The 71,546-nt window shown below is 47.3% G+C and overlaps 1 protein-coding gene across 1 annotated transcript; it reads right to left on the minus strand.

Annotated features, from left to right (window-relative positions):
- Positions 1–27,984: 27,984 nt before the first annotated feature.
- TGFBI (transforming growth factor beta induced) lies at positions 27,985–49,978 on the minus strand. Its single transcript, XM_064672179.1, has 17 exons — positions 49,814–49,978; positions 45,448–45,546; positions 39,207–39,271; positions 38,032–38,189; positions 36,948–37,112; positions 36,122–36,268; positions 35,279–35,420; positions 34,494–34,706; positions 34,218–34,355; positions 33,835–33,980; positions 33,535–33,671; positions 32,877–33,007; positions 30,894–31,018; positions 29,899–30,001; positions 29,633–29,712; positions 28,902–28,926; positions 27,985–28,741 (listed from the first exon to the last, which is right to left on the minus strand). The coding sequence occupies exons 1-17, from the start codon at positions 49,918–49,920 to the stop codon at positions 28,686–28,688; spliced, it is 2,037 nt and encodes a 678-aa protein (XP_064528249.1). The 5' UTR covers positions 49,921–49,978; the 3' UTR covers positions 27,985–28,685.
- Positions 49,979–71,546: the final 21,568 nt, after the last annotated feature.

Raw genomic sequence — 71,546 nt, forward strand, 5'->3', positions numbered from 1 at the left:
CCTAAAGCCTAGAATAATGCTCAAGTTTAACCTTCCAAGCTCAGCAGCCCCCAAGTTGTATCTTGGAATCCAAGTGTAAGATCTTACGATGTTTTTCCTTTGGTGCTGCAATTTCCACACCCCCAGCATTTATTGTAAGTTATCTCAGACATTCACTGTCTTCAGTTTACATTCATCTCCATCTATTTTTAACAAAAAATAAACTCAAAAGCACGTTGAAGCAGTACAGTGTTCCTCTAGAGGATCATAAGACTGCTTGATCACGTCTTTTCCTGGCACTTAGTCCATCTGTTTGTGAATTATTTTGTTACACTGAGTGCACAGTTGATAGTTTAATGGCTGGAAGTGATTGTTCTCGAAATATGGATGGAGTTGTCATGGAAATACATTGCTAGGAAGATTAAGGCATGCTTAAATTAAGGCATGCGTTGAATTCTCAGTTGTTTTAGCTGTTCTTTCCTTGCCATGTTTGGAGAACATCCTATCTAGTGCAATGATCCAAGACATCTTGCTGGATTCCCCATCAAGCAGTGAATTAAGGCACCAATTTGCCATCCCTGGGCTCGGGCCAGTCCCGTGCAGCAGCAGAGGGGCAGTGATTGGCCTCCAGCACTGCCTGTTTTCCAATACCAGGAATTCCTTCCAGCCCCTTTGAACTAAATTCTGAACAGACTCCCATCCAACAGAGCATTTGGCTCCAAGATACACAGGAAGGTTTTCAAAAGCACAGAAAAGTTCAGACAACAGCAAGAACCGGTTTTCTAGAAGTTGATTTTTCTGGGGTTTGAAAGCCCCGATGGTGATAGATGGGGCACGAGGAGATTTTTCAGAAAAAGCACTGACAGTGTCACCCTGGGGTTGCCTCCCACGTGGCCCAGGCAGCAATTTGTTCAGAGAAAGGCACCACAGTAAATCCTATCAGAAACTCGGATAACAGATTTTGATAGAGTATGTCAGTACTTCTGATAGACCACAGCATTTCTGGCTTCTCTTGAGAGAGCTCAGCTGACACCAGTTAAATCTCTGGTCATCTATGACCTGTCCCTGGGGATATTTTCATGCAGCCTCACTGGCAGAGACAGAGTGGGTGGGATGGGAGAAGCATAATTTCCCCCAGAGGAGTCACCCATAACCAGCCCACTTCAATATTCTTGGTAGATTTAGTCTGTGTCTCCCCCATCTATGCACAGTAAAAAAGAATATATGCCAAATACTTATTTTTGAGCAAATTTCTGTCGGAAAAGAGCATTACTGGCAGTTCCATGCAGGGTCTCAAATCCATGCTGGTATTTGAAACATGAGCAAAGAGGAACTTTCAGACATTGAAACTCAAGGAAAAGAAAAAACCCAAACAAAAACAAACAAGCCAAAAATACAACAAAAAACCACAACCCAAAACAAAATAAAAGGGCAGCCTGTGCACATGTGGAAATACAATTTGCAGACTTGCTAAGTGAAACAGAAGCCCTGTATTTATCTCTGAACATCCTATTGCTGTGGACAAAGGAAATCCACGGCAATAAGAGTTAGCAGAGAAAATAGTTTGTCATCAAATCCACTGACAAGGATTAACAGCTACTCATTGCAACTGCAGTCAACACCTTTCTTGTAAATCCAGCAGATAAATATTCCCTGCCCTGTACGTGATCTGCAGCCTGCAGCGAGGATGACCCCAAGTACATCCCAAGCACATGGGAAAAGGATCAAAACAAAAAGCACGTGATGGTTCTTAACAGAAACGACATTATCCGTGGAAGGGACAAGCACACATGGCCTTCAGATCCCTGTAAAACAATACCAGGGCTGCAGCAGGGCTGGAACTGGGAAAAGCAGATGCTGCCCAAAGCAGGACCTGCTCGAGAAGTTTAACGTGCACAACACACCCCAGGAAATGTGAGCACTTTCATGGGAGTGGAGAGGGGAAGACTGGAGAGGCAGAATGAAGCCCAGGACCCCTGAGTTCACTCAGTCTGGTTGAGTTTGCCCATGTGTTCAGGTGCTTTTGGAGACAGGAGCCAGCTACAAAAACTAGAGCTACTGATGAACACAGGATGAGTTCTGCAGCCTTTCCTCCTGCAGATGCTGTTACCCACAGCAAGGAGCAGAACATTTCAGCTGGTGCTCATTCATGGGATATTAAAAACTCACACAAAGCACAAGGGTCCCAGAGACACATCCCCCCCAAGCCACATGCTTTTGACTCCTCCAAAGGTGAACTCAATTTAACCCTTAAATCTAGAACTGTTAATGCAAATGTAAGAAAACCATCTCTTTTAATAGGTGCCAAATCCATTATCTTGGCTAGAGACTCAAATTAGCTTTGGGCCAGTTTCACAGACTAGATGATTTACTGAAGCCCCTTTCACAGTGTTTGCCATAGTTTTATAAACCAATTACAACATGCAAGGAGTTTTAAAAGCATCCAAGGGCAATGTTGGCCTCTTCATGCAGTACAAACCTGTGCAGGCTGCATGGAAGTTGCCAGAATTGCTTCTGACAACTAAAACAACTTAATTCTTTTAGTTAGTCCACACTCCCAGTAACAGACATGGAAAATTTAAGCCATGTTTACAACTGATTTAGAGCTAAAACACTTATAAGTCAACCACGAAAAGATGGCAAATAAATCTCATTAGATAAAATGGACAAATACTGGTGGTGTCCATGTGGGCTGAGTATCTCCAGAGGAATTCTCTCCTTGAATGGTCCTGGTGGAAGGCATGGAGCTTCCTGTGTGTGTGTGTGTGCAGTTGGGAATTCTCTGTTTTCCATGTGCACAGCTTACAGATGGGAGAGAAAGAAACCTCCACACTCAGCTACAGCTGCTTACAGGAATGGGAAAGATCAGGTCACCACATTTCAGGTTCTCCCCTCTTTTCCCACACCAGGGTATTTGCAATGAAGCTCCGAGAAGGTGGCAAAGACCAAAACTTTTCCTCCTCCTGTCACTACCGAGCACAGAAAGGTGATGCTGAGTCCCCACGAGGAGGTGCAGACCTGCTGCATCCACAGTGCTCACCACTGCAGCACTCCTGGCCTTCATGGATCTCCTTTGGGATCTTGCAGAGGAACTGCTGGGCCATGTGAATGGGGCAGGTGAACAGCAAAGCTCGGGCCAGCGGTGACATGGAAACAGCTGGGTCCTGTGGCAGGGAGGTGGCCACAGCTCTGGTGTTGCTGTTGGCTGCCCTTCCTGCCTGGGACATCCCAAGGGTGTGCAGGGAGTGCAGGAGCTGCAGCTGCCCCAGGTTTGGGATGTAAAGGAGCCTGGCAGAGCAAAGGAAAAGCAGCTCATGCCTTGAGGCTGCTCTTGCCCTTCCTTTCTAAACAACAAACAACTTATCCCAAAGCCCAAAAGCTTATTAAGGGTGTAGGGCTGAGACCTTCTCTAAAAGGGTTTTTAAGAGAACCTTGTGCCCTTTCAGAGTGTTATCTAAGGGGGAGTTATCCCGAGAGGCTCCAACTCCCCTGCTCACCGGGAGCCACAGCCATCGCTCGCAGGCAGCCCGGCCCTGGCACTGGCACAGGAGCTGCCAGCCAGGGAAACATGCAAAGCAGCCACTTGAAAAACAAAATTCCCCACTTTTCTCGTGCGTGTGGAATGAGCATGATTTATCTGGGAAGGAATTTGCCCTCAGTGTTGATCTCCTTAAAAGAGACTGTAACTAAAATAGCTACAGGCTGCTCGAAAATTAACCGGTTGTCGTGTGCAGTGGATTTCCCGTTATTGCCCCTTATCCTAAAGCCAGACCCTTATCCCAGTATCCATGTCAGTATGTCCTTAGCCCCTATCCCATAGCAGAGATGGGTATCCCTGTGGGATGACTGCTAATTCTGCAGAAGAGCTGGAGCACTGCTGGGAAAGGAGAGCCATTGCCAGCCTGGCCTGGGCAGAGGGCTTCCCAAAAGTGGGAGACTTATTTGGGAGGCAGGGAAGAAGCCAACTGACACAAATTGCTCACCCAGACAAACAATCAGGATTGCAAGTATCAGGAAGCAGGATTAGAATCACAATTTGTTGGCACAGACATCATTGGCTTAATATTGTTTGCGAAACCTACAATGAATTGATTGGGGGGAAGGAGGGAAATCAGCCATCCACCAAAAAAACCTCCCAAACAAAACAGTCTGTCCTTTGTAGGTTCATATGCAAACTCTCCCACACAGCCTGGGACCAAGTTTTGGATCGAGTCCTCAGCTTGGCTTTCATTTAGTGGCCAAAAACAACGGAGTGGATTTAGGGGGGGCAGGGCCGGGCTGTGCGAGGGAGGTTGTCATCTCCCTGTGCTGGCCCTTCCCTGTCTGCATCCCAGCTGGAGCTGCCTTTGCAAGGAGGAGGGAGAGGACTCCAACTCACTTTGCAGAGCTCCTCACTCCTGGTGGGTGCCCAGGGCTGGGTAGGATTTAACCCCTGACACCTACAGCTGTCTGTCACCAACAAGTGACATCAAATCAAACCCCTACAGTGATGGGGCACACCTTGGGCACCAGAGCTGCTGAGTGCCTGGGCAAGCTCCAAACAATTGGATGCTGTCCCACACTGAGACATCTTAAGGATGTTTGTCCCAAAATCATAAGGATGATGAGGTATCCTATGATGTAACAGAGGGTTTATCAAGTCTTTTTACTCAGGTTATTATTCACAAAAATCTTCGGTTTGGTCTTTTGTTTAGAAAAAGCAAGAGGCCACTAAAGGGTTTAACGACTCTTTAAAGACATCACTACAAACACTGCCAGATTAACCTGCCAAAACAGCATTATTGAGCTCCTGGAGATTCTTTGCAAGGAAACACGGGTTTAATGCACCTCACTGAACTCTTATTCACAGGAATCAGCAGGTGTGTTCCTGTGAAGCACTCGAGATGCTGATGGAGACAGTGTGCAGTCTGTGCCTGCTGGAACTGGAGTCACACAGGCAGAAAGAAAAATACTCTCTTTTTTCTCCCCAGAGCCCTCCAGAGGCAAAGGGGTTTTTTCAGTCTCTCTTTCATAATCCAGCATTTTTATTCCTCTCCACTGCTTTGACCAGGATTTATCCCCACCTCGCTGTGCACTTCACCCCAGCTCAGATTCCAGCAAACTTCCCTTGATGGACCGATGCCTAAATATAGAGGCACTTATTGATGTACTACTCTTGTAGTGTCAAAGTAAATACTAAAAGTGAGTTTCTGGAGCACAGCTCAAATATCTGCCCTAGTCAGCTGATTATTGCTCTTGGAGCAAAGCAGCACAGACTGGCTCAATTGAACCAATGTCCACAGGAACAAAACCAGGGAGATATCCCAGGTGAGACAGGACAGATCTGTGTTAGAGGCACGGAGCAGGAGACCTGGCTGCATCCCAAAACATGCCAGAAGCATCCCTGAGTCCGTCTGACCCATGCTCTGCTTTTGTTTTGTGACCGGGTTGTGGCCTGGAAAGCCCTCCCTGCCCTGCTCGCTCCCCTGGGGAACTGCTTCACCACCTCACTGAAACATCACTACACAATTCCTGCACTTGCCCCAAATTGTTACAGTTCCCATGACCAGCACGGCCTCCCCCAGTTTCCTTCCTGCAGACCCAGCTTCTCACGAGGTGCAGTCCCTGTCACCCCGCACTCCCAGTCACTGCTCCAGGCTGAATTCCTATTTTTTTGCATGGACAAACCAAAAGCTGCATCTTGCAACTCCCAAAAAAGCACCAGGGCTACCAAACTGCTGACAGTTATTTGTGAACACGTTATTTTACCCCACAGATAAAGGCACACAGACAAATAATTGAAGATTCCCCAGAGCTGAGAACAGGATGCTATAGCACACTTATCCCAGCCTCAGGCAGAGTGGACCAATTCTAGGCTTTGCTTCCAAAACTGCTCCATCTGATGGCGAATTGATGTAAAGCATATCCATAACCCCAGAGGTGCCAAAAAGCTGGCCCTTTGCTCTCATCTTCCACCCCAAACACCAGCTCTCAGCACGGTGCCAGTGCTCACAGCCAGCATTTCAAACACCAAGATGCTCTTAGCACAGAGACTCGAGTGCTTAGGAAGGGGATGTCATGGAACTACCCAGCACAGCTCCATGTGGAAGGGACCCTCCTGACCACTGGCCCCAGCCCAACAGCCCCAGGGCAGCAGCCTGGCACCTGTGTGAGGATTCCCCTCCTCCCCAAGCCTGGCAGTGCTCCCAGCTCAGCCTGACCCCCTCGGGGATGCTGTGAGTGATGCAGACAGCAGGACCACCCCCAGCTGCAGCCAGAGGGACATCCTCTGCTCCTGGGAACATAACAGCGAGGGAAGGATGACAGCAGAGGAAAGAACAGATCTTTTTTTGCTTGACTTTGAACTCTCCCCAGGGAAAATGGCCCTGGGGGCCTCTCCCAGCTGGCCAGTGCTCACTCTCCCACTTGCTGCTGGTGCCAAGTGCGTGGCAGAGATCATCAGGATTGCAAACAGAGCTTTGCTGCTGGCCTGGGTGCATCCTGACAGGACACAGTTGGAAGAGAGAAAAAGGGAATTATTCTGCTATTTCCCACAATGGAACTCTACACTGTGCTAATGGAACACAAGAACACCTTCTGTAAGTAGAGCAGTTTGAAGCAATAATGCTGTTTCCCTTGTTTCATTAGACCTTCCTGTTTGACACTGAAGAGGACAATCCTTCCTGCTGCCCCATATCTGCATTACTCCATATCCATGTTCCTTTTTTCCCCCCACTTATTTTCATTCCCAGGTATTTCCCAGAGCAATGCAACCAGCAGCTGATGGGCACCAACTCCCCAGCCCCTCTCTGCCCCTCTGCTTCCCTCCGTGCTCTGGGTTTTCTGGGAACAATGTTGGATTGCTCCTGCTTACTAAAATCAGTCCCGGTTTTTACAGCACCATTTAAACAACTTCCTCAGGAAATTTCACAGGCACACTGGCAGGCATTGATTTCAAGCAGAAAATATCCCAGCAGGAAACTTAAAAAGGAAAGATGTGCTGTAATTATATCTCTCCTGGGCTCACAAGGCAGAGGAAGGAGAGATATAAACTAACACATGCACTGAAGCTGTAAGGTGTAGTAATGCTGTAATTAATACAGTCAAAGCACATTTCAGAGCATTTTTCTTGCAATCAGAGTTTTGAAGCTGAAATGCACAGCTTTCCATTGGGTCCCACACGTGATCCCAGCAGCACCAGTGCTGAATGGCACAGACCATCTCCTCTCATGGCTCCACAAAACAGTTAGACAGGCACAAACAAATCCCTGCGACAGCTTCTGGCTCACAAAAAGGGGGAAGAGGCAAGTCCAGGTTTTCAGTCACTTTCTAGAAACAATAAATGCTTTAATAAAGAAAACTGCACAATGGATGTGGATAAAGGCTCTGAGAAGCCTGAAACTACTTCACACTGTCACAATTTTACACAGCTTCTCTGAATCTGCCTTTTCCCAGCCAGTTTGGGATCTGCACATGCATTCTGCCCACATCCTAAATGAAAATGCATCTGTGGTGTCTTTTTCCTTCAATGAATACATGATTTGCAAAGCATGGGTGGGTTTTAGGGTGCTACTCATTTTCAAGGGAAATTCTCAGATGGAGAAATGGAGGTTGGAGTGGGGGGGAGGGACTGGATTCACAACTGCTTTTGGTTCAATTAAGTTAATTTCAGGACTCTTCTCTGAAAGGAGAACCCTACGAATCAAAAGGGATATCCTGCTCTTCCAGTGTCCCAAAGCCACCCCAACATGTTGGAGTGGAAAGTCCAGAGCCAGACAGTACCACTTAAAGATTTAGTGAGGGATTAACCCTTTCAGCCAGGATCAGTGGGGATGAGATTGCAGCCACAGACCACATTGAATGGGCTGCCAGTGGGCACCAGGAGCCACTGAATAAGAACTGTTTTCACTTTTAATACTCTTGAATTTGCACTGGAGAAAAAAACTACCCTGCAGAGCCAGTCCTCCTCCAAAGTAGCAAACCCAATATCTCCACCCAAGGGATGAATATTGATGAGGATTTTGCTGGGGTTTGACTGTGCTGTTAAAAAAAATAAAATAAAAAAATCACTACATAAGTCTTGCATCTGAAAATTCATCAAGTAGAAACTTGATTTTTTTTCCTGAACCTGATTTTGAAGGAACATTGTCATTTGTATTTGTGACACAAAATGTCACATTTATTTGTAACAGGGCAAAACATGCTTATTATTTTACATCTCGGAGCAGATATAAAATTACTTCTTGTAACTTGCAGGGAAGGAAAAAAATCTTATTATTGTCAGGAGCAGGAAATTCAGGGATAAGTTTATAACAGTGTTTTATAGACCTGCTCTGTGGGCAGGGCATTCCTGGAGACGCTCCTTTCTCTCCCGGTGACTTGTCCCACTTTCCTCACTCCAGAGCTAAAGCAGAAGTGAAGCTTTGATTTGCAGGCTGCGTTTTGCGTTGTTCCAGCACAGCTATTTATACTCCCGGGAACAATAGCTGACCTTGGCCCTTGTACCCCGTGCCTGCATTGTCCCGCAGCATTCCCACCCCGCTCCTGCGCTGCCTTCCCTCCCCAAGGCTGCCAAGCCCTTGGATGCAGGGTGGGGACATCACAGGAATCATAAACAAAGCCGGGCAAGCCACAACACTCAGCGTGTCCAAAGCCGGGGAGAGGTGATTTCTCCCGGGGAAAAGCTTCCCTGCTGACCTCTGCCATGGAATCGTTTCTGTGCCACCACCAACTGCTCGTTCGAAACCAAACCTCTCCCTGGTGGTTTTCTTCCTGGCAAACAAGCCAGGTGCCCTGTTTTTCCTCCTGGGTTATTTTTTGGAGCGATGAAAGCGCAGCTGAAGGGGTGAGTGGCGAACCCTGCTGCCTTCACCCTGTCCCCGTGCCCCGGTCCTGGCGCAGCCCCTGTGCTGCAAAGGAGGGAGATGCTGCCAACCCCCCACGCCCTGGCACAGAGCCTGGATCCTCACCGGGAGCTTCCCGGGCAGCCTGGCGGGGCACAGCGGGCACATCCAGTGAAAGTGGAGCCCAAGGAGCCGGGGAGGAAGGGTTGGTGAGCAGGGGCACAGAGGGGTGTCAGGAATCCGCCGCGGAGCAGGGGTTGCCCTGCTCGCTGTGGGGTCACACGGACAAACCTGCCGGTGCCCAGCCCTGCCCGTGGGGTTGATCCAGCGGCGCAGAGCTCTGGGCCGGCTGTGGAGAGACATCCCCACCAGAGGGACCTCTTGCTCAGAGCTGGGGAAGCCGGGATAAGCCATCCAGCTGGACGGGCTCCATCCATCCGTCCTGCTGGGCAGCTCCTGCCCGTGCCCACGGTCTTGCTGGGCACGGGCAGGAGCAGAGGCACGGGTGGGCAGAGGCAGCTCTCGGGCTGTGTTTTCCTGCTTCTCCCTGGGTCAAACCTTGGCTGTGCCCCCTCAGCACGAAGCCATCACAGCTCCCGTGAAATCCAGCTGTTCACTGAAGTCAAACTCCCACAGGGATGGTGAGGAGCAGCAGCCCTTACTTTGAGCCCAGGCTTGGACAAATATCTCGGGATACAACTACCAAGCTCCCAGGAGAGCAAAGCCCTGTTTTCAGTTTCAAAAAAATAAAGGACACATCCTCGTTTTTCCAGCAGCAGCTGCCACTGGTGCATGAGAGGAGGGAGGTGCAGGAGGGATGAAGTGCTTTTGGCCTCAGGGCTCAGCAAAGCTGCTGAGGAGCCACCATGTCCCCGCTGCCAGGGCACAGGGACTGGAGCATATTGGCAACTTCTGCCCTTCCCCTTCTACTCCAGATCAAACCTTGCTGAATGAGACAAAGCACATGTGCCCATCAGACAGACCAAGATGCAGTCACTGGGAATCACCTTCCTTTTCTACCTTATTTAGACCAGAAACTTCTATTTGCAGTTTAACTCCAAGGAGGGAGAGAATATTTCATCCCCAATAAGGTTTGTGTAGGGATTTAATTCTGATTTGGGGGTTTCCCAACCACTGTGAAATTGAATCAGTACCTTTGCATAAAAGTGTTGGAGAAACTGGATTCCCCATCTCCCATTAAAAACCACTCTTGTGGGATCTCCCCATCCACACCTTGGAGGAGAGTTGGAGCACCCATCCATGCCCAAAGCCAGGGAGTCACACACTATTAACCCCTCTGTGGGTAGATAGGAGGCTGCACAGACCAATGGACATTATCAGAGTGGTTGTTTAAGGTTGAACCATTTCCTCCTCCCTCTCCTAACAGGATCCTCAGCTGGTGTGGGGCCCGGGGCAGCAGGAACCTCCCAAGGGAGCAGCCCCAGCCTCTCGGGTGGGACATTTGCTTTCCCTCTGCCATGGCCCTCCAACAACAATTGATTGGGGGTTAGATTGTCTCCCAAAATCCCCAGGAGAGCCACAAACATAAGGAGAGGATGCAGAGCTGCAGTTTGTGCCAGCACACCCCTGCAGCAAACCCCAACCAGCCATGCCCACAGCACCCACGGGTCACGTCACACCCACAGCACCCACTGCCCCCCCCTTACCCTGAGCCCCAGTCACCAGAGCAGCCTCAGAGCAGGACTGCTGGGATGGGGTTTAATTGCTGATGATATTTGCAGAAGAGGTTCAGGGGTGAGTAAACACACACAAATATTTATGAGGAGTCTGCAATTAATCCCCGTTTCCAGATGGCTTCCTTGGAAAAGCACTGGGATCACTGCTCTAGCAGGAAACACTTTGAAACCTTTCTCTGGAGTCGCTCAAAGCACAGAGGTTTCCTTCCAGACCCACACCCCCAGCACCACCTGAGGGTGGTGTAAGGAAGATTTTAACAGTGAGGGTGGTAAAACACTGGCACTGGTTCTCCAGAGAACCAGTGGTGGATGCCCCATCCCTGGAAACATTCTAGGTAAGGCTCTGAACAACCTGATCTAGAAAGTGTCCTTGCTCATTACAGGGAGGTTGGACTGGATGGCCTTTACATGGAATAATGGCCTTTACAAGCCAGCCCATTCTCTGGTCTGTCACTTGCTGCCTGTTCCAGCCTCTACCTCTCCCTCCCTGGTACCACCCAAGTCCCTCTCCAGCCCCACAGCTTTCTCTTGGTGGCACACATGCACAGATGCTGTTTTGATGGGTGATCAAACATTATCTCCCTGCAGCAACCTCCAGGCAGCACTGCACCAACATCTGCTTCAAACCCGCTCTCCCAAGTGTCCCAGACATGATTTCCACACAAAGTCATGTTTCAGCAGTAGCAGAAGAAGTGATGCTTTAAGGATTAGGTGCTGCCTCATCACACTGCTGCCCATTAATGCTCTGCAGCCTTGGAAGAAACAATTCAACAAAAATCAAAGAGCTACAAAGGGGAAAATATTCCCTATGGCCAAGTTGAACTCCCACTGAAATCCCTGTGTTTCCACTGGCTCCAGGGGGAATTGGGCCAGTCACCGTCCAGGAGACAACCTATAAATGGATGATATTTGTGTGAGTCATCTATATATACAGCCAAATTTAGCTCCTTTCTCCAGCGGTTCTTTTGTCTTGTCATTACTGTTTATGTGAGGAGATCTGTCCTTCTGTCATCTCAACAATTTAATGACCAGACAACTTGGCATCACGCACAGGGTGGTGACTGTGGGCTGCAGAACATGAGGCATCACCTCCTGACTTTCTGCTTGAACATGAATTCATTTGTTCCTTCACAGAATCAGAGAATTATTTTGGTTGGAAAAGACCTTTAAGATCATCGAGTCCAGCTGTTAACCCAGCACTGCCAAGTTCACCACTAAACCACATCCCCGGGTGCCACATCCACACGTCTTAAATCCCTGCAGGGATGGTGACCCCACCATTGGCCTGGGCAGCCTGTTCAATGCCTGACAACCCTCTCAGAGAAGACATTTTTCCTGATATCCAATCTAATCCTCCCCTGGCACAACTTCAGGCCGTTTCCTCATCCTATCTTTTGTTACCTGGGAGAAGAGACCAACCCCCACCTGAGTCCACCCTCCTGTCAGGGAGTTGTAAAGAGTGACAAGGTCCCCCCTGATATCATTATTTCCTTATGAGCATCACCTTCCACAACACAAACCTGTTCCCTCCATTTTGAAATAGCACATTGCCATGAAAGAGAAAGAGGGTTTCAGAAGAAAACACCAGTTTGTAAAAGCATTTTGTTAGATGTCATCAAAAAAATGCTTGTCTAGACTCAATTCCCAGGGAGTGCCCCCAGGAGGAATGTTGCTCCCCTGGCATCTCCAGGAGTAAATTCTGGATCTTAAAAATGTTTAAAATATATAAGCCTTATCTGTTAAAAGGGTTTAAGCAAAGCGAGACCAAGGCAGCTCTTCAAGAACACCCAGAAAAACAAGCAGACATGGGTGGGAAGTAAGTCCTTCAAACCCAAACCCACTCTTGTCTGCTTCCCCAAACTACCACTTCAGTCAGTTTAAGGGGATTTAGAAGGACCTGATGCATTTTAAGAGGGGATTTCTGAACACACCAGCAGGGAAAAGAAATCCAGTCATGAGAGAGAAGCCCTGAAGAAGCAAAGAAGCTCCCTCACACTATGTGTTTGAGACAAAAGCTGTAATTACTCGAAGGAAACATTTCCAGAGACAACAATTATCCAACTAAAATAAAGGCAGATATATACAGGACAAGCCTGAGGACAAGCAGCAACTCTATATCCCCAGACTGGCTCTCTATAAACAATGTTTTCTGCCAGAAACTGGGCTTTCTGGCAAGACACAGCAGGTCCCCACTTTGAGGGGCAAACAATCTGTGCTCTGAAAATATCACAATCTTGTTTGTCTACCTGAGTACAGCCCACATGTACCTCAACCACATCACATCAAAGCCAAGGCTTTTACCAGTCACATCCCTCCCCTCTCTGGGGCTCCAAGAGGACCTCAGAGACTCACAGACCCAAAGCAAAATGGGATGCTGGCAGGGGGTGGCCAGTGGTGCCTCTGGACAGTGTAACAGGATCACAGCCAGAAAATGAAAGAAATAAAAAAGCTTTATCTGCTGGGTGGATGTTTTTTCCTGCAGGAGCCAGGAGAGGTGGGCTTGGTTGGCTGCTTCCATGCTGGAAGCAAATCCCCTGCCCACTGGACCTGTCCAGGCTTCCCTGACTGCATTGCACTCCCACATTATTTACCTTAGAACCACAGGATAATTAAGCTTGGAAAAGACCTCCAAGATAAGTAAGTCCAACCTTTGACCCAACACTCCCATGCCCAGTAAAACACATCAGGAAGTGCCACATCCACTTGTTTCTTGAACACTCTCAGGGATGGTGACTCTACCCCTCCTCTTGATGGAATGGTTGGCCAAGTGTCATCCTAGAAGGTGTTTAACTCCCACATTTTTCAAAGGCTACAGCCAGAGGTCCACCATTAATGCCAGAGGTGGTCAAACTCATTTTTTCAGGCTATGGAAACTGGGTGTGCTGTCACACCCTGGATCATCTCCCCTCCACATCTCAGTGCTTTTGTTCTACATCTCATTTCTTGGTGTTAGAAATTAAACTGCCCTCACTCTGAAAGATGAGAGCTCAGAGTTTCTCTGCAGGTAGAAGGAAAATAGAATAAAATATAAACCCTAATGTAATATTACCTCTAAAAGCGTGGTTGACTGACAGCTTATTTTTTCTCTCCCCTTAAGTGTAATTTTCAGCTTTGAAAAATTCCATTAAACTAAATTAAATTAGTTTATAGAAACAAAATTAGAATCTAGATAGGCAGGGAAATTCCCTTTCATTTACAGTTTTTCTGCTTTTTTAATTGCTTGGCTGAAGGCCAAGCAGAGCTCTTCTTATCAGTCTCCTGTGCTTATTGTTATTTTCTTCTACAAACTAAACTCCAGACATCTTCCCTGTAAAAGCAGAATTTACAGTGGCACCAAATTGAAGCAATAATTCCTGCAGCAAGTGAGCAGATTTCATTGCTGTCAGCATGTTTTTCACATCAGAGGAAAAGGTTGGACAACTCAAGTGTCACATAAGAGATGAGATTGTTTTACTAGAAGAGAGGACTGGAGGATCTCAGTGCCCTTGGTATTTTAACAGTTGATTCCTCCTACAAGGCAGTGACCAAAACTATAGAAATATAGAGACAAAATACTGACACAAAAGCTTTCCCTTAATTTCAGCAGAATTTGGGCCAGCACAGGGATGCAGAAATAAGCTTATTTTGCATCTCCTTCAGGTCTTGTAGAAGGTTTTGGTATCACTTTTAGCTGGAGAGACTGTTGCTGCATAAGACAGGTCTTGCAAGGAGGTTTGTTAAACTGAGGAAAAGCTTCAGGAGAGAAATCCATCCTGGAGGGAAACATCTAAATTCCTCCTTAATTCCCTATTCACCTTTTGCAGCCCCCAGGAATTCATCCAAGAGCTCTGGAGCATCAGGCATTTCTCTTTAAATCCTCTTAGCACCCCATTAATTTCATTTTTAAGTTAATTTTTAAGGAGACCTTGCTTGTTTCTCTCTCACTCTCTCTCCTTTCTTTCTCCTACTATAAATTCTTGTTTGAAAGTTTAGGGACAACAAGACCAGGTCTTGCCAACAGACAGTTCCTCAGTCCCTGTGGAATATTACAGCAAAGGAACAGCAGATGTCCAGAACCCTTCCTTCTTTAACCTTGGAATACCTTGTGATTTGGAGCAACTGCAGGGGAAAAAAACCCCAAGAGGTTATAGAAAAAAACCAAGTACACAAGAACACAGAAATAAGTCTTTTACCATCACACCAGAGCAGAGGCATTTTCAATCTGCAACCACTAATGTGGACAGGAAAGTTCAGAAAGAGCCCTTAAAGCTAAAAACTTATTGTTAAAATGTGAAAGGGCCCAGGGGAGAGGCAGCAGCTCTAAAAAAAAGAAAAAGCAAAACAAAAAACCGAGAAAACTTGAGGATCTTTGTACCTTGGGGCTCTTTTCCTCCAAGAATTTTTTTTCCATTCACCAGCCCACACCCACGTTGTCCCACTTTTCAATGGAGTAACAGAAAGTCCACCAAGTCCTGACACTCTTTTCATTTATGCAACAATCTTAATTACATGGCAACAGACACATATTTATGCTGATGTTTAACAGCTGATAAAGAAATAATCGAAACTTGAGATTCACAGTTGATTTTTGAAGGAATTCTTGACAAGACCCTCAGGCTCCAGAAGAGGTTCAGTCCCAGAGGGACTAAGGAAGGCTCCAGTGTGCCATAACATCATTCCAGGGATTGCTAGAAATGTTAAATCAGGAGCCAAAGGGTGCATGGCCCACGCCTGGCTCTCCATCTGCATCAGCATTCCAGAGTGCAGAGTGGAATGACAGAACCACACAGAGAGCCACAGCCTTTGAAAACCACGGCCCAGCCAAAGGCTTGAGCTTCTTGGTTGCAATAGAAACAAAATATTTGGTGAGTAAAATCAGAGACAAATGCTTTCATCAAGACCTGAAGGTGATGCTCAGAATTTAACAGGGTGACCACAACCAAGGAGAAAAAATGGCACATGGTAGAGCAATAGTCAAGAGTCTTAATGATGGTGCTCTCCTGGGTTTGGTTTTGACCATTAACTGCTGTTCAAGTGGTGCTCCATCAGTTGGGTTTTTTTAATTCAAATTTAGCTGCATCTTTTTTTCACTGACCCCACATTGAAAAGTGGTGCAAAAAACACCACTTTTTTTAAAAAAAGTGTCTTGTCTAACATCACCCCAGTGACCTCACTGTTTCACCATCCATTTCTCTTCAGCATCCAGATGGATTAGGCTCCAATCCCTCCAGCTTCCAACAGCCAGCAAGAAAGAGAGGGGCTTTTGCAGGAAGAAGGGAGTCCAATTCTCTTTCCAGGAGGTGGGGGAGACCTGCCCCAGCTTGGACATCCACAGGGAGCAAAGGGAACAGGAGGAGGAAGATGATGCAGATCCCTGCTTGCCAGGGGCAGTGCTCCAAAAGGAGCTTCCCAAAAGTGCACAGGAAAGGGAACCTCCAGCCATCCCCTGCTCTGCAAAGCCAGGTGAGCTGCTCTGGGTGTCACATCACAGCCCAAACCTGGTCCTGGTCTCTTCCCTGCCAAGAGGTGATGCTGCCCAGATCACCAACACCTCTGCAGAAGGGATGTGGTGGCCTGGGACTGACAGGTCTTGGTTGGGGCTCAGTGGAAATCAGTCCTGATCCTGCAGGGCAAAGCAAAGGCTCTTCTACTGAGCATGAAACACTAGTTATTGAGCAAATGGATCATGATACAGGAGCACATTTAAAGCAGCTTTGCACATGGTGAGGAGGCTGCAAAGGAAAACCCAGGACACACAATATTATAGAGAGAACAAAAGCTTGAAACAGCAATAAATTTAAGGAAATGATTTCTGAAATCCCTAGGCTGTCTGCACTCAGTCTGACCATATGAAAACCACTGTGCTCTTTCCACAACTGAAATACTTGACATACCTGAAGGAACCTTATGTAAACAGGCAAATAACTTGCTTATATTTTGTTTAGCAAAACTGCCAGGTTTTGTGGCAGTCTGAGAGCACAGGGTTTTCAAAATGCAACAGAGGAGAGCAACAGGTACCGGGAGAGACCATCCCAGGAAAACTACATAAAAATGTGCAAAACACCCTCAGTAGGCACAGTTCTGCAGCCTCCTCTGCTCTGCTTCTGTGGGAGAAACTTTACTGCCTGGGAAGAACAGCCAGTGCAAAGCAGTAGGCTTTGAAGTCTAGTTTATTTATCTGCCATTAAAATTTGCACTTTCGTATGAAACACTTTCATGACCTCTCCTTCCAAGTGCTTGGGATGAATATTCTCTTTCCATTAGCTGCTTAGCATTTGTAGGAGATGCTTGCTTTGGAGAAACCAGCCCGAAGCTTATCCAAAAGGCTACAGCTTGGACACGAATGCAAGAAGGGAAGAGCTTTCAGTATTAGAAAGACATTTTTCCGTTAATATTTAGATGTCAAGTGAGTAACTGAGTATGTGGAAGCTACTGCTGGGAAGAGATGTTCTTGTGTTAGTTAATGAGCAAAGGTTGTCTGGCCCATCCAGCCTCTGGAAAGGACTGGCTGCTGGAGATGGGACAAGTGGAGCTTGACTCCAAATGCCGTGGCCTCAGCCCAGCCCTTGCTTAATGACTCACTTGGATCTGGGAATGTTTCTCCAGCACAGCTGCCCTCAGATCCAAGCATTGACCTGCATGGTTGAAGTCTTCAGAGATACAAGAGAGTCAGACACTCTTTCCAACACCCCCTTCCCAAACAGGGAGTTCAAATGTTCCACATTCCTCCTGACTCCAGTGCTGAAAATGGACAAATCCCTACAAGCTTTTTTCTCCTTAGAAATACCCACATTGCAGATGTGGAGCAGCAGAACAACTTGAGGGAATCCACAGGATGCCAGAGCAGCCACCAGGCACAGCAAGTCCATCTGTAGGATCTCCTGAGGGAGGGGAATCCCAGACACCTTTACTAGAGCCCCTTCTTTGCACCAGGGACAGAAGGGAGGCTGAGGACCTGCTGCCAGGCAGCAAGAGGTGCCTGCAGACCAACATGACCCACTTTAAGAAAGTTTTGCAGCTACAGAACAGTTTCTCAGCTCCCTGTGGCAGATCAAGGGCTGCTCTACCAAGTGTGACTTAAACAAATAGCTTTACCTTTTTCCCCGTGATTTAAAGAACGTAGGAGTAGGAGGAAAAACTTCAAGTACCTCCTACATTCATCTAAACCTTCCATTTGCTTCTGACATTTCTTCTTTCCCTTCTCCCCTTGGCCTCCCAGGGCCAATAACATTTCCATGCCATAAGCTGGAAACAATTAAGGCAGAGACAACACAAAAACATCCTTTACAGATTAGTTCACGTAAGTAATTGCATTAGCCTTTTCAGCAAACTGTGTCAGAGCCAAAAAGGCTCCTGGCTTCAGTGGCTGCAGGAGGTTCCAATTATAGTCACCCTCAAACAAATGAAAACACAGGCTTGCTGTGAGTGACAGCGATTCTGCTCCTCCAGGAATGGTGACACAGCGAGGACATATCTGACTGCCAGAGACTGGCCATCTATTCTCCAGAAACAGATTACTAGAACCAAAAGAATGTGGATGGAGCTTATAGTAAACATCATTGCACCACTACCTTACCCTGGTGGTGGGGTTTCTACATCAGGCTCATAAAATGCAAGGCATCTGCCCCTGCAAAACGTAGAGCGGTGGAGAAAAATCCTCATTAAAATCCAGCAGATGAAACACAGAACAAATTCCAGAGCCTTTGCCAGATCAAGCTAGCAGCAATGGAGAACAAGTCTTTACAGATGCCTGCATCCCTTCAGCACAAAATTACAGAAGGACAGGGCATTGTTCACAAATAGATCTTGTGCCATGGTTTGAAAGGCCACACTGGTGTGGATGTGCACTTGTTCCCTGGATGGAGCTGCTGTAGGTGCAGCAGTGGTGTTACAGTACTGCAGTAGATATTGGAGCACATAGATTGGGTACAGGAAGGTATATGTCTATTTATTTAAACAGTTTGTTTAAATGAAGAAGCAGAATGCCCAGAGAAGCTGTGGCTGCCCCATCCCTGGAAGTGTCCAAGGCCAGGTTGGACAGGGCTTGGAGCAACCTGGGCTAGTGGAAGGTGTCACTGCCCATGGCAGGGGGGGCTGGAACCAGGTGATTTTTAAGGTCCCTTCCAACCCAAACTATTCTGTGACCATCCCAGGAACAATGGAGGTAGGGGTGGACTAAACCAAGAGCTTGTCTCACACCCACACTGGGCAGGGAGGTGTCCAGTGCCATCACCAAAAGGGCTGGGAGCTCAACATCTCACATTTCAATCCTGGACAGGGTTAAAAATAACAAAGGAAACAGAAGGTAAAGACATCTTTCCACAAAGGAGTGGGCTGGAAGTAGATAAGGGTACATCTATGAATAGATCCCTGGTGGGTGGGGCCCTTTTGGAACAGCAGCACTAATACAAGTTTTTGCTTTTGGATCAGTGTGGCACATCCAACTCACCAAAGGTGTGATTGTCAGGGGGAAGTCAGCCCAGCAAGGTCTGTGTGCCTCAACCCATACAGTGAACAAGCCCAAAATTCCTCAGACAGGGGTGCTCAGGCTGCTGGTCCCCCTTGTCTCTGAGCTGCCATCCTGAGCTCTGGGGTGTGGCACAGATGTGAGTAGCTCCAACCACAGCTTCCAGCTGCAGCAGCACCTCAATGCTTCTGAAAGATCCAGTTTTAATGGAATGTTAAGGTAATAGTCACTGCTTTGGGGATGAAGCATCAGAAGCAGGGTGTAAGCAGGCAGGGTACATTTTAATGCATGGAAGGATTTCATCAGGCAGAATTTCTTCTTCCACTATTGCAGCCAGAAAGATTCTGTGGAACTGCAAAGGATGTCAAATGCTTAAATCTGGTGAGTCAATTCTCTGCACTGTGGAGCCAAGAGCAGATGTGAACCCAGTAACTTCGTCCTGTTGTAAGTCTCCAGCAAGTTCTGTGAGCTCAAAAGGCACATCAGGACTGACCCACTGAGCATCGTGTGGCTGGTTAGGGGACATCCTCTCCTGCAGCCTCCAAAAACCACCTTAGGCTTTTTTAGGAGCCAGCCAGCTCAAGTACTGCCCAACATGTGGTTCACAGCTCTGTCTGAGTCCACACAAGGTGCTGGGAGACCTCCCTCAGGTGGGAAAAAGCACCTGAGGGATGAGTGAGCTCCCTGTTGCCTAAATCCAGCCTGAAATACCAGCCTCAGCTTCTCAAGCTCAGGTGTGAGCTGTGCTGGGATGGTCTCTGTCTCTCCTACCAAAAATCCCACACAGGATATAATAAGAAATCTTTCTCATAGTGTCAAAGTTTTGGGTTCAGCGAATCAACACTTCCCAGAAAAGGAGGGTTTACTGGAAAATTCCTAAACCAGATCTAATTTGCTCCTAAATGTAATAAAAATTCCAGGCCAGATCCTCAAGTGCTGCAGCTCCAGTGCCCAAGGCAAGGTGGAGTGATGCCACCTCTGCAGTGACCTGGCACACAGAGCTTTGGCTGCTGCTCTCCTCTCACTCCTTATGGACATCCCAGTCTGCCTTGACCTTAAACAACCCAACCTGCAGTGGGCAGCTCTACTTAGATCTGTGACTTGCTCATTCCCAAGGAGGCTGGCAGGGACCTCTCAGCCCCACGGGTGTCTTTGAGCATCCATTCAACAACACTCCCTTCATCCCACACCAGGCTGAGATCTTCCTTTGTCACAGCCTCATGAGAAACTCAAGTCCTCCCAGGGCTGCCCACCTGGGTACTTAATTTCCCACTCAAAATTAAAGCAGGTAGAGCCCATCCAAGTAGAAAAACTATGAATAAATTTGCTGCTGAACTCCACACTTTATACTGCAATAAAGCCTCCCTGAGATCTTACTGCCATTAGTCTCTAAAATTTACGAGAATCCTTAAAATTCCATTTCCTTGTACAATCTTGTTGCCTCTTAAAGTGGATTTTGCTCCCCAAAATTGCCCCAGACGGTGCAGTGTAATTTGGTCTGTGCACCCCATAGCCAAGCTTGCCACACACTATTGACCTGTTTCAAAGAAAATTAACTCCCACAGAGGAAGTGGACAAGGATTTGCTACCAAGGGCCAGGAGTCAAAAACAAACAAACAAATTCTCAGCATCAGAAAGCTCTTCTCTTCCTGTTAAGGTATCACAGCAAACAGAATTTAACTGAAAAAACAGCTCAAAAAGATCTGTATGCAGAGGTGATAGTAGAGATGGTAGAGGCTGAGTTATTATTGTAAGGATTCATTCTTCAAAAGACTTCAGGTTTTCCATCTGTATTTCACTTCATTTTGAAGATGCTTGAACTGAAGAATACAATTTCAGATTCCATATGCACACTGAGGACATTTGCTTTATTCCAGCTCTATTTCAATATAATTGACTAGGAAATGACATGAATCAGTTTTTAAAAGCCTAGTAATGCTTCTTGCCTGAAGATGAATTTAATGAATTCATAAATGGCAGATGTTGTTCAAAACAGATAATTCCACGAAGATTTAGTGTTACACTTTTTTCCATGTTTTAGTGCTCAAAAATATTGTCTCAACACCAAGTAATGAATGAAAATCCTAGAATGGAACTCGAAAGGGAGGGGGCAAAAAGAATTTCCAAAACATGAAGTGCAAGGTAAAACAGGCCTCCATTCCCTCAGGTGGCCATGGCTCCCACCATCCTTATCCCTGGCTCATTGGTTTCCATTCAAGTTGTGTATTTTATTTTCTTTTCCCCTTGAAATTACATTTACCATGTCTGTGTTGAGGTATAACCCAATTTTCTTCTTTAAAGCCACCTCCTATATCACTGTGCAGACATACTGCTTATAGAAAACTGGCTGAAAGAACCAAGGCTTCAAGAAATCATGAACTTCCCTCAGGATATGTAACAGTGGAAGCCTGTTGCTATTTAGACTTTTTTTTTTCCTCCCCTCTCTCTTAAATACAGATCTTAGCTACAGTTTACTTTCCCCGCTTAGAAACGTGGAAAAGTTTGTTCAGCTCAAAATTTCCTGTTTGGCATTAGCAGCTGCTGGCTGTATTTATAAATATTTCTGCAGACATTTCTGAGGGAATGTGGTTGTAATTAAGCAGCCAGGGCTGTGCAGTTGCCTCCCTCCCAGGCACAGCCCACGCTGCCCGAGGTGACCCCCGGGACAAGAGGGGCTGCTGTTGGCTGAGCTGGGCGTGCTGCAAGGCCAGGCTTAGCAGCCAGCAGCCTGGCTTTGGGGGGGGTCTGTTTTTTAAACAGGAAAGTGAAATCACTTGCTTGTGGTGTCCAAATATAGTAGCTGGGGAGGAACGTTTGGTCAGCAGGCCCTGGACCACCTACCCCAAGCATCGCTCACTGCACTTCCCTCGCTCCCCTCAAGCATCCCCAGGGCAAGGCAGGGCAGAAACACCTCTCCAAGCTAAGCACCCCACCATGGCATCCTCTCCCTGGGTATACACAGGCTCAGTTCCCTCTAATTTTCATTAATATGACCTAAAGATAAGCAAGTTGGAGCAAAGGGCAGAAGGAAGAGCTCAGATCACAGAATATGCTGAGTTGGAAGGGACCCATCAGGATCATCGAGTCCAACCCTTATCCCTGCACAGGCCCATCCCCAAGAGTCACACCACATGCCTGAGAGTATCCTCCAAACACTCCTGGAGCTCTGGCAGCCTTGGTGCTGTGCCCACTGCCCTGGGGAGCCTGGTCAGTGCCCAACCACCCTCTGGGGGAAGAACCTTTTCCTGAGATCCAACCTGAGCCTGCCCTGACACAGCTCCAGCCATTCCCTGGGTCCTGTCCCTCCTCCCCACAGAGCAGAGCTCAGGGCCTGCCCCTCCTCTTCCCCTCCCAAGGAACTGCATTGAGGTCTCCCCTTCTCCAGCTGAACACACCAAGTGCTCTCCGCATCCTCACACAGCTTCAAATCAAGGCCCTTTCCCATCTTCATTGCCCTCCTTGGGCCCCCCTTGTCTGCACACTTGATAGAGGGCATCTCCCAAATCTGCCCCAGCAGCTCTACAGCACAGGACCATATCTAGGCCTGCACAGGACCACGGGTGAGCCACCCCACTGTGGCTCACAGTTCAGTGCTGACCCACCTCAGTGCCCCATTTTTGGGGTCCTCCACTCAAAGCCTCAGTAGCTTCACAGGTGTTTCAGAGAAGTTCAGAGCACAGGTCATTTTATTACCATTTCCCTACACTTCAGGGTCAACACCAGCAGGAACGTGAGATGGGAGCAGCCCAGAAGAAGAAAGCCCACGGAAAAATTCCACAATTGAAAACTTCTACTGGAGAAGCGACTTTAAGTTCCTCATTTGCTGGTTTTACGTAAAAGGAGGCAAAATATGCTGAGCAAATGAAAGGAATCATTGCCTCACCCCAGCCTGTTTCCTGCCCTACGCAGCAGCACCACCAACTTCTTAAGGAGCAGCATTTCCTGCACCTCAAGTGCTCGCAGATGGTGCTGTCCTGGAGCACTTTGTGCTGATGCCTCTCAGTTCCCTTTGCTTTGCGTGACTGTCCTGCAGCTTGGCTTTGTTTATTCCACTTTTTCCTGCTCTCTAGTTACGAGCTGAGGAAAGGAACCAGCCTCTTTTGCTCCTTTAATCACCAGCTGGTGCCAGTGCACGTCCACGGGGCGATGGCAGGGTGTGGCACTGCCATCCCTGTGAGCAGGGATTGCAAAATCAGGGGCCCTTCAGTGCAGGAATCACAGAATGGTTTGGGTTGGAAGGAACCTGAATGATCATGTAGTTCCAGCCCTCCCCTGCCATGGGCAGAGACAGTTTCCACTAGACCAGGATGGAGGTACCACTGTCAGGGATGAGTCTGTAAATATTCGTGTGAGCACTTTGGGTTATGAGTGATAAGAAGGTGAGGATCTGTTTGGCTGTGAGTAGGACCAGACTTGGTCTTAGAGCCAGACTCACAGCCTGAACTTTGAGGTTCCAGCTCCACAGGAGGCTGTGTGTTGTCCAAAGCCATGAACACCACTGACAGCACTGGCAGGAGAACACCCACAGTGCTAAATACAGGGATTAGGGTGCCTACAGTTTATAGCAAATGGATATGTCTTCACACTAGAACAGCCTTAGTTATAATTTCATGACTGCTGTCATGGTCATCAGGATGCTTCACCTTTCTTTGGCTCTTCCTTTATGGAGGTTGGTAACTTCCCAAGTGCTGCATGGACAAAGGTAGTATTGTAACACTTGGGGATTATCTGGGATTTCCACCTAAAGGTCACTGAGAAAGGTCTTTTATCCCAACTGCAAACTTTGAAGCAAAGGCAGAGAGCTAGAAAAGCTACACAGCAGCACTGGTGGAAATCCTGAATTCCAGGAATTCATCCTGCTTCTGCAAAACTAGAAATTCAACAAGAGCCCTGAGAGGGCTTCCAGCTTCTGCACTATTATTTTCCAAACAGGATATGTTGATTCTTCTCCCAGAAGTAACAATTAAAATGTAATGAGTTTTGCATTTGCCAGCTAATAAGGGCTTGATGCACAAGCTGCATGTGAAAGAAATGAAGGTGTGAGTTCAGAAGTCAGATCAAGTCCTATTGGAAAGACTGAACAGAGAAAGAAGAGACAGGTGGCAAGTCAAAAGCTGAAGAAACAGCCAAACTCCCAGGAAAGCTGCAGGAAATTCAAGGGTAAGTGTAGCAGGACAGATGTGCCTGGGCATCCTGGAAGGAATTTTTCAGTGTATCACGAATGGCAGCACCCAACAAACCAACCCTTCCTGCCACCTTCCTTTCCAGGAGATGAAAACAAATCCTTAGGAGGGTTATTCTGCCTTAGCAGGAGGATGCCCTCACAGTGTGCTGCATGGCACACCAGACACTGCTGCCCCTCAGCTCCTGCACCCCTGACCCCTCCTGGGAAATGGGCTGAGCTTTTGCAAAGTGTTTGATCACAGAAGTATTACAAAACAGTGAGGCATCGTTTGTTGTTGGAAAGAAAGTCCCCCTTAAATATTTTTCTTTGGAAAAGTTACAGATTTCTACAAAGTATCTCAAATATGTCACAGTAAAGGAGTCAAAACAAACAAAAATAATAATTCAAGAGTTGCCTCAGCCACAGCTGAATGCCTCTGATCCCAGCTCCTCCTTCAAGCCTATCTTTCACCAACACTAATACTACCCTTAGTTTTTCTTTCTGCTCCTCCTGGGACCCCAGCTAGCAGTGCAACAACTTCCCAATAAATCACACGTACAAACAAGAATTTGCCTGCAACAGAAAAGCAGGGAGTCAGTGCAGTTTTCCAGCCATGGCACGTGGGTGGCTTCACCCCTGTGTCCAGGTGACCCCTTCCAGGGGTCATCCTTCTGCAGCACATCTGGCTGAGATGCCTTGGCTCCACTCAAGCCTGGCCTTTGACAGGGGCAAAGGCTTTTGCCTTTTCACCCCTCACATCCCGAGGCACAGGGAGCTGCCATCACCCACCTTCCAGCCTGACCCCCCCACACCCCAGCACTCGGGGCAGCTCAGCTCCAGACCTCCCTCCTAAGCCGAGCAAACAGTGCTCCAAGGTTCCCATGGCATTGGAAGAGCACGTGTTTTCCACCCCAGCACTTCATGTGAGATCTCTCCCAGGGCAAAGCTCAGCCCTGCTTTTCCCCTTGCTTTAAATATCTCTGCAGAAGGCCACCAGAAAGGAAAAGAACCTTCTAGAAGAAAAGCAACTCTGCTTTGTGTCTCAAGATGTAAATAAGCAAAACTACCACGTGAGGCTTCCCAAAACACAGAATTTCACATTCAACATCTGCTTTTCCAGCCCTTCAGAGGCACCACTTTCTGTTCCCTGCTCCAGCCCTGGGGAGCACTGGGGCTCCACAGGCACAGAAGAGACTCACAAGCAGCAGCCCAGACATGATGGCATCATTTCAGGACTTAGAGCACACACTTAAAAGCTGTATTTTTCCTCAGTGGATTTCTGCATACATTTAATTATTTTGCTGAACCGGAGCCACTGCGAGGGAAGGGATCGTTATTCTAAAAAAAAGTAAACAAGGGCAGCTGCACATCCCTGCAAATTTTCATTAGAAAAACACTCTTGACTTCAAAGGAAAGAAAAAGCAAGATTCTCCTCCAAAAGGCTCTTATCTGCTCTCAGCTCAGCTCCTTTTGTCCCAGTCCTGGTCCAGGCTCATGGTGACATTCACCCCCACTCTGGGTTTCAGGTGGAAATACTCTGACAACATGAGACACCCAAACCCCCTGATGTCACAGGGCTATGTGCTGAGCACCCCAGTGCTGTTTGCCACAAGAAGGCTCACCCTAAATGCTGCCCATCCCAAGGCTGCCCCAGGGACTCTGCAGCTGCCCAGACCCTCCCTCAGCAGTTCCTAAATCAGGCTTTGCTTCTTCCCTTCCCGGAGTGCTGCTGTCTGGACTCCTGCAGCTCTGGGGTGGGATGGGATTAGTCCATAGGGGATCTCCCAGTCCTCCATCCCACCACAGCCCTTGGCTGAGACATCCCTCAGGTTCCCACACCCATGGGAGCTCTGTGCCCCTCAGCCAGCACTTCCCCAGGGGAGTTATGTTTTGCCTCAGCACCAGAAACTTCCTTCTTACTTTCACTTCCACCTTTTGTCACATTAAAAAAAAAAAAAATTAAAAATATTTCTTTAGAAAATGACAAAAAAGTTTTTGTTGCCATCATCTCAGCACTCCTCATTTCCCCATCTTCCAGCTGCTCTCCTCTTGCTTCATCCCTGTGCACCCCCTGAGGGCTGAAGCATTAACATCTGACTCCCCTTGCTGGGAGGGCTGCCAGCACCCACCCTCACTTCACAGGATAAGGCTCATGGATGAACATCCATGGGGAAAACCATCCCCAAAGGGTCACTGAGTCAAAGTAGGGGATGCAGTCCCTGCTGATCAACTCAAGCAGTTCAACCACTGCCATTGATCTGATGCATCTGGGTATCCCTCCCTGAGCACAGGGGAATGAGAAACCAACTCAGAGCAGGGAAAGGGAGGGAATTATGTAATCTCAAGAGTTTCAACCAACATGAACTATCATCTGGAAACACCAAAAACCAGGGGGGGTTCCAAGCAGAAAGCCTGTGGGAAGGCACCCTGGGATGGCTTCCCAGGATGTGGGATCCCAGGGAAATTACAGAGTCAACACAGCAGGGACAGCAGCCCTGCACCCACAGCCCCTCAGAGGATGGAGCAGCAGCAGGAGGAGTAAGGGAAGGAGCACTGCCAGAGAACCAGCCAGAAAAGCAATGGGAGAGAGCAAAAAGGGAATTGGTTTGCAAGGTTAACACACCTCTAGCTACTAGGAACTCCAGAGGGACTCATAAACCCTGTAACCCTGCCTAGCAAAACACAAAAGAGATCATCACCACCAGTCCTAATGCCTGCCCAGAAACCACAGGGTGGGAAGCCAAGGCTGATTCCCAGATGAAAACTCCTATCTCAGCAGATGGGACTTCTTGTAGTTATTAAACTCATCTAAGCAAAGTTTTCCCTGCTCCCATCAACTCCAGCGGCTTCATTTTGCCATGAAACAATTAATTGGTCACCAGGCCAGGCATCAAGAAAGTACAAACAAGGGGCACTCACCGAGATGAGGAGCAGATCTACTTTCCACCTTTTCAAGTTGCAAAGGACTTTATATCCCTTAATTATGAAGCTTCAAGGAGGAAAAAAAACAACCAAACAAAAAAAACCCAAAGCAGAGCACAAAAAAGCCCTTGCAATTGTATGTGCTGCAACAGAGCCAGAGGTGAGGCAGCTTTCCCTCTCTCTCAGACTTTTGAAGGAAGAATATTTAATGACCCTAATGGCAAAAAGCTGAGCCTCCCCCAGAATTCAGTCCCCTGATAGGACTCATCTGCCTTGGCAACAGGGGGCTCCAAGGGTTCCCCATCACCTCCCCAGCCTTAAACACCAGGACCACATCATACCTGAAAAATAGTAAAGGAAAATGAGATGGGAAGATGAAGAAGGGAAACAAAAGAAGGGCTTGGTTATTTTTCACACATTTGAGTTATGCAGATGGCTCTGAGCATGTGGGATTTCAGTTTGAGCTTTTAATAGAAGGAAAACTATCAGGGTGTTTCTCAGCCAGAGCAGCCAAAACAATCTGGGGGTTTTTTGTATTCTGCATCTGATACTCTCTTTCTTGTTTTTTGCCTCATAATCCTGGGTTTCACCGAGGTGATAACTAACTGGGAGGGGATATAAAGGCCTGGTGGGTGATTTAATGCTGTTGGCACCACGGAATGGAGAGCTGAGCTCCAGCTGCCAGGGGAGGTGGCTGAGGATGCAGCAGGAGGGATGTGCAGTGGGAGGGTGGCTGCCCTGCGCTCCTGGAATTGTGTGACAGTGACTGCTCACGAAAGCACCATCAGAAAATGATGCCAGGCCGGGATCAGAGGGGAGAAATGCTTTGCCATTCAACCTGTCAACATGGACCCAGCCAAATGTGACCCCCCCTCCTTCCCCGAGCTCAGGAGGGCAAGCGATGCCAAAAGGCAACTCAAACCAACCAAAAAACCAACCAAGCATTGTCATCGCTTCTCATATTTATATTTTTGATTTTATTTTTAATTTTTATTAAAAAACAACCATTATCAAAAACGAACCATTTACTGGAAGGCTTCAGCCAGGGAGAACTCTCATTTCAATCTCATGAACAAAAGGCAGCACAGTTATTACCCAGAGGCTTAAAAAAAAAGGTTTAAAAAAAGAGAATGTTTCAAACCATAGTTTATAGCTATGCAATTTTCTCATTGTCCATAGAGAGGCTTTTGTTAAAAGCCTTCACTTCAGAATTTCATGGAAGACTTTTAAAACCCAAGGGAACAAGGAAGCACATGATTGTTTAAAAAAAAAAAAAAAGGCACCTGCCCTTGGATGTACTTAACAAGCCCAAAACTGGGTATGTTTAAAATTGCAAAGTAGTGAATAGTTTTTATTAAAAACAAAACAAAACAAAACAAACAAAACCCCCCAACAAAACCCCCAGAAATTAAAAACCCCAAAACATTTCCTCAGTCTGGGAACTTTGAAGCCAAAACCAAATAAAAAAGCGGTCTTAAAATATATATACATATATATATATATATGGCTTTCCACTTTTCCTATCCATTTCGCTGGAGACAAAAATAAACTTAAGGGTGATATTTGGTTTTTGAAAACGATCCTGTCCTTCTCTTTAGCTGTCAGCCAGAGCTGGGGGGGTGCAGGCCCTGATGTGTGGGTGCTCACGACGTGGCTCAGACCCCCCCTGAGTTCTCCTTCATCCTCGCCAGTAGCCGGGAGTAGACGGGAGCTGCCAAGGGAAGGGGCAGGTTGGGTGGCACAGACACAAAGCACCTCCCTGTCCCCTCCCCTCCCTGCCATGCTTAGGGCAAGACAACAGAATAAACCTCTCTGAGGGACAGGGACATACAATGGAAATCAAAAACGGGCTGGAGAAGTTGGTTTTTTACCTAGTCGAGGATTCCTCTGAGAAACCTGCGGGGAATAGATCAGATAATAAATACAACAGATCTCTGACAGACATAAGAGCAGTCAGCATGTCTATATATTTGACTATTTCTAGTCAATTATATACATATGTAAATATGTATATAAATTTATAAATATATATAAAAATATGTGTATATATGTATAAATATACATATACATATATACATGCACCTATAATTATATATTAAGTCTGTTATATAAAATATATTAAACATAAAAATATATGACATATTCATTTATATTATAAATAATGTAATATAAAAATATAAATACCTAGTTGAATGCATTGTTTGTATATTTATATAATATATTAAATATATTAAATATATTGTAAAAATATATTGACTACTGTGTCAATATATTGACTATTATGACTATTGACTGTTATGACTATAATTGACTATTATGTCAATATATTTATTGACATAGTCAATAGTCACCAAACACTGTGGATGAATGACTCTTCATTCTGGAAGCTGACACATATAGCACCATGCCAAGGTTGCCTGCTGCAAACTGAGGCTTCGTGTTGACAAATGTATTATTTCTTATATAATTAAATCATGCAAGGAGAAAGGATGGATCATTGCCTGAAATGGCAATTTCAGGCAATTTTGGAAGTCAGCATGTGAATGAGACATTATCTTGCCATCACTGTTACCCAAGTGTGTTTCAGTGAGAGTTTTTTTACCTTGGATAGCGCAGACGCCTGTTTGAAGATTTCCAGTGCGGGGTCTGCAGGCTCGTCCCCTCTTTCCTGGGGCCTTGAAGCTGAGGGTGGGACACGGAGAGCACTGAAGCACCCAAAGCACTCAGGCTGCTTCCTTCCCCTATTTGCTGGTGGAAACCCCCCAGCAGCCCAACCCTCCTCACCAAACCCAAGCCATTGCCACGTGTCCCCACCTCCTCCCGGAGCAGCTCTGCTGTCACAGGGTGGCTCAGATGTTTCTCACTTACCCTGTGGCTGTAGGACAGAGTTCAGGGCATAAATCACCCCATTCGTGGCCATGATATCGCTCTCAGCAACGGGCTCTTTGTTGATGTGTATCACATTGTTTTTCTGTTCAGGGAAAGAAAAGATTAAAAAAAAGAAAACGAGAAACTTTTTGTCATTTCCGATGTCATTTAAAAAAGCCCTCACTTTGCATTCATTCCTTTACTGGGTGGCTGAAGGCCCTTTTCATTCCTCTTGCCAATTAAGGAGGATATAAAAACAAATTACAGCCTGAGCAGTCTGCCCTGGGATGGCTGGCAGGCTTTAGGCTCTCTCAGTGCTCTGGCTGGGAATGCTGTCCCGTGGCAGCAGAGCACATCCACCAGCAACCTGGTGGCAGCAGGCACTGCCACTCGTGCCAAGGGGGATGGCTGTGGAGATGGGATCAGGAGAGGGCAGAGCAGGACTGGGCAGGGGAAGAGTCTATCATGCACTTTGGCCAACTCAATGCACTTGCAAACACTGTTCCTTCCATTTTTGTCCTGCATTTTCTTATGCATGGTAATTTATTTTCTGAAATGTTTTTTCTTTTTCCTCAACAGAGGATCCTACGATCTCTTAATGCAGCGCAGAGTTTGTGAAACGAAATTATGTATCTAAATAAATCCTGCTGCTTTAAGGGAGCCCATGCAGAGATCATTTTGGTTACACAAAAAGAGATGTGTTAGCTGAACAAGCTATTCATTTCGTTTATTTATGCTTTTTCCCCCATGACTCAGGGTTACATTTATAACAGCTCCTGGAAATCATTTACAATTGGCCTTCTGGGGGGAAAGCTGAAGCAAACCACATTTCATTCTTCCAGCTTGTTGGATTGAACACATGGCAACAGTCCCTCTGCTGCAACCTGGAAAACTCTGTTTGGTGGGACTGTGAGCACATTTAGGGGAGATTCCCACACAGACACAGACACACTCATGGCCCTGCTGAGCTCAGAACCCCATCCCAGGGGACTCACCATGCTGACTTCCAGTTTGTCTCCCTGCATGGATTTGAGCCTCACAAGGGCATTGACGGCGCCGCTCACCAGGATCTCGTCGGCCACGTGGAACTTGAGGATGTTGGCAAGTTCCTTGGCATTACCTGGGGAGGGAGAAAACAACATCAGCACTCGCTTCCCATATTTCATGTGCTGGAATGGAGTTACGTGGAAAATGCCATCGTTTTCTGAAAGCGCAAGGAAACAATGTAAAATTGAAAAAAAAAACAAACAAACAAACAACAAAAAAACCAAACCATCACCCAAAAAAACCCAAAACAAAATAAAAACCAGGTTGGAGCTGCTTAGGACATTGAGGGCATTCCTGCCTGGGCGGGTCAGGATCCCAGCAAGTCCAAAAGGATGCTCTTCCAGCGTCCCACCTCGGTACCTACCAAACCTGCCCAGAACATGAAATTCCTATTTCTTGGGTTTTCATCCCTCATTCTCTCACTGTGCACAGCATGAACCTGCTCCTGCTTTCGCTTCCCAAGGAAGTCTGAGATGGCAGGGCAAAGAGCCACGTGAAATAAGGAAGCAGATGGAGCACTCTGGTATTTGCAAATGTCACCAAGGCCAGTGTCACTTGGCAATAATTCTCACAGCTGGGTAGGAAGGGGAAAAGTACAGGAGAATTGTCACTACTGGCTCAGGGATTGATGCCCTGATCCCCACTCCACTGAGTCTCTACTCATCTAGTCATGCTTTGAAGCAGCTTTGAGGAAGATAAGATGCTTCCCCTTCACCATCTATTTTCCAGAAGAGGAACATGGGCCAGCAGCCCTTGTCCTGCTTCTCCTTCAGAGGATGCAGTGTCCCTGGCAAGCCCCACTAGTGCAAAAGGTGGCTCCATGTACAAAACCAGAGCAGCTCCCTCAGCTCCCTTGTCTTTCAATGCTTCCAAAGCTTGTATTTCAGCTTTTTTCCATGATGGTTTTTAGAGTGGCCATGGTTCATGCTGCACGTCCTCCCCAGCGTGATTCACTCCTTCATCAGAGGCATAAGCTAAATATTTGCGTGAGAAAAGAACATCTGAAGTGTCCACATCTGGGAATCTTCATTCCTGCAGCCATTTACCAGAGCTGCAAAACAGTTCTGAAATATTTATCTATTAAGTGCTAGACTGGATGTGCAGTCTGATATTACAGGTCCCTCATCCCTGCACTTAAAAGGAGAACCAGCTACCATGCGCAGAAGCTTCCCAAATTATGATGTCAGTGTTTGGTTGGGTTTAATGACCAGAAGACATTACTCTTAAATACCTGACGTTGTTTCCAACCACAGCCAGTTTTGAACATGAAGAAAATAAAAGATTGTGCTGCTTTTCCAGGAGGGCATTATTAAACATTCCTGTGCTGTTTTCCACACCCAGCCTGCATGCCTGTGCTTTTCAGGAGACTGGTCTTAATCTGAACTAGGCTGGAATATTTGTTGTCTTCCCAGGATCAAACTGAACCTCCTGCTTTGTCTATGTATAAATAAAAGGAGAAACAAGACTTTTGCTACTTAAATGTCATACAGTGTAACTTGAGGCTGTGCATGGACCACTGTCTTCTCTTCACAAACTTTACTTCAGACACCCTGATCCTGCATGGTTGAGAAGAAATTCTCACTTCTCTCAGCCTCGAGAAAAGCAGAGACCTCACAGGTTCCTTTAGAAACACCTGGGAGTCATCTTGCTTACACCACCAGCACAGCCAGATTAAAGTCAGAGTGAGTTTGTGGCACAAACTACAAACACATCTTCTAAGAACACAGGCAGTATAAACCCCACTTTGGGAATTCAGTGTCACTCTCTGCATCCTCAGCTTTTTGCTTCTCCAAATTGGCTGTACAGGAAGCTCACCCTTCCAGCAGAGAGGGTCAAAGAATGAGATCCAGCAGAGATATCTGGCCATTCCTGCCCATACCACACCAAGAGGTGAGAGCAGCAGTCCACCTGAATGCCCTCAGAATGCTCACCCATGAGTTTGTTGAGCTCCCCCTGGGGCAGGGCTCGGAAAGCTTCGTTGGTCGGAGCGAACACCGTGAAGGTCCCCGGCCTGTTGAGGTTCTCTGTCAGCCCTGCAGACTGGATTGCAGCCACCAGGGTGCTGCAAAACAAACACACAGCAAAGGCTTCACTGCAAACACTCCTTTGGTGCTCTTTGAGCAGTTCCACACTCTGCTCTGAGAGAGCTGGGGGGTTACAATGGCGAAATCCTGCTGGGATCCAGCAAATCAATTAATCAAAATGTTGATTAGGTTTAGATTGGGAAATGAGCCTGTGAGGTCCGACCAGAACATCTGAGAATGGCAAAGCAACCTGGGAATGCTGACTCCTTGGGGACCAAGTGGTAGTGTGGAGATAGAGAGGTCTGGCCACAGGGACTCTGATGGGCAGAGATGGATTCAGAGCCAGCTTCTTACTGTGCTAAAGGAACCACACAATCTTGGCTCACAGTTCATTGAGGGTTATTTGAAGTTTCATTCCCTATAATTTAGGGAGACCAAGGTTTTGGATGCTCTTTCTGTAATAAAGAAACATCTGTATCATCATGGCTACAACCCATAACAAATAGAAACTGCTCTGGCAGCTCTTCTTCTCCTAACTAGCACTTGGGAAGAGCAGAAAGGTCACCTGAAGCGATGGTCTGCCTTGAGAACATCCATCACTGAGCCGGTTGGTGGAGTCAACATCTTGTCCACACTGAACAGGGTCCCAAACCTTCCCCTCTTGTCATGGGCAGCAATGCAGGCGTTTTCAATGCAAAGGTTCTGCAGATACAATGACAGAAAAAACCCACTTTATTAGCATTTGCTTCCAAAGAGGGATTTTTGTACTTTCCATGATGTTCATTTGCACTTTTTATGTGCCAGCTGTGAGATCAGAACCTCCCTCATCCCTCAGGCACACAGAGCACACACTGGAAGGACTCACATTGCGGTACACAAACACTCTGAGCTCCTTGTCCCCCAGAGTCTGCAGCTTCTGCCCATGATACAGATACTTAGAGGAGAGCTGGTCCTTAACAATGTGGTTCAGAAGCAGGTTTCTCATGTTGCTGTCAATAACTGGGAGTCCATCTGCAGCAAAAAGTGTGGGAAGAACCAGTGATTCACTTAATGTTACTATTGAGACACTAAAAACCATTCAAATACAGGGCATTACCCACACCAGTTTTAAACTGTAAAGCTAGATGCCACTGCCTGTGGCTGTGGCATTTGAGAGAGGATTTGCATACTTGAAACTTGGCTGAAGACTGTTTGAAGGAGGTCTGTGGCCCAAGCACTTGGAAGAAAGGGATTTAATCCCTGGCTTACCTTTGAACACCTCGTTCACTGGGGCAAGGAGGGTCACTCGCTCACTGCCAGTTAGGTGAGAACTGAGACCAGCTTGTCTGAAAAACTCTGTCGACTTGGAAACTTCAGATTCTTGTGCCAACTCAAACAGAGTCTTAGCTGAAAAGAAAAGCAACACATAGTAACCTTGCCTTAAGGGCAATCCACCCATTGCTATGCCCTCTAAACCCAGCATTTCCTTGGCAGAATAGACAGAAGAAAGGCAGCAGAAATGGGGATGCAGAGAGGCCCCAGTACCCGAGTCTGGGATCAGCAGCTCGTTGACGAAATGCACGACGCCGTTGGTGGCCAGGATGTCCTTGTTGGCAATGATGGGCTTCCCGTTGAGGGTCAGCTCTTCCCCACTGCAGCCCACGTCCAAGGTGGTTCCTTCCAGAGTCTCCATGGTCAGGCCAGCGATGATGGCCTCAGCACACATGGCTGACTTCAGGATGTGATGGTTCAGCAGGTCTGTGGGAGAGGAACATGTCTCAGTGAGCTGCAAAAATCAGCTGTGAAAGCACTGCAGCTTTTAGGGATCCTGTTCAGTGGCCAGGGTGTACTGCACGGGGCTCCACTCCATAAAATGCAGTCATTTTAAAATGTGACATTTTTGTTCAGCAGCCCGTGAAGTAAAGTGCCTAAAAAGAGTCATTATTAAACACCTTTGCCAACTTCAAAAGGCTTCATGTTGGTATTTGACTCATTTGTCAGGGGAAGTTACACTGATTAGATACTACTTTCCTTGCATCTTGCTGGGTCAATAGAAATCACCATCACAGAGGAGTGCTAAAAGAAAACTCAGAAAAGGGACTGCTTCATCTCCCTCCTCCATATCTGGCTGCCACTCTCTCTGCCACATCTACACGTCTACAACCAGAGAGGTCTGGGCTGCCCAGTTAAAAAAGGTGGAATCTGTCACATCTGTTTACTGCAGCTGTTGTCAGAGTGTATCAAGGAGCTGTTCAGAGGTCCTTGAGAAGGAATTTAGAACTCAAAACCACTCTTCAGCCTCTCAATGCACTCAGCACACAAGCACTCACCCCTCAGGGCTTCTGGGTCCCCCAGGATCCTGTTCAGTGTTTCTCGTGGGATCTTCTCAAAGGCTTCATTGGTTGGAGCCAAGAGTGTGTACTGGCCTTCGCTTTCCAGCAGGCTGTTGAGGTCTGATGCAGCCACAGCAGCCTTGGGAGAAACAAGGAGAGAGGGTAAAACACATTCAGACAGAGCACAAAGGTCAGAGGCTTTGTCCAGGTACATACTAAGGGCCAGACTTATTGAGTACTTCAAAATTTCAGAGGACTCACAAAAAATCCTGAATAGCTTCTTTCAGCACTTTATAAATTTGACCCAGCCCCATGGTTCTCTCGTGTCCCAGAAATTTGATTACAAGAGCCCTTTTTTTTTTTTTTGGCAAGACTGAGAGCTAGTTCAAATACCCTGATATGCCTGGAAAGGGTCACTGTAATTCCAGGGAATATTTCAGATCAGAACCCACAGCTGGCTAACTGCAAATCCCCTGTACATTTTGAGTTATTCCTTAACTTGGCAAATACCAAGGCAGATAAATTGGTACACATCAAATTGGGACAGTTAATGTCTCCTAAGGCCAAGACTCCCATACAAGAATGAGGAGACACACTCAGTCTACATCTCTTTTCTGAACAGCCATAGCAGGGTGACAATTATTCCCATGAAATCCTACTTGCACTGATATCAAACACTTCTCTTCCTAAAGCAAAATGAGCAACATTGGTACAAGGATTTCACCAGCAGCTGTGGGGCCACAGCCTCTGGACACAGGCAAAGCTCTTGAAAACGATTCACCAGGAGTGGGATGACTGAGCATCTTTCAGGAGCCCTGGGGCAGCCGTGGGTTGACTCACCCTGAGGGTTTCCAGGCTGTCCTCAGTCTCAATGATCTGCTGGATGGTGTTTGTGGTGGTAGCGATGACCTTGTCGATGACGTGAACCACCCCGTTGGTGGCATGGTGGTCAGCTTTGAGCAGCCTGGCACAGTTCACAGTCACAATCTGCAGAGGGAAAGAGCCACGGGGGGTTACGTGCACTGAAAGCAGAAGATAAAGCAGCCTCTGCTGCTTTTCCATTTGTTTCAAACACAGCGAGTGCTTTAATATTGAATCAGCAAGAGCAGAAATGTGGTTTCCTGAGAAAACACAGAAAGAGCAGGAATGTTCTATCAAGAATGTTTGGAACATTTCATGTTTAAAGAGCTCTGAAAATCATGAGTGGTTTTGTCAACCCTCATTCATCAAGACTAAGAAAATATGCAAGAACCAAGACTTGGGCAAGCAGTTAGACAGCAACGTGGGCAACTGCCCCACAACAGCATGGAGGAAACTATAAACATTCTTTTCAAACTCCCTCAAAATATGTATCTTCAATCAGTAGTTGTCAACCTAAGCATTACAGAGCCCTGGAGACCCAAGGACAGTGTAGGAGCTGCAAGGCAGCCAAGAAACAAGCCTGCTGTGGACAGGTTTAACACAAGCAAGAACTTCTTTGCTGTGTAGTGACCGAGCACTGAACAGGTTGCCCAGAGAGGGTGTGGGGTCTCCCTCACTGGGGATATTCCAGAACCACAAGGACACAATCCTGTGCCGTGTGCTCTGGGATGACCCTGCTGGAGCAAATGGTCCCCCTGTGGTCCCTCCCAGGCCGACCCACGCTGTGACCCTGTGAATGCCTCACCCCGTTGGGATAGTGGTGAATCTGGATGGGCAGGTTCTGGTACATGGAGTTGAGTGTTGTCCCGTGTTTCAGGTCATCCGTGAGGACCCGTTTGTCCACCATGTGGTAGCGCAGGGCGTTGAGCAGCTCAATGTTGACGTTACTGACCAAGGAATCCAGAGTTTCCTGAAAATCAGGAAAATAAACTTTTCAGTCCTGAGTGCTTAGAGAGGGCCAGGAGGTCTGGCTGCACCCAGGGTGCTTCCAAAGTGTATGTGGGGGGGTGTGCATGAATACTGAGTGATGCATTCAGCCTTACACCATCTGTGCAAATTAAGAGCTCAGCTCTCACAAATCTTTATCTTTTGCCTTAAAAGTGCAGCTAACAGCTCTGGCACCCTCCATCCTCAGCAGACAAAGGGATGATGGCAGCTCCAGTGTGGGATCTTTGCACTGTAAAGCAACAGGGCCAAGGGCAAATACACACAAAGACCTTTCCCAGCAGCATCATCCCTGCAAGGGGCTCTGCTGGTGCAGGTTTGGGGTAAGGGCTTAGCAGTGGGGAGAGACAAATAAAATGTTCCCTCCTCGGGATGTAGCTGTAAAGAGGGGGTTCTACAGTTGTGACTCCCTTGCTCACAGGGATGCTCCACTGGGATGGGAGCAGCAGCAGGACAGCAGTGACCATTTCAGGAGTGGAAATATCACAAGACACAGAGTGAGAAAATCAGAATGAATATAAAGGAAATATGTAATTGAGGATGGGACACACTGATGTGGGAGTCACTGAGGCTCTAATTGGGACTGGCTTTTTGAACAGACTGAGAACGACCAGAGAGGCAAAATAATGGTCAAAATGAAACACTGAAAGGGATGGAAAGCCTTCTATGGCATCCACATCTCTCCAGTGTTGGAATCCTTCAAAAGCAAATCTCTGGAGCTTCTGGACCAGTACAGTGATACCCATCTTGGAAATGCAGAGTCCCTCCTCTATCAGGACCGTGCCTATTCTGTCAGATGGGGCTGGATCCAGACCCCTACAGAGCTGGTTCCCCATTACAGAAAGCCAGGGGAAAGAGGGGAAAGCAGAGGAATTACATCTTACAGCAGACAGTGATGCCCAGGCCTCATTACTGGGAGCAAAAATTGTAAAACTTCCCGGCCCTTCGATTTCTGGCCTCAGGTTGGAGCGGTCGGAGTAGAGCTGTGTGGTGGCAGAACCAACCACCCCCAGGGTCTCGTAGATGTTGGAAAGAGGCAGCGCTGAAAGAAGAGAAAGTTATGTTCCCAACACATCATTCCTCCCCCTGGCTGAATTCAAGGAGAGCTGCAGGGGACAATGCTTGGGGAAGTGAAGCACATCGGGGACTGGGATCTGCTCATCAATTAGATGATAAATAATCACAGCCTGGCAGCTTCACCTTCCATTCCAGCAGGGTAATCCAGGACTGACTGCATCTCTGCAGGTTTGAATGGACTTACCCTGCATTTATACAGATGGGATTTGAGGCAAACAAAGGTATTAATTGCTTTCACCCAATCCTTGTTTGCACTCAGGCTTTTGGGATTTGCTGTTGGACACTGCTGGTCCCAGTCTCCACCGACCCATCTGCACCAGCCCACGTGGTTAACTGGGCAGCACCCAGCTTTTGTGGAAGGAAGTGTTCAGAAAGCAAAAGCAGAGCATGGCTTTCTTCAAAAAACCCAGTTAACTCCCTCCCAACCCCCACCAGTGGCTGAACTTAATTTTCTCCTAAATGCAATTTTGCCAACCCCAAGCTTGCCAAAATGTCCAAGGCCAGGTTGGATGGGGCTTGGAGCAACCTGGTCTAGTGGAAGGTGTCCCTGCCCATGGCTGGGGGTTGGAACTAGATTATCTTTAAGGCTTCTTTCCAAACCAAACCAGTGTAAAATTCTATGAAAATAAAAACTAAAAATGAGCAGAGATTGGCAGGGCTGTCTGTTACTCTGTCATTCCTCTGCACTGCATTTCCAACACAGCTATATCACTTGCTGGAATAAGTAATTCCCTATGGTCCTCCCATGCTTGATTAAGTTTAATTATATCCAAGGTTCTGAGTTGTCTGGAACATTTAGCAAGCTTTGGAGCTGATCTGACCCTGGGCCAGTGCTCCACTGGGTCCATTTTGGGTTTGTTCACGGCAATATTGTGCACAAATTGCAAAAATCAAATCCACTTCGAGCAATTTTCTAATATTTCCCTTTACTAGGCAGCTGTGTAATTTTAAGGAGTCTAAAAAATGTCAAACATATTTTTACCAGCTGGGCAGCCTTTTTCTCCAGGAACTTTTTCATATCCAGGACAGCACTCGTAACTGATGACTCTGGAATAAGAGAGGGATACAGCAGATTAACCAACAGTGTCTCACTGCTTTTTCTCCATTTGCTGCAGTTCTGGGTCCAGCCATATCTGGGGCTGTTTCCAAGCAGACTCTTCATTAGAAATACAGACTTGAACCAAAGACAAACCACAGTTTTTATCTCCTTCAGGGCTGCGTGTTGCCAGTTCCTCCACAGAACAAAAGCAGACCCAATTTCTTTTCGAAACCACACTTTCCAGGAGACTTTGTACAAACAGTGGATGGGAAGTGATTCCACAGTGCCAGGAGATAACCTGTGCAAGGCTGCCAGTGCTGGTTCATCTGGGCACGTTTCCCATGGGATTTGGGGATCTCCTCGGCTCACTGCTGCTGTCACATCTCATCACTCTTAGGGCAACTCCAATGTGGCTGCTTGACCAAACCAAGCCTTTCCCCCTCATTTCACCCTGTTCTTGTCCACCACCAGAAATTATTTGCTTACTTATGGCAAAATCCACAGGGCAGACCTGGAGGGAAAGGACAACCCCGGTGTTGGATGCGTGCACTTGGCACAAGGACTTGGGAAAAGCCCTGCAGGGAGAAACTTCACCAGTGGTGGCATCCAAGTGCATCCATGGGCACCTCGGGCAGTGCCACAGCACAACTACAGCCACGTGAGTGCCCTCAGGGCAGCAGTTCCTTCTGGCTGCCACCAAACTGCTGTCCTGATTAAACTCTTTCCCCCAGTAAAACCAAAGGGGTCACAGACACCCTGCTGGGGACTCAAGGCTGTCCCACAAATTTGCAGACCCCAAATAAGGAAGAGCTGCCTGAAAACTGCATCCATCATCTGCAGCTCAACAGGAAACAGAAGTCATCTGATTCTCAGAGCTGGTCATTGGAGGGAATATGGCTTGATATTAACAGGGAAAAGAAAAAAAAGTAAAAGGAAAAAAAAAAATCAATCCAGAAGTTGCCAGTTTATTTCTCACAGGGGGTTCTTTCCCCCATTGCTCCGTGCTCGGTGTGAAAGGAGCAAGGCCACCTGATTGATGGGCTGAGAGAGTGAGGGAATAGGTGTTCCTCCCAAAGGCAAGCATTTCCTCTGTGCTCCCGGTTGGATTTGAGGCAAGCAGGATGCTGTATCGCCCAGGCTCAGCACACCCGCTCAAAGAGAAGGGAAAATCCTCCAGTTTCAGATATTTGTCATCATTTTAACACTGTTAACAAACAGTGGAAATGCCTGGGGTTTAAGAGGGAATTCTTCAGGGTAATTAAGAGCCAGAAAGTGAAACAAATACCTGCTTTGCTGTGACAGAAGCAAATAAATTCTGTGTCACGGTTCCCTAAGAGAATTACAAAGCAAACCCAGACTGATTGTCTAGACATTATATATTCCATGTGGGAAAGAGCTTGCCTAAAGCAATCCCTTCCTTTGACTACTGGAGATCTTAACACCCTGCTGCTCTGCTTTCCCCAGCCCCCCTGTCTCGTGTTCATTGGAAACACACACTTTCTCCCCCCAACCACTTCCCTCCTCCACCTCCAATTTTTCTTTATTTCACCCTAGAAACTAAATCCAGTCTAGACAGTTCCCTTGGTTCAGACCTGTAATCAAAGATGAAGAGCTGATTAAAGAGAAATCACTCCAAAGTTCAGCATAAATAATTCCCAAGTGCTGACATACGTTTTAAAAGCCTTATTTATAGACCAATTGGAGATTAATGAGCTGCACTGAAGGGGCAGGATGTTGATGCTCACAGCCTGTGGCACACCAGCTCAGGGCTGCTCCAGGCTCCTGTCAGGAGGGGAGGGGGTGGAGGGAGCTGGTCTAGTGGAAAGTATCCCTGCCCATGGCAGGAGGAAGGTGTGTCAGGCCCCTTCCTGCCCAAAGCCTTCTGTGATCCTATGACTGCTTCTCAGTGGGTTTGTGGCATCTCCAGAACAGAGGGAACTGATGGCCAGAAGCACCAAGGCAGTAGCAGGGTCAGCTCCACTCACACAGGGACTCCTTCATGTCCCCCCTTCACGTGCCCACTGAAGGGGACCCTCAGCATCTCCTCCAGCATGTTCTGCCACCATCCCCAGCACCAGAAAACTGCTGCAAAGGGCCAGGTGACCACGGAGGTGCTCAGCCAAGGGATGGCACCCACAAGGAGCCAGAGATGAGGGCTGTAAAACATGACTTCAGCTCCAGGCATTTGGCCTCCCGTGGCTGGTGGACTCGGTGGAAGCACAGGACCACCCAGCCCACCCAAAGGCATCGCTGGGGTGGGCACAGGGCACCCTCCAGCTGGTGCTGCTGCCACCTCCAGCCCCCAGGGAGGAGCAGCACGGCTGTGGCTGAAGGTTACTCTGCACCCCAGTGCTGCCTGACCCTACATCCATATGGGAGGAAGGCTGCTCTTATCTACCCTGCTCCAGCTGGGTCACAGCCACACTCTGCTGCCCAGGGAGGAGGATTTCTCCTGAACACCCCCCAGCCACTGCCCCACGCAGTGAGTTCTGCACAAAAGCCTTTGGAATTACCCAATCCATCCCAGTTTCTGGTGTCTGTTCAGTGGCTACAAACCACTACACACCGGGACACAGTGGATGCCAAGGGTGTGGGTTAATCAGCACTGCCCTCACACAAAGAGCATTTGTCACCCACTCTGACCACCATTTCCTGACCTCCTCCTTGAGTAACTGCAAGTCAAATCTACGGTTTTTCAGCCTCTGGTTTTGAAACATTGCATTTCTGAACTGTCTATCAGTGTCTGCCTGCAGAAGCAAGCTCCCTGGCTTTTATCAGTCATTGTTTCACCGCTGTTGCATTCTTGGGAGCTGAAATTAAATTTTAAGTGCATTCTTTGAGGTAATAAAAATAAGCTTAGGCATACATTAGTGAATAAAGATCCATTCGTAATAATTTCCTGTAATAAAGCCCATATGGTTTGTTTTTGTAAAAGAAGTGCCAGAGAGTAATTTTTTTTTTCCTAAAATGAGGAAAATACATCGGACATGAAAAGGAAAGTTAATTTTAAAGGAAAAAAAAAAAAGGAAATTATGAACGGATTATTCCTCAAAAAATAATCAAAATCCAAAATATATAAGTTGCCTTTTCATTCTCAAGACAAAAAAGTGTGTGGGGACATGTTCCATTGCAAGCCCAATTCTGGAAGAATAAGCCCAGTGCATAAGGGAGGTAGAAAAATATAAAACACACAGGCATAACGATGAGAATATGCTCTAAATAAACTGTTTCTTTGAGTTTGGAATCACCAGCAGTGGAAAATTACCTAATTACCAAAACGATCTTGTTTCAGTGCTCATTAAAATCAAAGCAGTGTCAGACTTCTTGCCAACTGTCTTGTCTCACGTCATCAGCAATGATAAAACCTGCACATAAATCCTCTAATTTCTCCTTAACTGTGTGAGCCAACACTTCAGCAAAGAGGAGAAAAACAAAGGGAAAAAAAGAAAAAAAAAAAGGCAGATAAAGAGGTAGGAGTCGCCTTCTGATGCATGAGCTGGAATTTCCAGCACTCCACCCCCGTGGAGCTTTGATTCTCAGCAATACCTGGTCTCTCACTGACCTCCCTCCCCCCTACCTGTTTGAAACAGCGCTCAGAGAAGGGAAAGAAAAGAAAGCAAAGCAGCCAAAACAATCTTCCTAGAGCCAGGTATTTGCACCTGCTGCACACCTACAACCTGTGGCACCATCGACCCTCTGGGCAAGCAGGGAGGACAACAGGCAGGTCCAATGGGAAGCAGGTGAGATGGGCCAAGTGTCTCCTACCCCAGGACTGCTGTTCTCACAGGTGGGAAAAACCTGTTAGGAGGAGGAGAGAAATGACCACGCTCCTCCAGCTCCAGCACCTCCCCAGGGCTGATGGAGCAGATCCCTCTGCCAACAGGAGGAACCAAGCATGAGCTGGAGGACCACAGCATGAGCTGCTGACTGCAGATCTCCAGCAAAGGCTGGATCCCCCCAGTTATGCTGACAAACATGCCAAATCCTGATTTTTGTGGGATTTAAAGGCATGTGGTATTCTCAAAACCTCTCATGCACCAGCTCAGTCCTACACAACGGGCCAGTTTTGAGGGTTCCTGCTGGGCAGCATTAGCTGTGCCCACCTACTGTGATGGGTGCTGAGGCACTGAGCATCAGGCCCCTGACACTGGTGCAGGAATTTGAGTGCTGCAGCAGAATGCATCGTGTTCTTTATAGCCCAAATGACTCCTGATTGCTTCCATACGCCAGGCTCACCACGTCCAGTGGGAGCCATCACCGGCAAACTTGTGTAATCAGAGCTGTCCTGGGGTCCTCCGGAAAATCTGAGTCAAGGCACATGTCTTTTGTTCTGCACCAGCACTGCTAAAGGGAAAAGTAGGGCCCAGGCTCAAGAATGACTAGGAGGAGAGAAGACAATAACACCCATTGTGGAGGTGATGCAAAGCAAAGAGTAGTGAGCAAATTCCGTGGGTAATGGAAAGATTATCTCATAGGTTAACAGGCAGGTTAATGCTCTGTGTGCTTTTCTCTCAGCGAGGCATCACTGGATCAGACTCTTGGGTAAAAGCAGAGAAAAGGAAGCAGAAGAGGTTACCCCATCTCCTCAAATGAAATCATAAAATGCTGCCAGATGCCAGTGGTTACACCTCCTTCTGGAGATAAGTGGGTGAGTTTCTCTCTGCCAAATCCAGCTGCACACTTGGGTTACATGAGATTAGTTTCTCATTTGCTTTAGAGCTGAAGGAATCCGTGGCTGGAGAGCTTTGCCTTTCAGTGCTGAGAGCAGCAAAGCTATCCCACATCCACAGCTGAGCCATGTTTTCTTTGGAGACATGCTAGGCTACTGTGTTATCAGAAGAGGCAGTGATGATACCACATTGCCATGCCATAATCTTGTCCATTTTCTGTCAAAAAAGCACCATTATTCAGCCAAGATGACAGCCTGAACTCTAAGCACTCAAGTTAAGCCTTCCCAGCTTTGTTGAGTTTGTAGAATCAAGGGGAGGGGGATTTTAAAATATTGCCTCTCTTTTTTGTTCTTTTTTTTTCTGCTGTAAAGAAAATTGGGCATAAGGAAAACCATGATACATGGTACATCCAGCAATACATCATCCTGAAGTACAGAATTTTCCTTCTTGGGACAAATTCATGGCAAGTACAGTGAAAGGCCAAAAGCTCTGAACAGTGACAAGATCTGGTTTGCAGGCACCTGAAATGAATCCCAATGGCCAGGTATCACAGCTAAACTGATGATGGCAACCAAATTCTGCAGTAAAGAATAACAGGTTCCTATAGATCTAATTGCAATTTACAGTGGACCACAACAGAAAGATATGAGAAGATTTTCTGCTGTCTGCTCTTGACTCTGCAGATCCAGGACCAGACCTGGCCCACAGCTCTCATCCCCAAGGCCAGGACTGCTCAGGGCATCTCTGCACCAACCCTGGGTATTGTGGTGGTCCCTGCTGGAGTGTGGGGCCAGCAAACGCTCCTGAAAGCCCAGTTTGGACTACAGCAAGGAAAAAGACTCTCAGCTCCTTCTCTCCAGCCTGGCAGACAGTCAAGCATGCATAGCCTTAATTATCTGCTGACTGCATCTTTCAAAAGAATGTCCCGAGGCTGCTTACACAGATACTTTATGCAACAGCTACTTGAATATTATTGTTTGCAATTTTAGACGTGGAATTGGCCTGCAAGTCTGATTAACTTTCCTGGTGGAGTCATCAGAGAGTGCTGGCTAAAGCTGACGCTTCTTTCCCCTTATTTCTGTTTTCCCTTCCAAAGCAAACAGATGGAGATGAATTTTATGCTCCCTCCAATATCCATCAGCTCTGGGTTGTCTTTTTTTCCTCATTTTTTATTTCTTAAATCTAGGGAGCACTGAGCCTAGCATGGAGAGGGACAGGGCTAAGCACTAGAAAACATCTGGTACACACTTCATTACAGCCCTGAGAGCTATAGAAATATATATAGAAATGCAATTAGAACAAACCATCAGCATGGTACTTTCCACTCTTAACATCAAAGTGTTTTAGGATCCATTGGAGAAAAACATAAATATCTCTTAGGGAGTAAAAACTCGTGAAAGACGTGAAACCCACCCCGTGGGCTGTGACATCCACACCAGCTGCTTCCCCCACCCAGCACCCACCTCCACGGGGGCATCTCTGGGGAGATCCTGGCTTGGCACCCGGGTACTTACGTTGACTTCCCGCAGATCTTCCTCTGGTACCACTGCTTGCAGTTGGTGAAGTATTTCCTGTTGGTGCCGATCAGCTTCTGCACCGCGCACACGTTGGGGCTGCGGGGGAGAGCAGAGCACAACAGGGTCCCGTGAGCCTCCCTCCTCTCAGTGCTGACCCCCAACATGGAGCCACCCCCACCCGACAGTTCCCAAAAAGGCTTGCAGGGCAGGAAACTCTGAGAGCTGCAAGTCAACTCGATCTGAGCATATAGTGACTATCATGAGGTGGAGGAAGCAGGAAAAGAGATCTCTCCTCACTCTGTCACAGCATCTTTTTCTTCAATAAGTGCAAATTCTTGACTTTATTTTCGCATGTTCCATCTCTCACCAAAATAGAAATAAAGTAAATTAAAAGTGTTTCTGTGCTGAACAGCTACTTGCAATTTGGGATCCCAGCTAAAACCTGAGCAAGTTTTGCAATAACTCAAATCCTTCCAAAAGAAACCACTACTTTAGTGTTTAGGATATAAGAAAGCACAGATATTTATCAGCCTGCAGACTTGCACCAGAACCAGAATGGGTACTTTTGCTGTGTGATAGACTCAGCAGATTCTGGCCAAGGATGCTGAGCTGAATGAGGGGACAATGAACAGTGCCCTGCCCTGTTTCAACACACCAGGTAAGACAGCACAGCTCAAGAGTGGCTGTATCAGCCCAGGAGGTCCCCAGAGATCCTGCTGACCCAGAAAAGTTGATGGTTGGTGTTCCACGTGTGACTAACCCTGCTGAGAGCTGACAGCAGCCTTTCAGCTTTCTAAGAAGTGGTATCACTGCGAGCAAACATGTGGTCAAGCAGGAGCTGGGAGTTTACTTGCTGCTGGTTTGGCCAGCACAGCATTTCCCTGCTCTGCCTGGCTCACCATCTCTGTGGTTTGTGGCCAGCAGCCCTGGCCACTGGGCAACACACATCAGAGTGTAAGATGTGACTTGATCTGGGTTGCAAGGCCATCAACTCTCTTTGGGCTTGAGCAGAAGTGTAGCGAACACCCAAGAAAGCTGAGGATGCTCAGCCCAACTAAGGCTGGATTCCCTACCATGTTCCCACCAACATCATGTCCCAGCTGGAGCAGCAGCACCAAAAGTATGTGCAGCATTGGCTGCCAAGCAGACAAAAGGAAAACAAATAATTAAGCGAAACACATAAATCATCCCTTCAGCCCATCAGAAGTGCTCTGTGCCATCCAAGGCAGAGTTTTCACTTGCACAAATGAAACTCAGGATGGGGCCTGGAGATGCTCTTGTGAAGGCCTTGTTGACGTGCTCAGGAGAACAGACAGCAGCCTGTCTCACGCTGAGCCTGACCGAGGCACTGCCCCTTGCCCCCCAAAACTAACAAAAGCAGAGTTTGCAGCCCAAGCACCGAGTCCTCCAGCGGCCAGGCTCGCTTTTCCCTGGCATCCCAGCCCGGGCCAGCCTGCCCATCATTAGCATGAATTAACCTGAGGGTCTCCCCTGTGCTGGCTGACTCCAGTGCCAGCCCCTGCGGGAGCCTGGCCTGCCTTCAATGAGCCTTTGTTGGTGCAGCTGCCGTGGGGGCAGAGCTGACCCCGCACAGCCCTGGCACCTTCATCCTGCCCCGAGGGCACAGACAGGGCCTGTGGGACCTGCGGGGACTCAGCTCATCTTGCCCTCGTTACTGCCATACCCAGCAAAGGGAGTTTCTTTCCACACGAAAGCATTTCATTCCCTTTCTCTATATAAAGCAGGGGACAAGGAGCAAGAATCTACTGAGAAAAAAAAGTTAGAAATCACAAAGCCAAACTTTCAGCTGGTGCAAACTGGCCCAGGCTCAGCAACTTCCACGCCGGATCATCGCTTAGAGAGACGTCTGTGCTCTGACTCAGCCCACCTTGGCCACCCGGCCCCGCCGAGCCGAAATGTGGTTCCAATTACATGGAAATTCCAAGCCTTGCCTCGATTTCAGCGTCTGGCTGACGGCAGTGGACAATCCCTCTAATATTCATCTTGACAAGCCTGGCTACTGAAGGACTTGTTTGATCACTTCCCCTGTATCCCCGGGAGCAGCCTGCCAAGAAAACCCTTGTGCCTCCAGGACAGCAATGAACTGCCTTGCTCCCTCCTCCCTGCCCAGGACTGCAGCTCTCTGGGGCTGCTGCTCCCTCCCTGACTTATGGGGGAAAACTTCTTCCCAGTTTTAACTCAGTGTGGAAAAATCCCCCCTCAGGGCCATGCTATCAATGATTCCTGCAGGCAGGCTGTAGTAGCAGCTCCCTGCGTTGCATGTTCTGGTGCTTTGCCCAGTCTGGCTTAAAATGAATTTGTCAACACTCTTCCCTCTCCTCGTTGGAGTTCATCACCTCTGCCATGCCGTTCCCAGCCAGCCACGCTGACTCCAGGATAAAACTGCCTATTGTTCCCCTTCAGCCAAAGCCTTTCTCTTGGCAGCAGCAGCTGGGAGCTGCTGGGACAGGGGCTGCCCCTGGGAAGAGGCTGAGAAGAGCAGGACTTGGTACAGCCCCAGCTACCTGCAATGACTGTGGCCACGAACCTCTCCAGCATCCTGTAGTGCCCCCAAGGCTGGGTGGGTTTGGGGAGAGCACTCCTACATTTTCACCTTCAAATGCTAGCATTCCTGATATACTTTTCAGGTCCTCTCACTGACTCGAGCTGACTCACTTTCTAAAAAGTTAATTAAGATGTACAAGTTCTTGCTGCAGAGCCAAGCTCTGCCTCCCAGCTCGCTCTGGGCTCAATAGGGGCATTGATGGTGTGGGGGATCCTCACAGCAAAGGGTGGCAGTCCTGGTTGCACATCCCTCCAGAGCTCCCTCCTGCAAGCAACACAACACACCTCACATCCAAGATGTTTTTGGCTGGTTTTGCGTTGCTGTATCTCCTTGGCACATCATTAATCAATGCTCAAAATTCAGTGTATGTTCAAAAATTATCTTGGTGTAAATCACTCTCTCCATCAGAATGGGACCAGGGAGCGAAGTGCTGTGGTCAACTGGGTTTATCTCAGCAACAGATGGAAACCCTGGCACACCAATTCCCTGTGTCTTCCAAAGGTCTCTGGCACCAGCATGGACCGCAATCACATCTTACCCTGTGCCTCTGTTAATTGTCCAGGGAGGAACACAACAAGCTTCTCTCTGCAGAGATGAGTGCACTGATTTATCCCAGGGCTGCCCTAACTCAGCCAGCCTGAGCAAACTTTGGCCTCAGGGCTATCAGCAGAACTGGGTATTTACTTAGTTTCAAATCACATAGAGATGATGAACAAGACCCACTTTATACGTACATAAATCACTGTAATTCTGGCATTATTGAGCTTTTACAAATAGACATCAGCTCAGAATTTGCCTGTTGGATTGTGTACCTGATCAGACACAAACAACACCTCCATTGTCATAAATTCTGACCTGGATCTCTGCCAGAGAATGTATCAAATTGCAACATTTAAGTCTTGTTTGGCTTTTTTTTTTTTTTTTTTTTTTGTATTTAAAGCATTTCATGACCTTGCTTCCAGCAACCCATTTAAACAGAAGCTTCAGCTCAATCACTGTCACCACACTGAAAGATGGAAGCCAGCTGAAAGGTCTGTCATACTTTCACCCTCCCTAATTCCCAATAAATTTAAAAACTGGTGGGAACAACTATTAACATTGGGTTAGTTTTCTGCCTATCAATGAAGGCTCAAACTACTCACTCCGTGAAATACTGTGTATCAAGCAAGACAGGTCTACATGCATTTTTCTACAGGTCTTATCTTGTACTATTTATGAGTAAATAAGTGATTTTATTTGTCAAGAAAACTTTCAAGACTGACTGGGGGTTCCAGTCGAAGAGTAAGCTGGTTCTGACTCCACAGACACATCGAAGCAATTTTCTTTCTTTTTCTATAAATTCACAACAAGAATTCCTTCCACAAAACATTTAATGGTGCGAAATCCAGGGATTTTTATAGCCTATTTCCTTAACGTGGATTGACTGATAAAGAAGCGCTGAGGAGTCTGAAGTGACATTTGCGATACTAACAAGCATCGTGATAGAAAAGGGGGGAAGTTATCGAAAGGAGAATTACGGAAAGAAGAAAGAAAAAAAAAAGTTACTCGAGGATGAAAGAGAAAGCGATGCGAGAAGCGGTTCCCCGAGGGAAAGAAGCGGTTCCCCGAGGGAAAGAAGCAGTTCCCCGAGGGAAAGAAGCGGTTCCCCGGCTCGGCACCGCCTCCGCTCCCGCACAAAGAGCCCGCGGCGGAGCCGGCACCGAGCGCATCCCCCTCGGCGCGCCCGCTCCCGCCGGGATTTGGGGGGAAAAAAAGGTGTTTCCCCCCTTTCCCTGCCCCCGGCGCTCCCCCGCTTACCCGTGCTGGCGGCCGCGGAGCCGGCTGTGCTGCAGGACCTGCTGGTACGGGGACTTGGCGGCGGCGGCGAGGCCCAGCGCCAGCAGCAGCAGCGGCACCCGCGCCATGGCCGGGCCGGCGGGACGGGACGGGGCTGGGATGGGATGGGCCGGGCCGGGGCTGGGATGGGGCAGGACGGCCCGTTAAATGCGGCGGCGGAGCGGGGGCGGGCGCGGGAGCGGCCCCGCGGGGGGAGCGGAGCCGCCCGGCCCGGCCCGGCCCGGAGGGAGGGGAGGGAGGGGAGAGGGGCCGCCCCCCGGGGAGGGCATCCATCCATCCATCCGTCCCTCCGTCCGCACACCCGCCCCTCCATCCCTCCGTCTGTCCGGCCGTGCCCCGCAGCCCCGCCGCTGCGGGAGCCAGGGGTGTCCCGTGTCCCCCCAGGGGTGTCCCGTGTCCCCCCAGGGATGTCCTCTAGCCCCCTTCCCAGCCCAAGCGTTTCATCCTCAATTTCTTCTTCGTCTGGACTTTTTTCCTCCGTCCTCCTCCTAGTCGGGACCCAGATCTCCGGGGGTCCCGCCGGCCCCTCCATGACCCCCCACCCCGGGGGCTCCGCAGTGCCAGCCCAGCCCAGCCCAGCCCAGCCCGCAGCCGGGGGGGGGATGATTCCCTTCCTTGGGAAACCCCAATGCCGGCTGCTATCAACCCCCTCCCAGCCGCTCCCAGCACTGCCAGGGGTCACCCCTGACCAGAGGTTTCTTGTTGCTTTAAAACCAACCAACGAAAGCAGGAGCTCTTAGGCTGAGAGGATGTTCAGTTTGGAGGAGGGAAGTCTCTGGGGAGACCTTAGATCCCCTTCCATTACCTAAGGGGGGCTTATAAAACGGAAAGAGAGCAACCTTTTACAAGGGCTGATAGTGCGAGGACAAAGGAGAACGGTTTTAAACTAAAAGAGAAGAGATTTATATTGAATGTTAGGAAAAAATTCTTTCCTGTGAGGGTGGGGAGGCCCTGGCACAGGTTGCCCAGAGAAGTTGTGGCTGCCCCATCCCTGGAAGTGTCCAAGGCCAGCTTGGATGGGGCTTGGAGCAACCTGGGCTGGTGGAAGGTGTCCCTGCCCATGGCAGAGGGGTGGAACAAGATGAGTTTTAAGGTTCCTTCCAACCCAAACCTTTCTGCAATTCTGTGACTCACCACAGCATCCCAGAGTTTGTAAAGGATTTGCTCTGATTGGACTGACATCAAAGTTGAAGGGCTCTTTCCTCCCTAAATCCTCCTGGGAAGCAGAAGGGGTCCTTTGAGGCCTCTTGCCCTTAGGGACAGACCTCTGCAAATCCCTCCTGCAGCTTTGCAGACTGGGCAGTGGCCAGCAAGGGCAGCTGCTCAGCAAGGGACGGGAATTGAAACATATCCAAGGAGCAGACACTGAGCCAAACAGAAGAAGTCTTTAGCAATAATAAACACTTTGAATTTACAAAGATTCCCCCCTCACCCGTAAATAAATCTGATCTGTGTAAACAACGTTAATGCTTATTGGATAAAATACACAAAACCATTCCTTGGTCAGGCTTCCTCTCCCCAGGGAGTGTTTCATTACTGCCTCCTTCTAAGTAGGTAAATCATGAAATCTTACCTGCAAAGGCTCATGCCTCCAGCCTAAAAGACAAGAAAAGGAGATTTCACGTGTTCCTGAGGAAAAGCTAAGGTTTTAAGCCCTCTCAGATATCGCCTAACCCAAGCCTTTCTCAGCTGCACCTCTGTAAAGTGGAAGCATTTTATGAGCCTCCAATGCTCTGTTTTAAAGGGAGGAGTGATCTGTACTCTGCCCAGAAAGGGGTGCCTTGGTTCCCTGGCTCTGGGCAAAAATTTAGGGCTGTGAAGCCTGATCTGATGGTTGTGCATTTTTCCAGGCCAGAGTCAGACCCCTTGACCTAACTCCTCCTCCACCAGCTATCATAATTTTTTTTTTGCCAGAGGAAGGCTTAAAAAATGGAACAAAAAGAGGAGGGAGATCAAGCAAAGGTACTGCCAACTGCTGAGTCCTCTGAAAGCAGCAGCCAGTTCTAATTTGTCTGTGAAGAAAAACAGTGAAGATCCCACATGATGGAAGGGCCAAGCACCTGGCATAGGCTCCTGCCTTGTCTCCTTGTGCCAGATGCCATTTTGGGAATGGCAAGGTCCCCTTCATTCACACAGCTGGTTTATAGATGTACAAGCTTCTCCCTGGACACCCCCAAGGAGCAGGAACCCCAGATCCTCAAAAGAGCATCTTCCCCCGGGAGCACAGGGCTTCCTGTCCTGGGAAGTGCTCACCAGGATCACCACGTTCCCATCATAATCTTCCAAACTGAGGGTTGACGTCCTTGAGACACCAAACCCCACACTGCATCCACCAGAAGTTTGTTGACCCCAAAATGCTGGAAATGAACTCGACAGAGTTTTTTACCAGTGGAATGTTTCCCTGGAGACTGAGCAAACAGGGAGTGAGGAGGGACATCCAGCTGTGAGGGGTCAGGGCTGAGCATGGGGAGGGTTGGGACAGCCCCACTGCCACCCTGTGCCCAGCACTGACACGTGTCCTGGGTCCTTTGAGTGACACACAGGCAAATTCACTGTTTTGATCTACCACTGCTGCTTTACTTCCTTCCCATCCCATCCCTCCCGGTCCTGCTGCCTCCTCGTTCTTCTCCAGTGCATCCCTATTCATTATTCCTCTCCAGCAGGACTTTCTGTACTGCCTAAGCCTTCAATTAGCTTCTGTGAATCCGTCTGAGAGCAGTTCAAGTGTTGCAAAGGAATATTCAAATGCACTTGGCTATCAGACTGTGACAAACCTATTTGTGAAGAACCACTGCTTTGGTTTGCACTGGTTTTAACCTCTGCTTCCAGACGGATGTTTGGTTTGAAATGAAATCCACGGGCAGTGGACTCTGTGCACACTCATACAAATACTCCAAAATCAATCACGTAGAAAATTGCACTTACACAACTGGACCCTTCTCTGCACACATTTCAGACACAACAGCTGCTCCACCAAAAGGGAGGAATCGCAAGACACACCCCAAGGCAAACGAAGAGATCTTCAGCAATAATAAACATTTATTATTGAAAAAGCTTTTTCCTGTATAAACAAAACTGAAGGCTGAAATAACTGAACCATTAAGATCATAAATATTTTTCACTTTGCTCTGTGAGCTGCACAGAAAGGCCAGAAGGAGAGCTTCTGGAGGAAAAAAAAACACCTTTCCAACTCTTCAGTAATAGTTTTAGGGGAAATAATCAACAGCGTAGAATTAAAAGTGGGTTCTTTTGTATTTGTCTGTCATATTAAATTTCTACTATCCTCATAGTATAAGCTACAATATATATAAGATATAATTCCCAAAATAAAAAGTTATAGTGATGCTTGGTGAAACCCACATTCCTGCAACAGGCTGAAAGCCCATTTTATTCCGAGCTGTAGCTAATGGTGATTTCAGGTTGGATTTTTTTTCCCTGGAGTAGCCTCTGCTCTTGTTTTCACAGACGGAGAAAAACCGCTGAAAATGAGCAGCTTCATTTTTCTCAAACTTAGCAGAATTTATTCAGAAGAATAAATAAATGATCCTTCATTCACTTTACACCTGGGTGTTTATGAAGTGCCCGGCCTTCTGATCAGTGCCATGGCAGGAGACACAGTCCTGTGTGGGACACACCGGGATTGGAGCAGCTCCAGCACAAATGGGGCTGAAGCAAACAGCAAATGATGCAGATAGATGGAATCAGAGCACCACAGAACAATATTCCCTGGTGACAGCAGCGCTGACAACCTGGCCTGGGTTGGCAGCTCAGCAGAGGAGTCAGTTAACTGGTGGGAAATGACTGTAACCACGAGCCTGTCCATGTATTGCTATGAAATACATCCCATCTCATCCCACACACTCACTTGGTTCCCTGCTTTCACTATCTGTTCTAACATCAGGGGAATATATTTCCATTCTGTGTCTTTTCAGGTCTTTTTGGAACAACTTCTTCACCTCAAATGCTCCTGCACTTGCCTTCTGGGTCTGCTCTCCCTGTCCCATGTGTTAACAATGTGGCAGATGCTCCCTCACACCACGCCCTTGCTTTCACACATCAGCCTTGTAAAAGGATCCCGATAAAGATCACATAATCCTCCTCGTTTCCCTTTGCAGACAGCTCCATCTGATGTGTCCAAAGCCTGCTGGAAAAGGAAGAGAACTAATCCCACTTGCCTTCACCACACATGGCGGCGGATTCACGGGATTTATGTTCCAGCTCCGCTCAAAACTGTGTCCAAAAGGCCCTCTGTATGTGTGAAGTGTTATTATTACACACAGTAATATAGTCATAAAATAGTAAAATACATATATATTATGTGCAGTAACATGCAGTAACATAACAGGCCAGGTTCTGAGCAACCTGGTCTAGTGGAAGGTGTCCCCACCCATGACAGGTGGGTTGGGATGAGATTATCCTAGCCCAGGTTGCTCCAAACCCTGTCCAACTTGGCCTTGGACACTTCTAAGGCTGGGGCAGCCACAGCTTCTCTGGGCAACCTGTGCCAGGGCATCACCAGCCTCACAGGGAAGAATTTCTTCCTAATATCCAATCTAACCCTGCCCTCTGAGTTTAAATCCATTCCCCCTTGTCCTGTCACTCCGTGCCCTTTTACACTTACCGTTTGTTTGGCCTCTCTTTTCTGATTAAATTGGAGTTATCACTGTAGGTCTTGTTAGGTCTGGTGAAATTAATCTACAGTGAGTGATGCTGAAGTGCCTCCCCACAAGCATTTGAGCAGGGTTGCTGCCCTGAGTTATCTCCTGAGCTGGGAAAGGTACCCTCGTCCTGTCCTCGGGGGCCTCGGGGAGCGCCGGCCAAAAAGGCAATTACACACAATATTCTGCTTCCTTTTATTATATCACTGTGGTGGGAGAAACATGTGCTTTATCTCCTCTCATATAAACAAAACAATTCTCTTACTTCATCGTATAAGCTTGTAATTATCTTCCCACATTCGATACTTGGAGATAAATCCTTCTAAGAACTCCTCTCCGGTGCCGTTGCTCTCTCATACGCTGACAGGCACACGCACAAAACAAACCCACTGGATCTCAGGAGGAGTGCTGTGGGCCAAGCTGATATCCCCTCATCTGTTTCCTATTTTCCCCTCCTTCCCCCTGCCCAATATTGCAGATATACGATACAGTAAAATTGCAGAGCAGGAAGTCACAAGATGTAGCAATTGAACTTTCAGGGAATAATTCAGTGCCACTTAGTCATATCGTCCATATACGAAAAAGAAAAAAGAGAGACAGAAAACAGCTCCCACAGGGCATTTCTAGCTCTCACATGTTCTCATTTTATTCCTTATCCTGCAATTTATCTTCTTGTTTTCAGCAAGCCAGCAACGAAGTAGAAAAACCCTAAGAAATCTTATTCTGACATCTTTCTGGGGAGTATTCATTTCCATGCATGGCTGCATAAGCCATGGAAAAGTCTGTGCCATCGCTGGAGAGCAAACCACTCGATGAGCAGAGTCTACAGACCTTAAAATGGACAAAAGCAAGTTTTTTCTGGCCCAATTCAACTGATTTAAAGGTCTGACAGACGCCCAGCATCAGCACAGTAATCTGCTGAGGTTGGCTCTGGGCCACGTTGTAATGCAGGAAGAGAGCAAACCTTGGAGCATCCTGAGCCAAATTACAACTGACTGTTATTTTGGGATGCTAAGCTTTGAAATCTGAATTCATTTCGTTTATTAGGATATATTGGAACTTCCTTAAAAAAAAAGAAAGAGAGAGAGAAAAAAAAAAACAACAAAACCCAAGGCACTCATTAATTCCAGTGAAATAGAGCAGTGTGGCCTGTGCACAAGCCTCTCCAAATGCACTTCTTGTGATGATGAAGCAGAGAAAAAGAGACATTAAAGAATGGAAGTGCCAGAACATTCATGACTGTACATTTTCCAGCACATTATCCATACCTCTGCAGTAACCCCCAGGGTTTATACAAACCCCGTGGGCTCTTGCAGTTAGGAGAGTATTAAAAATATTTAGAATCAGTAAGTGCTGGGAAGTCAAGAAACTGTTTGGAGAACAGAGTGTTTCTCAAGGCTGCAATGCCTTGTTTGAGTCACACCTGCACCAGCAGGAAGAGATGCTGCATCTGAGAGAAGAGAAAGAGCTTTAAATCATATAATGAAAATTTAAAAACAACCCCACAACGTGCTCTCCTGCCCAGCATCACACCATCAGCAGCAAAACACCTTCTCAGGCTTTCCTTCAGCTTTGAGACCCTGCACAGTAAAGGTGATTTTATACCTCATCACATCACTTCCTTCATGTCTGGATTTCACCTTTTCCTTCTGCTTCCTCGGACAGAGACCTGCCATTCTCTGCTGTCTGCCAAGCAGAGCTTCACCCCAGTCTCTGATGCACGAGCCCCTAGAAACCCCTAACCCACACAGACACACACTTCCCCATTAGGGACTGTGAGTCCATCACCACCGTGAGGAATTATAGGGGACATATGGCTTAATTTAGTTGCAGTGGTTTTCTAGTTACAGCTGAGTAGATAACATGACAAGGCTAGTGATTGTTTGTAGGAGGGAATGATTTAATAATATAATCTACAGCACTCGTAGAGGCTCCTTGATAAAGGGCCAGGCAGAGCTGGAATGGTTTGGATCCGTTTCCTCACCGCTGCTGAGAACGAATGTTGCAATATGTGGCAGGAGGGTGGAATGGAAAATAACTGCCTTCCTTATGCAAGTTCAATGTACAGACACATGTTCCTGGATAAAACACTTCCACGACCAGCCAGGTCCACGTCGCTTATTTTCCACAAAATATGAGGAGCAGCATTTTTTTGGGGTCTTGGTCAATATTTGGAGCAGGCACACGCTGTTTCATCCTGGGAAGCACACACACATTTCTGAGGCTCACGGGCACGTAGGGTTATTGCTTTTTACAAGAGGTGCAGGGAATAGGTCTCACAGAGGATGTCTGAACATGCACCAGGACTTTGGCATGGGCAGAGCAGAGAGAAACTGGAGACGTGGATTTTTATAGGAGACATAGCACGTTGTAAAGCAAGATGTCTTGGGCTAAATCCAGTTCCTCTTCTTTAGGCAAACTGAGCTCTGGTTTTGGTGGTGCTTCCCACTCAAGCAGCGTCAACAGAAACTCAGCTTTGGGCATTTACAGGAAGAACCAGAGAAGTGATTTCTTTGGTGTGATACAATAGGAGTCTGTAGTTCCACGAGCCCCAAGTGCCTGAGAATCTGGAATTCAAATGCAGCAAAACCCCACTACAAATAAAGACTTTCTTAAAACCAATGCAGTTTCCACCACTAATTTTAAAAAGCAGAGTTGCCAGCTACTGAGAAAGTGAGTCAGTGGTGCTCTGGCCTGGGAGGATTCCAGCAGGATTAGTCTGGCAGCTGTAACACAATCAAGACTGACTAAATTCTTCGTTATTAGTTTTTAATTCTTCTAGGTCTGCTTTTCACAATGGTTTGGCACTGTCCACCCTCATCTCTCTCTGACTCCCAAGCTGGCAACAGGGCACATTTGTTTCTTTTATCATAGCACAGGGATGGGCTAATTTACACCAGGAGTGGGGAGAAGAAGGAAGAAAACCTTCCCTCCTCCAGCTGCTGCAGGAGAATTGCCATGGCCAAGAGCAGGAACAAACATTTATCAGAAGGGCTTTCCAGTCATATGGTCCTAATCCTTGCAGGAACGTGAAACTCCCTGGATGAGGTCATGGTTGTTGAATCCCAAACTCTCCTTTTTTTTTCTAGAGGCCAGGCCAGGTAGGTGGAAGATGGAGTGAGCTTCTCCCTGCCTGGAGCTGGCTGGGAACAACCTGCAGGGGTTTAGGGGAGTGATGGGCAAATACACACCCACAAACACTCACCAAGACTTGCTCCGGAGCACAGCAGGGCTGCCAGTGTTAAATTTCCAGCACTGACTCCGGGCACCTGTTGCTCTGAGTTTTCAGAACTTGTCAAAATCCAGTTGTCCAACTCCCTGAAAGCTCTTTTAAACAAAAACTCTTTTCAAAAGTAAAAAAAAAAAAATAAAAAAATAAAAATAAAAATAATATGATAAGACTCTTTTTTTTACAGGTCATTTAAAGGCCTTCTGAGCTGATTACTGCTGGGAATAATTTTTTAGGTTGTTGAGGTGTCTTTGGTTTGCTCATTAGCTTTCACTGGCCTTTGGTGATTTACACTTTAAACTGCAGAACCAGGGAATTCCCTGGCCATTTTCCTCCAGTGACTGTTTGGATCAGGAATTGTCCAAATTAGGAATTGTATGTGAATCCTACCAAAGTCTGAGCTCATGGGTCCCGGACAGACCCTTATTATTTTAGCCTGTATGGTACTAAAAAAAGACCATCTCAAAACCATGAGACATCCAATGGCATATTTTAGGCATGCCATGCTTAGGATAATAGTCCAAATATTGTGTCATGTTGAGTGAAACAACTTCAAATATGTTGCTCATCAGTACACAATGTATAGCAGCACCCTGAGGTTATCTTGGGCAGGACTGAACCAAGGAAAAGGACAAAACCAATATTTTGATTGCTGCATTTTCAGCTGGAAGGTTTCCCAAACCTCGGACAAGATGAAATTTGGGTCATTCCCAGAAGAACCCAATAGCCAAGGAGATTGGCAAGGCAGATCATGTCCCCTGGAACCAGCCTTTAGGTGTGGAGTTTTCTGTAGGATTGAGTGGTTTCATGACTAACCCAGAGCAGCTCGTTTACCTGCAGCCAAGCACTTCCCAAGGGGGGAGCCCCAACCACCAGACTTGGCTTTGGCAAATCTCTCTTTCCCTGCCAGTTTTTTTTCCAGAACTCTTCTTTCTTGTGTCACACCAAAATGAATCCAACAGTTAAAACCTCTGAGTTCCTGTGTCTCTCCCCCAGGTCTGCAGCAGTGGGAGGACTCCCACGTTTGTCTCAGGTCAGGGATGGGCTCTGCTTGGGTCGTGCTGTGGAGCAGATGCAGAAGGTTGCTGGGCCAAAGGCAGGGCTGACCCTCAACTGCACTCACAAAACTTGGGTGAGAGTTTGTGTGAGGTGGTGGCCTGGGGTTTAGTTCAAGCTCAGCTCACCACCCCTGAGGATCACTGAGCCCCAAACACTCAGTCCAAGAGGGGAAGGTGGCTGAGGAGCCAGGGAGGGGAAAGTCCCTGAGCCTCCACCACCCCATAGAAACCCAGACCCTGCAGGTCTGACGGTGTTTTGCTTTCAGCACATTGTGCTCAACTCCAATAAATAACAGGAGAAGGGAACAGCAAGAGAAAGCAGTTCATGCTGCAGAATGGGATTGTTTACCCTCTTTCCTGAGCAGGTCCTTTATTTATTTCACATGTGGCAAGAATCAGCCCTTGGATCTTCAGTTTTCTTTTCTCCTTCTCCCTCATTCCCCTTGAATCCATCAGCCAGGGAGATTAGCAGTGTCACAGGAACCAGACCTTTCTGCTAAATCCCTTCCAGATGTCCAGAGCCACAAACATGTCAGTCACTGACAGGAGCCTAATGACAAGTTGCTCCCTGCTCATTAGCAATGGCTACTGTTTCCTGGCTGAAAAGCTTTTTCTTTCCCCCTCCTCAAGCAGGTTTTGCAGGGAGGCTTTTTAGTTCCTTTCCCAGAAACAGGGCTGATATCTGATGGCTCGTGAGGAGGTTCCCCATCCAAACTGGGGTTGAGAGCTGCTCTCGGCCCCTCCAGACCTGCCACTGCAACACCCCAGGCACAAGGCACAGCATTGCATAGGCTTTTTAGGATCTGTGTGCAGCCAGTGGGGTTTGACAATCCCAGGCTGGGAGGTTCTCCACGAGTTTGGAAGCATCAGACAGTGTATCTTCTGTGTTGGCATTGCCAGCCCCAGGGAGCCAGGAATGAACTCCGGCACACACCCAGGTCAGGGTGGCTTTGGAGTAAACAAGCGTGTAGGAGGCTGGCTGGGAGCAGCTCAGGGTAGGAAAGAGGGAAACCATCTGGCTGTTCCTTCCACCTAAGCAAGGAGAGCCCTGTAGTGAAGTTCCTGTGTGGCTAATGGAGCAGGCTGGGAGCTGAGGGGCTCTCCCAGGCACGGGATGCAACAGGATTTCAGTTCCAAGCCTGGCAGTCAGGTCCTTTCCTTTCTGCTTGCCCAAAGACATGCCATGGTTTCCTCAACCCGTTGCAATACATTAAATTTCACACCCTTCTTCAACTGCATTTTGATCAGTCTGGGATTGCTGGGTTGGATTTTTCTTAGACCCCCATCTCCACACAAGCTCAGGGAGTGCTTTGCCAAGCTAAATCATCCTCAGAAAAATTAATAGTATCCATTGTGGAGATTCCTGTTGGTTGTATTTTCCTCTCCTTTCATCTCAGTTAGTGGATAGAATTTTAAAAGTGCAGTTGGCCAGGAAAGGCTGTTTCTTCCATGGAAAGTGCCAGTCTCCATGCTGGGATGGGCAGGCAGGCTGGACTGATGCAACATCCTTTGCCATGCTCCCAACCACACCACCACAAGGAAATGTTATTCAGCAGCTCATCCCACCCTGGCACAGAGACTGCAGTGAGATGCCAAGCCAAAACTTGTGCTGAAGTCTCTGAGAACTGCTTTTTTAGTGCAGCTGCTTATTAACATGACCCTACTTGGGGAGATTTCTTCCTTTATCCTTTGAGTCACAAAAATCATTCCAAAACTTGATCCCCATGAAGGCCAGGCATTGTGTCAGCTTTAAGGAGCTGAAAATAGTGACAGGCTCTTTGCAGTGAGCAGAAAAACCCACTTGGAGTCTGTCATTTGGATTTATGAATATGAAGTCTGCTCTTTTGACATAATCTTCTTGATTTAAGCTTGTGGTTTCTACACACAGTTTCCATTAAAACTAATGTAAGTCATCTGGGCAAATCTCTCCCAGGTTGACAGGATGAAATGTTCAACTCCTGGAGCTTTATTCCTCAGTTTGGGGTTCAGTGCTGACCTGTGCAGGGTCCAGCCCACAGCCTGGGTTGGAGCTCAACAGGACCCTCAGTGATCTGCTCTGTTGCTCAGCCCTTGCTCACCTCTTTGTGCCTCAGAGCTGTTGTGGGTGGAGATGTTCCTGGTGGAAAACCAGCTTCACCCTCAGCATCACTTTCACAGCAACGTACCATAAATGAGTGCTGCAGAAAATAGAGCAGCTCAGCAAAAACCCCAGGCAAAGAGCTTTGGCTGCAAAACAGCACAACCATGTGCTGTCAAAGAACACACAGATTCCTCCTCAGAGACGTCAGTGCCTCGTTTTAAGTCAAACCCACTGAGTTTTGCAGAAGATTGCTGACATCACATCCATTTGAGAAGCAGCTGGAGGCTAAACCTTTCCCAGATTCAGGTCAGCCATGGGAGTCCTCCATGGTCAGCATTACTTGGAACCAGCTCTCCAGATTTCCCCAGATGGAACCACTACAAGATGTGTCTGTGTGACAGTGAGCCCACAAGTGCTGACTCAGCTCATTGCTCTCCCACAGTTCCCAGTGATGATTTATTTCCTGTTTTCTCCACTGCTATCACATCCTTGGCCCTAGGAGAGGACCTCCAGCTCTCTCCAAAACAAGACCTGTCTCTCTTTCCCAGCACATCAGCACTCATTTGCTGGGCACTCAGAATTGGGGTGCTTCATGATTCCCCCAAGGAAATTTGGAGAAACCTATCCTCCAGAGCTTTCCTCCTCCTCTCCCCACCTGGCAGGTGGGTTCATTTCTCCATTCCCCTCCCTGCCCCATGCTCCCTGTTCCCTTCCTCAGTGCCCTGGGGAGATGCCTCTCACAGAGATAGTTCCTTAAAGCAAATTGGCATACAGGAAATCTCACCAAAACCTCCAAAACCTGAAAATTGGGCTCCCCTGTGCTAATAGAACAGCATGGCTCCTTTCTCTGGAGTCCTGTGCATCCCAAGCCTGCACCACCAGACCTGCCACCTCCTGCCTCCCAATTGCTCCCTCCTATCACCTCAGGCTGCTCCTCCTCCTCCTCCCACGGTGATGGAGAGCAAAGAACTCAGACCCTGACTGCAGCCCAGTTTTCTTCTGGGCGTCACCTTATTCCTCCCTATGAAGCACAAAACCACACAATTCTTTTCCAGTAAGTGATACAATTGGTCCAGAAAATACAGCACCCCCCAGGAATGGCTCTGGTCTGGGAAGCAAGGTGGGATGGAAGGACGGAAAACCTGAGTGAAAAAGGAAATAGCTGAAAGCAGGAAGCAGTGAAAATGTTTAGCTTTACCACTTGTCACAGTGGCTATTCATTTTCCAGTAAGTTTATACTGCTCTTGGCCAAAATAGTCAGTGCAAAAGAAATGGCATTACGAGCCCTTGAGGATTTACATGAAGAGTTAAAGTCAGAGCACCCCTGTGTGGGCTGTGATTGCCCCATGGCCCGGGGGCAGCCTGGAAATGAGGACCTCTGTCACCAGCAGTGGAAGCCCTGACCACGGCCCCCCAGATTTGCACCCCACCTCAGCACATGCCCAGCACTGAAAACAGGGCTGATAATCATCACCAGGCAAAGAGTTTGGATCGTAGCAGGAAGAGCCTCATAGATCCTGACTAATGGATTAATCAACCACTCCGTTAAATAATTGCCAATTATTATTTTTTAACGATGATTAATTAAATATTTGTCTTCCCTAAAGGTTAGAAGGCTCTAAGTAATCTAAAGGAACAAAGCAGGATGTGGGGCAATGCTGATTTTAGTAGGAGGGTGAATCCAATGCCATTGAAGTGACTGAGTTTAAACCATAAATCAGGGAAGGCAGCAGGGTCCATACCTGCCGTGAGCTATTTATTTCCCATTGCTCTGACTTCCCTGCTATCCTTCAGCTCCCCTGCCTTCTACACAGCACACAGTGCACTATTGTCCCGTAAAAGCCTTAGTTCAGCAAATGAGAAACATATTGCAGGGTCTGACACAATCCCAGGCTGTGATTCATCCCACCCTGCTACCTACAGGAGGCTCCTCAGTGCTGTCCAGGGCTCCTTTGCATTCCCAGCTGTCGGAGAAGGTGTGGAGGGGACCCGAGGCTGCAGCTCTGGGGGGATGAACTCACCCCAGTCAGCACAAGAGGGGAAAACATCCCAGCTGCTCCTCGCTACGAACATCTGGAATTAACCCAGTCCATCAAATTGTCACCTGCGAGCCCCGGCCAAGCCTGTGCTCCCTGCCAAGAGTTCACCAGACTGTAAATCCCGGGGTAATCCCAGCACTAACGAGTGGAGATGCTCCCTGATCCACACTCACTGGTGGCAGCTCAGTGTCTGGCCCAAGCACTGCCTCAGGCCCTGGGGCATCCTCACTGAGGATTTTTCATTCTTGTGCAGTTAGAATTTGACTTTTCCCATTTCGTCTGCCCGCTGGGAAAAGTCTGGCACTGACATTTGTCCCTGGTTCTGTTGCCTCATGTTCTGTTCAGACCATAAAAAGCAGAAAAGGAGGGAGAAAAGTCTTTCTCATTTAAAGGGGGGGAAAAAAAAAAAGCAAAAAAGGCATGGTGAGGGGCAAGCAAACTCAAATGCATGAAAGTAGTGAAATCTAGTCCATAAGAAAGTCCTCAAGAAAATTTCCTGCCAAGTCATAGCTCAGATTTCTCTTTATCTAGAAGAAAACCACATTTCCCTTTCTTCCAAAGGCTACCACCTTTTTTTTAGAATAAAAAGCAAATGAAGAACCTAATGAGAGGAATTTGAGCTAATGTTATAAACCCAGTAATCTCTTAAATAATTAGAGACCTTCATTGGTATTACATGAAGATAAATGATTCCAAAGCTGAACCACCGAGTACCTTAGTCTTGAGTAACTGTAGGAATAAAGAAATATCATATATAAATCTCTCTATGACCTTTTCACAGAGAACAAATGAAGTGCAGTTGCTTTTGAAAAATCAATGGATTTGCTGTTTTCTTCTTATTTCATTATGCAAATATGCCAGGCAGGAATTTGGACAGCGAGTGATTTGTGAAGTGTAAGAAATACTTTTGTTGGCATTAGAGCAATAAACAGGATTTTTGATCAGTGCTAAGGTATTATTCTTTCATATATATATATATGATGTGTGTATATATATATATGTTTGCAACATGTCCCCATAAATCATGTGACAACCCAGAGCAGATGTTCTGTGCTGGGGGGTTGTTGTGCCTTGGTTGTGCTTTCCTGGGAACTGACCCACTGTGGGCTCAGCAGAACATGCCTGATGAATACAGTAATGGGCTACTGGAACAGGATATTTATACATGGGGCTAACCTAGTTTTTTAAACACCAGAGGTGACTTGGCTTCTTAGCCAGCTTTTAGATGAGTCAGACTGTGGACAGACTGTTCCACGAGAAGAATATTTTCCAGTAACTGGTCGTTTGTAATAGTCTGCACATCCAGGGGACAGGTTTCCTCAACCACTTCCCCAGCCCATGCACAGGGATGCAGCCAACCAGGGTTTGAAACACTACTGGACCCAAAAAATTAACAGCCAGGACAGAATGGGTTAAAAATGACTGGGCAGAAAAAGGTCTCCAAAAACTCCTGACATTCACATCTTTCTCTCTCACAGGGAACTGCACATCAAGTGGAAACTGGTCCTGTTTATCCCCACTGTGCCCAAGCCAAAGGATTTGTGTATCTGCATCCCCAAAAGACAGCTTGAGGGAAGAGCAAAATCACTTTTTTTTCTGAATAAACTGCTTAAATTCTGCTTGGTTGGCTGCCCACATTCCTAAGGACAGCACAGTGACTGCTGCAGAGATGTGTCACTTTGCCATCTGTGTTTCTCTCCAGAGGTTAAAGGGACTAAAATCATAATTCTCTCTGTAGATACATAAAAATTTATAAGAAACTAAGGATTGATGCAGCAAAATCCTCAGCAGTGGCAAATACAGAAGCAAATGCACCTTTGGGCAGTATCAGAAAGAGTACAGCCCAAAACCATTTCATAAACATTAATATCTCACAATCTACACGTCTTAGATTTTTCCAGTCTAGAGTTCATCTGCCATCAGAGCTTCCACGTTTGAAAAATGGTCAAAAAGCCACCAGAACTGGGCATTTGTGAGGAACTGGGCACAACAAGAGACAAACAGAGAAGTCAAACACAAAGATTTATGCATAGAAAGAGAGGTGGTGGGCAAATGAACACCCTGGCACACTCTCTGCGTGCCAGTTTGGTTCTTGGCAGCAATTCCAGCAACTTTTCCTACATCCCTGGGGATCCCAGCTCAGGGCACATGAGCTTGGGGACATCAAGAGCACGTTCCTGGGAGATGGAGGGTGCAGAAGGACACCCAGGGAGCAAAGAGGGGCCACGGGGCGAGGTGAGACAGGACTTCAAGTGAAACGTGGCAGAAGTTGCAATGCCTCTGCAAATATTTTCCACTTCTCAGAGCAGAGAGTCAGCAGTGAATGAAAAATTAGAAATTTCATATGTGTACATGCTTTTTTTAAAAAAAACCCAACCAAACCTCACTAGTTTCTCTGGCGTGCTTCCCAAGGGGCAGCTCTAATTCATCCCTGTTGAATTTTCCTCTCTCCAATTTGCTAAACAGGAGGATTTCCATGGTTACCACAGCTTGCTCAAACTTTTTTGTACATTTTTGCTGGGGGGACACAGACACAACCCCCTCAAGAGCCTTGCCCAGGGCACAAAGGGGATGTCAGGCACTAATCCAGGAGAGAAGTGATGGAGAGATGGTGCTGCATCCCTTCTTCTCTCTGTTCTGGAGAAGAGACATCATTTAGCCACCTCACGTGTCTTTAAACATTTGGCAAAGGCCACAGGATTGTGCCATGGCAGCCCCTGAGTCCCTGCTCTGGGCTTCCCCTTGTGCCTGCACCAGCACCTCCAGCTAAGGAATCAGCATGGCTGAGGGTGGCCAGCTCCCAGAATTCCAAATATTTCTCCCCCCTTTTTTTAATTTTTTTTTTGGCACATGTGTACATAAACAAACACAGACATATTGCATCAGTTCATAGGAGGAAATTACTATGTTAAATTCAGATTATTATTTAAAAAAAAAAACCAATGTAATGCAATAATTAATTTCCACCAAGAGATCATATATTTTCCTTCTTTTGATGTCCAATAAGCTAATTTCAATCAAGAGGTGGTATAATTTCCTGCTTTTGAAGTCTTTAACGAGTAAATTGCACGGAAACCTCCATAAAGCAGAGAACTCATTAATAAATGTATAGTCTCTTTGTCCCAGGCTTCCAACTTTAAATCAAATGCACAACAACCAGATGTTTTTCACATTACTGCATTTCAAGATTTTACTGGAAGTGATCTCATCATCCATACTTAATGTAGGTATCCAACTGTGTGTGTTATTCGTATCACGAATCAGACCTTGCAGCTTTAGGACACCGTGTGGCAAACACAGCTATTGTTTAAAGAGGATAAAATTTATGCTAAGCATGCCACAGGGATATGAAGGAGCCCAAACTGGATGCAATATGCTGGTTTTTGAAGAGTGTCAGAAGTGAGGAAATTATATCATTCCAACGTTTGAACTTCATTGTTAGGAAACACTGAGCCACTGTTTCTGGGAAAAATATTGAATTTAGCCAATCTAGTAAATCAAAGACTTTTCTGGTTTTTTCCTTTAAAGTAGGAAATTAACTGCAAATGCAAAAAAGAAAATGAGACCAGGACAGAACTGAAACAAGATGTACTTTTTTCAAGGAGAATGAAAATGAAGGTTCGCTGGAAGTGAGGGGTGGAGTAACTTTTCAGTAGGAAAATATTGCCTCATGGTTTTTGAAGAATATAGATATATATATATACAGCTAGGTTAGGGTTGGAACTTTTTGCTAGGAAGCACAGGGAGCTGGGGGAGCAAGGCTGCCTTCCCTGAAGGGACACAGAGCACAGGATGCAGCTCAGCTTGCACACCAGGGCTTCAGCTTGCTTTGGTCATTAAGGAAATACCCTAATGGACTAAATACCCGAATGGAAACACCCATTATGGACTCCAACTAATCAATCACCTATTAATTACCAGCTAGAGCTGGCTGAGGGCTTTTCAGGACCGTTTATCAGCAGAGCAGAGCAGTGGGCAGCCTTTGCCTGGGGCAAGCTCACACCTCCTGTTCATTGCAAAGAGCCTTGGCAACTCCCCTCCTCTTCCCTCCATGTCTGAATAAGATTTTTGAGTTTACTCAAGGCTGTATGAAGTTCACAGGAAGGTTTCTCAGGGGCATTCATGCTGGTTTTGGTTCCTTTTTTCCATGGGAATACCTTAAAAGCTCAAATCACACAGAGCATCTCATAGTCATTTACTGAAACAGTCACTGAGTCCCCCCCAGAGTGGAGCTGAACCAAGAGCCACAGGAGGCACAGGGAATGGCTTTAAACTGCCAGAGGCAGGGTTAGGTTAGATTAGATATCAGGAAGGAATCCTTCCCTGTGAGGGTGGTGAGGCCCTGGCACAGGTTGCCCAGAGAAGCTGTGGCTGCCCCATCCCTGGAAGTGTCCAAGGCCAGGCTGGACAGGGCTTGGAGCAACCTGGGCTGGTGGAAGGTGTCCCTGCCCATGGCAGAGGGGTGGAACAAGATGAGTTTTAAGGTTCCTTCCAACCCAAACCATTCTATGATTTAATTTAAGGAATGGGTGAAATAATCTCATCTTGCCCTCCATGACAATTCATCCCAACCTGCTCTGACACCACTCTCCCCCAGGGATCATCTGCTATTGCATTCTAGGGCATCCTCAACAGCAAATGGGGGCTCACAGCCCTTCCTCTGAGAAAGGACCTCCAGAAACAAAAATGTTACCCCTTCACCTGCATCAGCTTTGACTCACAGCACAAGTAATGGGGAAGCTGGAACACTGACCAGCATCTGGCTGCTTTCCTCTTTGAGAGATGTGGGAAGTTCACCCAATTTCTCAGACCATTCATCAGGAAGGAAAGGAGGAAGTGGGAATTACTCATTTTCTCTTTCTACCAGGAGAACAGGGTCAAGGAGCTGCTGAATTTGTGCCCCTTACTTGTAGCCAAATCCTCTGAGCCCAGCACATCTGAGTAGGTTCAGTGGAAACTTTCCAAACCTGGTGTAACAACAGGGATCACATTGGCACATATAAATATAAAAAAAAAAAATCACATTGAAATGAGGGAATTTAAAGAAACAACAGGCTTTTCAAACATGTTAGCAAGATGTTTAGTGATGTCTAGAGACAGCTCAAGGCAAATAGATGAATCAAATGGCCACAAGCAGGAGAGCACGTGGTCCCAGGCTATACCCAGGCCTGAGCTGATGCCCTTGGCATGGCCCTAAGATTTCAGAGGGAGCAGCAGGTCTGAGTATGGAAACTAAATGGCTCAGTGTGGCTCCTGCAGGAATTAGATCACTTTTTGGCCCTCATTAGATCAATGCACAGAGCTGTTAGAGCAGCCAGGCAGGGAGGGGGGCTCTACCGGGGTGCACCAGCAGCATCATCGAGGCCTTGGCTCTCCCTTCCTTTGCAAAAAGAATAAATTTGGTGCTCACAACAACTCACTGATGTCCCACCAATAATCTCTGTAAGATCTGTAGCTCGTTATGGAGAGAACATAGACTTGAATTAGGAGGCTGAATCCAATTAGGCTGCACTGAGTCGCAACGTTCTGGGTCTTAAAGAGCCCCCGAAAGCCCCATCCCGCTGGAGATGTACAGTTTGCATGCTGGGTGTTCAAAGGGCAGGTTTTGCAGACCCACAGATCATTTCTGCAGCAGTCCTCATTATCCCCATGCCAATTCCTGTCAGTCAGAACTGGCACTATAAAATAAATGAACCCCCACACCGCTGCAGAGGGGTCGGGGACCTTCTGGGGACTTGGTGCTTGGCACTGGGGGAACTTGGCACAGCAGCTCATTGCTATGAGAATGTCAAGGCCTTGATCAGCTCAGCCTGCAGCATCAAACCCTGCTCTGTAATCTGGGGAAGTTATCCTCTGCCCCTTCTCACCAGGCACTGGCACTCAGGGGCAGCACCGAGCCTGGGCAAGCGTGTGGTGAGGCTGCCCAGCTCTCACCATGCTGGTCCTGCCTGGCCAGGGGCAAAATACCTGCTGGCCCTTTGTAGGACCAGTGTTTGAGGGGAGATTGTTCTTTCTTTTTAATTTTTTTTAAATAAAAAGCACCCAACCAGACTTTTCTGACCAAAGCTTGACACTCAGCAATCCTCCAGCATGGTTTGACTGACCCTTGGTGGCAGAGGAATCATTCTCAACTGGTTGAGATAAGGATCATAACCAGGGCCACAAAGGAGGGCTTCATCACTGTGGTGTCAGGTTCCTCCTGTCCAACTGTGAGTATTGCACAGGCACCATTTAAAACTTGTTATTCCAAGGAAAAAAGCTCATGTCAGTCTATTCAGACACTGGAAGGAGCAGCCATTGAGCACTGGAAGAGGTTTCCTACTTGATTTCAAGGACAGCCAGTTTTCCACAGTATGTGCATTTTGAAAGCAGGAGTCTAAAGGTTCAAATGATCCAGTGAGTAATGCTCTGCTGGTAACAGAGAGACAGGGAACTGGTAACATGAGGGAAGCAGTGTCCTTCCCTCGCTACAAACACTGGGAATGGCACACCCCAAAAAGCAGCACAAAATTTTAACAGCCCCAACACAATTAATACATAAAGGCTTCATAGAAACATACAAAACTAAATATAAAAGCACACTTGTAAGCCTCCCATCTGTTGCCTGTTGACAAAGGTTTCACACAGTTGGATATCAGAGAGCTTGTTAAATGAACCATAACACTGCTAAACTTCTTCCTAAAATCGAGTAGAGATTGTTTTTGATATGGGCATTAAACAACTTGAGTCTTCAGACAGCAGAAGGGCCTTACAATCTCTTTTTCCCTTAAAAAAAAAAAAAAAAGTAGAATAAAGAGAAGTGAGGGAGGACAACAACCTTTCCTAAAAGCCATCTAGGCAGACACAAAAAGCCACTGCACCCTCTGCTGGAGCCTGCCCAGGGGAGCCCTCGAGACTGACTTCAGGCAAGCTGCAAACGTTATGTGTTGTCCTGGACAAGAGAAATTAATTTCTCCTGACTGTGTCTCTCCAATCGTGCAGCACAGATGAAAGCACAACAAGCCCCAGAGCAGTTCTCAGCCAAGTTAGAAATGACCAGTGGAGCAAACGGTGCTCTGGGGACCAGGAATGATAAATCCAGCATCAGCCATGACTACAAGTGAACTGGGCAGCAGACAAGTTTGCTTCCAGCCATAATTAAAGCTAAACATCTTTCTAGCCTGGGTATGCAGAGCAGCTCAGGGACAGCCTTGCAGCAGCACCCAGGGGCAAATGGGGGAGATCCAAACCACTGGTCTGGGTTTGTGTGGGTCAGAAATGCTGGAGAAGGGCCAAGCACCCATGGCTGCCCAAGGAGCACTCACCAGGCAGCCAAAACAGCCCAGGGCATCCTCCCCAGTGCAGCAGGTTTTGGGGATCCTCAGCCCTGTGGGAGCTGGACACATCTCACAGCTCTTAGTGGGATATGGTCCACACTTCTGAGGAGCAACCAAGCAACACAGAGGCATCATCCAGCTCCAGAGCTGGATAACCACAGCCTGAGACAGAGGACTCCCAGTTGCCCTAACAAACCATTAGTCCATGAGGTTTTCCAGAGCCACAGGTCTCCCCCATTTCACAACACAACCGACTAATCCAAAGCTGTGCATCCAAGAAGGACCTCGCAAACAAGTCAGAATCTCTGGTCAGAGCTGCAGGAACATGCAGACTACCTGCAGACACTTGATTATTTCTTAAAAGGAAAAAAAGAAAGCTGCCCTAGCACTCATTGCATCAAAGCACCAAATCCTGGGGATGTTTTAATTAATCCTCGTGCACCAGTGGAAAGAAAATCTTTAGCAGGAAGGAACATTTTCAGAGAGAAGCCGTACAGGAAAGTTATCAGCACAAAAGTAATAAAAGCACAGGGAATGAACAGTGAGTTTTATGGCACAAGGAGGAGTTATTTAAAACCCCTCTCTTAATGGTGCAGTGTAGTTATCAAACCTGTACATGCTCAGCAGCAGGGGCTTGATGCCACTGAAGGGGCATTTGAGGTATCACAAAGCAGCTGTGCCCCCTCAAATGCATCAAGGGAGATGCTGCTCGTGTCCTCAACTCTGAGGTTGGTTGCCCTGAAGAAAGAGTTGCTTCTGAATACCCATTCACAGGTTAAAATTAAATGGGATGGTTTTCCTAGAATTAATTTTTAATTAAACCAGAGTTTGGGTGACTTCAATAATCCTCTGTGGCTCCAGTGCTTGTGGTTTTAATGTCTCCTCACTCAGAGGGGATATTTAGACAGCTGTCTACATTTTAGCAGTATCAGACTCTTCTACTTTGAGTGTCAAAGCAAACTGGTCTTCTTTCTTCATGCCTCCAATCCATGGAAAGGCTTGGGCAAAGGAAGGGAGAAAAGGTTCACCATAACAAACATTTAAACAAATGGTTAATTTTCCCTGAATCAGGACCACAAACTTTAGGAGGGAATACTTGACCCAGAGTCAGCAGCTTGCTCCACCAACACTAAAAATACCCTTGACTGAGCCATGGAAATGTGATAACTTAAACACTTACAGCACTTCAGGCTAGACAGTGGTTTATAATTATATGGTTTCCTCTCAGAGACCTGCCAAGAGGCCATCCCCACACAGGCTGTGTTTTAGTGAGGACAAGGCTCTGCCAGCCCAAAGGTGAGGGGGAGAGGTGCC

The sequence above is a fragment of the Pseudopipra pipra genome, chromosome 15 (genome assembly GCF_036250125.1).
Source record: "Pseudopipra pipra isolate bDixPip1 chromosome 15, bDixPip1.hap1, whole genome shotgun sequence".
NCBI lineage: Eukaryota > Metazoa > Chordata > Aves > Passeriformes > Pipridae > Pseudopipra > Pseudopipra pipra.

Coding starts and splice junctions, on each gene's coding strand:
- TGFBI (XM_064672179.1), bottom strand. CDS start 49,920: ATGGCGCGGGTGCCGCTGCTGCTGCTGGCGCTGGGCCTCGCCGCCGCC. Junction 45,547..49,813: donor CTCCGCGGCCGCCAGCACGG/GTAAGCGGGGGA, acceptor TCTCCCCCGCAG/CCCCAACGTGTGCGCGGTGC. Junction 33,672..33,834: donor GAGTGTTTGTGTACCGCAAT/GTGAGTCCTTCC, acceptor TTGTATCTGCAG/AACCTTTGCATTGAAAACGC.